At 40.3% G+C, this 72,089-nt stretch overlaps 1 protein-coding gene across 2 annotated transcripts; it reads right to left on the bottom strand.

Moving 5' to 3' along the window:
• Positions 1-503: 503 nt before the first annotated feature.
• Positions 504-58,450, bottom strand: tncb (tenascin Cb). Of its 2 annotated transcripts, XM_086169803.1 has the most exons (23): positions 58,132-58,450; positions 44,185-44,746; positions 40,938-42,158; positions 38,584-38,847; positions 38,024-38,139; positions 37,440-37,593; positions 30,377-30,646; positions 29,903-30,088; positions 27,550-27,639; positions 27,012-27,275; positions 21,988-22,263; positions 14,811-15,083; positions 13,527-13,649; positions 10,891-11,034; positions 9,672-9,791; positions 7,165-7,308; positions 6,917-7,047; positions 6,693-6,825; positions 4,832-4,983; positions 4,621-4,717; positions 3,980-4,141; positions 3,556-3,719; positions 504-1,933 (listed from the first exon to the last, which is right to left on the bottom strand). In XM_086169803.1, exons 2-23 carry the CDS (start codon positions 44,669-44,671, stop codon positions 1,823-1,825), a joined length of 5,082 nt encoding a protein of 1,693 aa, XP_086025929.1. In that variant the 5' UTR covers positions 44,672-44,746; positions 58,132-58,450; the 3' UTR covers positions 504-1,822. The 2 variants fall into 2 exon arrangements, with proteins under 2 accessions (XP_086025929.1, XP_086025928.1); XM_086169802.1 differs by lacking the exons at positions 14,811-15,083; positions 21,988-22,263.
• Positions 58,451-72,089: the final 13,639 nt, after the last annotated feature.

The raw sequence follows: 72,089 nt of genomic DNA on the forward strand, positions 1-72,089 counted from the left end.
GTTTCATACAACTCTTAACACTCTGAATAGCCCAACAGTTTCACATCAATTTAAAGCTGAGCATTCCCTTCCACAAATTGTTCAAAACATGTGAATCCTTTGTGCATAGAGTTTATCTCTTTCTTAGAGTTTTCATTAAATTTTCAAAGCAGATTTTCTCAACAGAGACTAGAACTTTTTTTTAATCTGGTATTTTAGCATTCATGAAAAGAACACTAAGGAAAACCCCTAAGATGAACTTCAAAGCAGGTTTCCTTAAAAAGTAAAAAGGAGAAAACCTATGCTCTTTCAAAGAGTTATCTATCTCTAGAAACATAGATTGGAAATTTAAAAAATGTCAAATAAATTAGCTTTTCTTCCTCATTTTCTATTCATATTCAACCATATTCATCAACATTTTTTTTTTAGATTTTCCAAGATGCAAAGGTGTGTGAGTGGAAATCACGTAAGTCAGGAGAGTTAGGAAAAGATCTAAGTCAAAAATGAAAGCATAGTCCTTTTAAACAAACTGTTTTATTGTATTACAGTTTACAGAGAAACACCTGTTGTTCACCCAGTTATAAACAAACAAAACAATCAAAACTTAATTTACACAGGCATTCCTTAAGAGTGTCAGTGGTTTAGTAGGGGCAGGTGGGGGTGGGGGCAGGGACAGCGTGGGTCTCGGGGCTGGTTGGGGTGCTGGGGAGGCTGGGTTGGCGGGGGGCAGGGGGGGCAGCAACAAGTTTTCTAGTTTGGTCCTTCCAAACACTATTTCCATTAATCATAGAGGCTCTGCTACTTTGACAGAAGTTGAATTCCCCCCCTTTTTTGTTGTTTTTTTTTTTTGTTCTGAGAATCAAACACATAACGTTCCACATATATGTACTATATTCACATTTTGCCCAAAAGAAATAAAGAAAAAGAAAAAAAATGTAATCACCGCATTAGATACTGAATAATAGGTCCTGCCTCAGATTCATTGAACAAACTAAACAAATACAACCACGTCAGCGTCTCTTTACTCTGTGCTCTGTTTTTCTTTAAAAAAACAAATACAAAAAAACAGAAACAAAACAAAATGCAATACTGTGGCTTTAGCATGTCGCCTTTAGTGGCTCACACCATGAGTGGGAAACATTACCATCCAAATGGATGCGGGATGTGGCGGGGTAGTAAGATATATTTTCCTCTCTTTTCAATTCTATCTGCATAACATTAGACTAGATGTAGGTGCGGGTTGAAGGATGCGAGGAAACCCAGACCAGAGACAAGTTAGGTCACACATACATGGACAAACGGCAGGTTAGAGGGTCAAATCTGACAATTTTTGCAGTAATTCCCTCTGCAAATGCTTCAATCGGACACTGGAGGTGTATGTAACTGTACAGGGGGTCGGGATATGATCAGGCCCTAAACAAGACCTCATTATATATAAACAGCCAGTCCATTCTGTGAAAAACCCTTACCTAAGCGTGGCCCCGGTGTGAAGTGGCAAACTGTGGTTATTGTACATACTGTAAAAGCCCAAGCTGCACACACACCTCTGCAGGGCTGCTGCGACACGAGAGATGTGTGGCCTGAGTTGCTCTCTTTGGTGCTTGGGTAGAATGCCAGCGACAGTTGGAAACATGCATGTCGATTTTCCGCACTAGGACAAAGTCTGTGATGAATGGAGGTGGAGTGTGAATGCAGGAGAGGAGGAAGAGTAGGGTGTTTGTGTGGGTCAGGGTCATGGCAGTGGCTTTGGTTGGTGCTGGGTAGGGGTCATGGGGCTGGAAGGTGTGTGGTGTTGATGGTCATGGGGAGTCCAGACAGAATTGTTGGTTGCATGGTGAGGCATTTAAGAACGTTTCCTCCTTCCTTCCAGGTTTCTGAAGTTGGACGGCCGGATCTTCATCTCTGCAAACTCAATGGAGTGTTCGTGGCCTTTCCAGTGGAACCAGTTCACGCCCTATTGGGGGAGATAAGTCACTTAGTCAGAGAGGAATCAAGTTAGCTGGACAAGTGTTGCAAGGAATTCCTTATACTCTGTCCTTGTTTTTAGTCATTGATATACATTCTGCTGGACTTTGTAAGAAAATATTACTCTAAAATGTCAAACCTTTCACAATGACAACATTCATTCTCTAATACTTGCATTCACAACATGTATCGAATCAAGCAAAGCACAGGTGTAGACATTCATATGGGCAGCCATTTCCATTGAGAATTGCAAATTCTTGGGATATTATGATAGGTCATGCTAATTTCATTGGTCTAACATTTATCATTCATTCCGTGTTATAGTAATAGGATTTATTCATTTATCCTTTATTAATCGTTCTCTGCAATTAACCCATCATGGATGAGCCATGAGCAGTAGGCTGCCGGCCAGGGGAGCAGTTAAGCGTTCAGTGTCTTGCTCAACAACACTTTGACAACCTCTAACTATTGAAATGTTGAGGAAATTATACACATGAAGTCACAAATAAGATAAAATAACCGTGGGAGTGAATGTGAACTCCTCTTTTTCTTTTAATGGTCATACTAATTTTTAGATGTATTTTTTTAGGCCAGGGAGTATTGCTTTAGTAAGATGCGAGAAGTCTAACATTGAACAAAAGCTTATTTTTTTATTGCGGAGCCAGACAGTTCACATTATTGGAATGGCTTTGATTATTTCTGTAATGATTCTTAAAACAACACTGCAAAAACCTCAGAGATACTCCATCTATACATCTATATCACTTATCCTGCAATCAGGGCCAAAGGGGTGCGGGGGCATAGCTCGCACAGCTCACCGGTCAATCATATAGGGATAAAAAATATTGAACCCCTCTTTCATACATCTGGGTGATTTGGGGTCTCCAATTGCTCTGCTGCATGGTTTTGTATTCCAAGAAGCCCAGAGGAAAACCATGCAGACACGTGGAGAACATGCAAACCCAACACAGAAAGGCTGGAATTCAACCAGGGACCTTCTTAATGTGAAGTGGAGGTGCAAACAATTGTGCCTCAAAGATACGCTGTGTATTTAATTCATTGATCCAGCATAAGCAGCTAGATGAGATTCACTGACAGCATCAGTTGACCAACAGAAATGACTCACACAAAGTCTATTATATATTTTACAAGTTATATCATACTTAAATATATTGCAGTTGACTGAGCCCTGTTGGATTTTTTTTTTATCAGTAGATATTCTGTGAACACATGGCGAAGAAAATATTTGTCAAACCACATCCATTCATTTATTACTACACTATACTTATTGTATATGTTGCGATTGTATTTACTTTAATAGCTGTTTTCGTGACTGTATATGTATTTTTATTCCTAGTGCATTGTCTCTCATTCCATTTCAGTTTGGTTGTTGTATTTCATCATACTTGGATTACTTGTAGGTTAAACCAATTGCTTTCACAACAGTGTGTAATTTGTTGCTATTGTAAATACCATAATATGTATAAACGGAGCCAGGATAGGACCCATTCAACTCATGGAACCCCCTCGAACTTCTTTAAAAACTTACTGGAGCCCCACTAAGAACCACTGAAATGTTGGTAGTGACTGGATGTCCCCACAATACAATACCTTGCTGTGACTGTTGTCTCCATATCGGCCCATCAAGTTTACACGGTGGCAATTTTTATACCAGAAGGCTCCCTTGTAGGACAAAGCGCAGTTGGTGACAGCAATGTCGTTGTCATGGTCGTAGGTTGAGAATGGCCGGCCGTGGTGGTATGTCATTGAGTCACCTTAAATAAAGCAAAACAGGTGGAGGCTTAGGAGCAGAATACAGTGCATGTCGGGGATTCAAAAATAATCTGCCCTGGAAATTGACTGGAGGATTAAACATGTGCCTTTTCACTCCTCTAAGGAACCACTGCAAACTGCTCATGTGGGTGTAGAGCCAAGAAAAAGCAAAACAAACTATATAAGGTAAACTTCATGTTCAAAAAACTGCAATTACACCATTTTTCAACGCACCCTGTTCATATTTGGAGTTGATACTCACCTGCTGTACCACTGTATCCTCCCACGTGAACTTTATAGCGTGTACGTGGCTCGGAGACGGAGAACTTGTCATACTGAGCATAGGCTGCTTCTCCTTGATCCCTCAGATCAACGCGCAGCTCGTACTGAGCACCGGCAGTGATCTTGTGCAGGTTGGAGAGACCTTAGAGGAAGAAAGTATTTAGAGTTTTACATTACCTGCATGTCTTAGAGGATAGTTATGGGACAATGCAGATGACAATATTGAAATCCATTTGATTACTGGGCTTTGATATTTAAAATAATGCAGTAATGCAGTAATATTCAATTTTGACTTGCATTGTTCATTCATCTCTTTGGAGGGGATAAATGGTTATTTTGAGATATGTTTTCATTGTCATTTTCCTCTCAAGATATAATTGGTTGGGGGAAAAACAAATCAAAGTAAATCAAAAATAATTGATTATTGGGTTTAAACTGTAGACACGGCAGTCCATCTAAGTAGCGACATTTGAAAAACCCTAAAACAAACAAAATCCAAAAACTATGAACGGTACCGTGACAATTCTGCATCTATGGTACGAATGTCAAACCAAATACCAGTACATGTATTTACACACTCAATTGAGATTTTATAACATATAAATAATTGAGGAAACTTACCGAGCCAGAACTCATCATTCATGTCACCGAACCCGGCTGTATAATTCTTCCAGTTGCGGAAAAACTCCAGTTTACCACTCTGGCGCCGGAGGAATACCTGGAATGAAAATATTTAATGTGATTAAATCAACCCTCCACAAGATTAATGGATCAATAGACTGTATCTCGATATAATACATATTATAAACATTTTCTGTTAATGTTGGCTTACAATCCATCCACCTCCATCAGTCGTCATGTCACAGTACACCTGCAGCGGCTGGCTCTCATCACCGCCCAGGTAGATGGTGTACACGTCTGATGTGGTGTCACCATTCAGCAAGGCCTGGGAGCAGTCTTTAGGGTACTTGTACAATACACCAGCTACACACACACACACACACACACACACACACACACACACACACACACACACACACACACAAATGATTTATATACGGGAGCAGGAGTATACTGTAACAGTGGGCGGAATGTTTTACTGTTTTTAATGAGCTGGGTAAATGCGGAACAAAAAATAAACCATGTTTGTAAAAGCCAAAATGAATTGCTCTTTTTTTCTCTCCGTTCCTTGCCATCCAATATAAACCAGAATCCATTTGAATGTTGAGACTTTCCCTCCAGTTTGTACCAATGTGCTATTCTAGGCCTCTCAGGAAACCGAAGGATAAGCAATGAGGCAGCTCGGGTACAAGTGATGGTTCACAAGTACAGTTCATGTACTCAAGCTGTGATAATTTATAGTCTTGATAGATTGTCATATAATTTTGAATTTTAAATGTCAGTGCAGCCAGTAATACTCCAGATCAAGCTTATTTAAAATCTGACAGATAAAAGTAGTAAAATGCAAACCAACCCAATGCTATATTTGCTTCAGCGCTGGTGCTTTTCAGGGACAGGTTAGATGTTGGAAAACAGAGAGACTAGACCATAAAAATGGACTGCATACAATTTTGCGGTTTGCCCTCTATTCAGGATCTGGAGTCTCCTGGAGTCAGGAACGAGGCAATAAACATTACGGTAGACCTATCACACCCTTACCAATCTTATCCGCCTTTTCTTCCCTCTGGAAAGACCCACAGATGACTGTACACCAGCACTTCCAGACATAGAAACAGCTTTTTCCCACAAGCCATCACTCTATTAAACACATGAATCATCTACAACAACTTAAATAGATGCCCCTGTAAATAATATGCATACTGGGTAAATAAATACAGATCTTTTTATCCCCATATCTTCCATTTTCTCTGAGCAGTTGCTCAATGACCTAACAATATTGCACAATGCACTTTGTATCCTGTACTGTGTTTTAAGTACTTTGTTAAGTCTTTGTTTACCTTCAAGTCAGGACAATGTGTAACTAAATCAGAGCTATATATAAACATCCTTAGTCAAAAGAGCTGATTTTGATAAATAACATCCTTAGTCAAAAGAGCTGATTTTGATAAATATTTGTTTGTCAGTTAAAAAAAAAAAGTGACACATCTATTTCATATGATATATCAAATCACTACATTTAAAACATTTGTTTTCACATGTTCAGCTTATAACTTGAGACAGTTTTTGTGAAACTAAGATGTAATAATAGATAAATTATGTGTGTGTTTGTACAAATCCAGTATGTGTATTTGGATTCAGAATTTTTCTTAATATAAAAGATATGAGGAGTCATGGTGACACGACATCAATGACAAATGAGGGGCAATATTGTCTAACAGTTGCTTTATGGCGACAAATAAAAGGCATATTTTCTTCATGTATTTAAATTGTTTGATGAGAAAGTCATTATAGAACATGCCTTTTGAAATGCCCTCACTAAGTTGAGAAACATCATTTATATTGTTTTTTTTTCTTCTTTTTTTTCAAATTAATGAATTCATTTTTTTATACATCTTAATCAGTCCTGCCTTTATTAGGGAGGTTAGTAGAAAAAAATACAATAAAGTTGATGTGATGTGGTGCATCTGCGCTGCCTCTGAAACAAGGGTATTGATAATACAAACATGAAATCAGCAGTTTTTCTCTGCTGTAGCTCGTGAATGTAAGTTACAGGAGAGGAATAATCTACTTACTTGTGGTAAAGAAAGTGGTGATGACTTTGCTTCTCTTGGGCCCAGCGATGGCCTGCAGCTTGACAGAGTACTCCATAGAGGCACTGAGCTGAGCCATGTTATAGGACACTGCATTGGGACTGAGAACCACCTCCTGTACACATGTTTAATACACGTTATGTATTCAACATGTGTTTGAGCACTTTTGTTGCATTAAACATAAGGTATCTCATGTCCTTACTCACCCGGATGACACCATCAGCTGATTCAAAGCTGAGGATGTAACCAGTGATGGCAGCGCGAGGCGGCCTCCACGTCAGCATGCCTGTCTCTGTCTGGATGTTGCTGGCTGCCAGGTCCTGAGGGGCATCCACATCTGAACACAGAACATCTGTCAGCATCAGGACATTTGAACAGCCCCGAGCCCAGTCAAGCACAAATTTGTGAAGTAGTTTCTTGTAAGAGTTTGATTCTGAGGACTCAAGGAGTTTACCAGTGGTGAACTCGGTGGTTGTGGCTGTGCTCTTGGCGAGATCCCTCACAGCGTAAACCTTCACAGTGTAATGAGTCGCCGGTGTCAGTGAGTTCATCTGAAACTCCACCACATTTCCAGACACTCGCTCCATCACCGGAGCCACTGCAAGAATACACAGTGCAAACAGCAAACACTTTTACAAAAGTACTTTATTTTTTTATGTTTTCCAACAAGTTACATTAAAATGCATCCAATTTTTTGATCATTTTTGTGCAAGAAATTTTCCTGAGGTAATAGAAATAAATAAATCCAAAAATGTTGCTGTGTAAACACAAGATACAGATTCTCAACAACTCAGGCCACTTATTGTTTATTTTCAATGCTTGTTTGTTTGATAGTTAGCATTTTAGCATGTTTTTTTTTTTTGTATTCACACGTATGATTTCACCTTTTGTGATTAGTTATGTAAAAGCACTGGGAAGTCCATACATATGGTGTTGGCACGAATTGAAAACTGTATATGATATAAAAATACATTTATGTGTGTGTGCGGGGGGGGGACAAATTAATGATGCATGTGAATCTTTTGAGTACTGCAGGGTGCTAGTCTTTGTGTCTATATGAGGTAATACTGTTGCTCTGAAAAGATGCATTCAGTGCCTTTGAGTGCAAATAGCCTCCTGTATCCAAAATCATTTGCTGTTGGTACAATGTTGAACAGACTTGGTGATGTTTCAAGCTGTTTGGTTTCATCTAAACACTAGATGGCAGCCAATGTCCATCCATCAATGATTTACCGCTTCTCCTGCGGTCAGGATCACGGGGATGCTGGAGCCCATCCCGGCTGTCTTTGGGCAAGATATGCAAATTTCACACAGAATAGCCTTCGTTTGGTAATCAAGCCAGGGTCCTTCTTTTGGTTATGCACTTAATGGATTGCCACATCGAATCAAACTCCTCCATCTAACCCTATTCTCTGTATCCAGCCAACTTTAGCTTTTCCTGTCACAGTTCCAATATTCAAAGTTCCTGCTCTCAAACTCTATGTTTTCCTCTTTTCTCTTTGCTTCTAAACACATCTTCCGCCTCACCTTCTTTAACACAGAGTGACACAGCCCAATTTCCACTGGTACCCTGCAGGTTATTGGCACGAATGATAGTTTTGGTTAATGGCAGGTTTTGGTTAATGACTGATCCAGTATGAGAGCCATGGGTTTCACATTTAACTTTGGCACAATTGATGACCTTCCTGATGCAACCGTCTGCATTTACCTGGCCTTGGGACTGGCTCAAAAAGACTGGCTTCTGCTACCATGAGGCTGCATTTCCAGGTCACAAAGAGCCAGCGGCCAAAAAGGCAACGATGGATGAAGACCATACTTAAATAAAGTACGAATAGCATGTTTTCAAATCTATTTGGATGATGCATGCTTTTCACGAATATGCTTGTATGAAATTCTCTCCACACCAAAATTCAATTATTTTCAAACATAGATTTCAACATGTTATGACCGGGACTTGGAGAGACAGAGCAACCTCATTCAAGGTCTACAAAATCTTTACAGATGATGGTGATTTACGGATGCACTTTCTCTCAATCCACAAACAAATAGCTGGTGTAGCGTTCAGATATCTCAGATGTGCGACCACCTTTCACTCCAAAGGCTAAAATTAGCTTTTGTCAAAAGAGGCTTCATGATGTGATGCGACAGCATTCAGCCTTTCAGAAATTTTACTTAGATTTCAGATTTATGATGTAACACTACCTATCAATGCATAAAAAATATTTCTATGAAGAGAAATATTTCCCCCAATCTGGGTTTGTTCTCAATGTGCTAAATTAAAGGCATTGAAGCATCAGCCAAATAACAGATGTTTTGTATATAAATTACATACTGAGAAATATCATTTTTTTAATGACTGTCTAAATATATTGTAAGACTTATCATACTTTTCCAAATATTATCAAACCATTTCCACTTTAAATAAAATGTGATCATGGCAATTTCTGTAGTCCTTGGAAATGATAAAATCCTTTGCTAAAGAATGTATACGCTTTTGTATTATATATACACACACAAACACACACACATGAACATATATTTAAAACACAAGGTTACTCAAAATAAGTTGAATGTTTGAAATCAAAGATTGAATATATATGGCGATATATATAGATATACATATATATATGTATATATTCAATCTTTGATTATATCTTTGATATATCTTTGATATATTCCTTTTGTTTTACAAACAAACTCAGAAGTTATAGTTGATGGTATGCATTTCATTTATAGATTATTTCTTTTTCAGTTATATGGGCAGAGCCCATTTCCATTTCCTTCACAACACAACACAACGCAACACAACACAACACAACACAACACAACACAACACAACACAACACAACACAACACAACACAACACAACACAACACAACACAACACAACACAACACAACACAACACAACACAACACAACACAACACAACACAACACAATTCTCACAGAGTGTGACTCCCACCTGAGTCGGCGCTGTAGGTGATGACATAGCCATCCACAGTTGCGATGGCTGGTTGCCACAGCAGCAGAGCATCTACATCTGTGATGTTGACTGCAGTCAGACCACGGGGTTTATCCAGAGCTGTAATAAACACACAAACATATAAGAAGAGAAAAAAGAAAGAAAGAAAGCCCTTTTATTTTCCCATACAGCACAACTGGAACACTGCATTGAAGCCATTTTGGAACCATGAGCAGAAGGCAGCTAAGGAGCAGTGTCTAGCTCAACAACACTTTGACTGTTAAACAAAACAGTGATTAAAGAATGATGGAATGATACTGGATAAAAATCATACAGTGTGTAAGGAATTGTTATGATTCTAAAATTTCCATTTTAAAGTAAGTGAAGCACGTATCTATATATAAACCCCTTTGACTAAGAAAAGAATTTTGGTTATTTTAATGGAATTTCAGGAAGAGGAAGAAGAGGAAAGAAACCAATGTCAATGGATAATGAGGCTCAGGATGCCTTGATGATTTATTTTGCTTGCTACTTTGTGTCCGAGAAGTTCTGAAAGCCTTGTAATACATTTTGTTGATGAGATATATTATCGAGTCGAAAATTAGTCTGAACAAAATATAATAGAGCTTGACACTATCGTTGAGTTGACAAAAGATTGATTGAAGTTTCTGTTACTTGGTAGAAAAATCTTTGATGTGTATGAAATCAGCATCGTGAAACAGTGATTGTCTCAATCAAATTCAGACATTTTTGTTCTGAAATGTGTGGCATCCAGACATGGACATACTGTTTGAACAACCTATTTCTAGATTATTGTTGACAATTCTTCAAAAAACTGGACTGTTTACAATAATCGGACAATAACACACGACCCACCAATTAGTCACAGTTTGAAATTCTGCAAGAAATCCACTTAGAATGGATAATATGTCACTTATATTGAGCTAGAAAATGTAACTAAAATAGTCTATGATTTACCATTATTACATACAAGTTATCATCAGATATACTGTACCAGATTATCAAGTTATGAAATGCTCATAAAATGCTATTCCATATGACATACTCAAGCTTTTCTCGTATCTATGTATTTAAATAAAAAACTTCCTTATTTTGCAGAGGCATCAAGCAAATATTGTATGATACATCCAAAGGGTTACTTTCACCTTACCTGAGTTCACATGAATTTAATTTTGAAGCTGTCTGGAGTGACTCCTACCTGTCGTGACACTTTCTGACCCTGGCTCACTCTCCCGCTGACCCTTCAGAGCAACAACGGTGACCTGGTATGTGACCCCGGGAATCAGGTTGGGCAGAACGGTGTTCGACTCCGAGCCGTCCACCGTCACCGTCTTGGCATTTCCTGCAAGTCCAAAAAATGTGAAACACGACCAGGAAAGAACACGGACTCAGATATTTGATTATCGAGTTGTGACACACAGTTGGGATTCGGGAGATTACATGTTAGTTTTCAAAAATCAAACGAAGTTTAGAAATACGTACTTTGTATAGATCTGTCAGGAAAAAAAAAAAAAAACATTTTTTACAAGCTGTCTAACCATATTTCATGTTGTTTTTTTCTCTGAAAATACTCTTCCATTGTTTCCCAACATTTCTGGTGATACCATTGATCGGGGGAGGTTTGTTAACGGAAGCGATCTGGGTGATGCACAACCAAAGCTCAGCAAAGGAGGGAATGTTTAAAATCACTTTCTACTATTATAGCAGTTCTGTCCATTGTACATGACTGAATGTAATGTACAATCTGGGTGTGGAACCATCTCTTTTTGGACTGATTTTCAGCCAAGTTGAAGTTCTTTCATTGACTCATGTGAAATATTTTTTTTGTCTCTAAAAACAGGCTTTTCAATGCATTCCCCGTAGCTTTTGGGAGGGCTCGACTATGGTCAAACAGTCTATTCAGAGATATACTCACAATTCTTCGATGAATATATGGTCAATCCACTATGGTTCACTCGTGAACATTCTTAGGTGTACGTCTTGTAGCATATGCCGTCGCTACCCATTGGTTACAAGTTGTATTGCTATGTAATTTTAACAAGATAAATGATTTGGGCAACATCGTTGCATCAATTGCCCCCCCCTAATAATTTTGTCAGGAGATGCCACTGCCATTGATTAGACTAAAGTCATTCAAATTGGAATAAATGAATAAATACATGAGCAACCTCTGCTTTAGAAAATCACTTGAAAACCATGTTCTCCATTGTAATGTAGATCAAGCTTGAAAATGGCTTAACTTAATCATTTTAAGGTGATAATACAATGACACACAAACAAACCAAAAAACAAAATTTCTCAGTTTGTCATGGAAATACAGATGATGATATCCTTCAGTTGGGACCTTGACGTAACCAACTCTAAGTCAGCAGGGGGTAGCATTGGGTCATTGCGGGAGCAGAAGTCTCAGATTTTTCTTTAGCAACTTTGAATTTGAATGCCAATTATGGCATTCCATTATGAAGGTTCCATTATGAAGTTTGAGTATTTCAACATGAACATTTTTAATTTTATAATAAGTTTTAAATATTTTACACTATTCTTTAAAAAAAGTGTACCCAGGTGGACCCAGAACTTGACCTGTTTAGATTAAACCATCAAAAATAAAATAGACTCTCTTTTGCAGCAACACTTGACAATAGAATGCAATTACAAGTCTGAGACTTGACTTCAGTAATACTTTCTGATTGACCAATGAATCATCATTCAACAAATCACCAGTTTATATTATTATCTGTGTTTCAAGTCAATATCTTGATAACTATTACATACTGGACACCGTTAGTGCAGATTTATTTATTTGTGCAGATTTATTTGTTAATGAGATATCTACATGGCTTTTATCAGTCAATCTGAGGAAAATGCCAGGTTCAAGAACTGTGACGTTTGACTCTACCGTTCTGCCCAAGTAGTGGCTTGATGAACTTTATCTGGTGTTGTTACTTTCGGACTCTTCCCTCCAACATTTTGGAAAAAAGATTTCAGAGCATTAGAGCGTTGTCATCTTATTTTCTAAAGTCTTCCCATCTTTTCTGAGTCATAGTCTGTCACCTTCAATCCTTACGATTACTGTTTTCCCTGATTATTTGTTGGGATTTATACAGCTTAATAACTTATTCTTATTGCTTGAATAACCTCTGTTTAAATTGCATTTCTCTCTCCATCTCTGGTTAGACCATTTGTTTTCCTTCTTGTTACCATAGTGACTGTTCAATCTTCACTGTGGTGGATGACAGATGGTCAAAGGTTGATCACAGAAGCCAGTTCAGTTGAGATACTGATTTTATAAAATCACGCTTTAGTTATTAACTTTAATGTTATTTCACTAAATGGAGCAGAATGCCTTTTTAATTGGGAATCAGTTTGCCATGACTTAGGCACATAACCAAACGTTTTGCAAAAGAGAAGAATTAATTTTGTGGAGTATACCGTGTCATCTTGTACTTTTACTTAATTTTAAACAAATCAACTTCTGGTTATTACTTAAAAATCATAAACATGATTAAAACTTTCTTTCCATTTATTGGAAAATTGATACATACAGACAGATTCAACCTTGGATTTTATGACTACCAGAATTGCATTTGACCAAGTTTTCCATTGTTATCAATTGTTAATAATAAGACTAAGACTAAGACTAAGACTAAGACTAAGACTAAGACTAAGATTAAGACTAAGACTAAGACTAAGACTAAGACTAAGACTAAGACTAAGACTAAGACTAAGACTAAGACTAAGACTAAGAATAAGAATAAGAATAAGAATAAGAATAAGAATAACTTTATTTATCCCGAAGGAAATTGTTAGATGGGATTGCTACATCAGGACACTGACCTCCATGAGCAGGCACGTAGGTTACCCGGTAACTGTCCACCCGAGCTCTTGGAACTACCCAGTGAACAGTGGCGGAAGAGTCCGTCACATCAGAGAAGCGGATGCCTTTGGGTGAGCCCAGGTCTTTGGGGGAACAGCAAAGACAAGAGGATGACAGACAAACAGAAAGACAGAATGGTTAGTCATTTTGTGTGTTTCCATCTTTGACGGGTAGGACTGGAAAGTAGTGCATCTATCTATGCAGAGAATGAAGAGGAAACCTCTTCACATCATTAAGTGACGAAAGGAAGGACACACGTATTTGGTTATCAGATCCAGGACTGCAAGGCTCTTGTTTTAAAGGATGGCGGACAAGAGATAGAGTGTGTGTGTGTGTGTGTGTGTGTGTGTGTGTGTGTGTGTGTGTGTGTGTGTGTGTGTGTGTGTGTGTGTGTGTGTGTGTGTGTGAGAGAGAGAGGTAGACAGACAAAGGGGGGGCTTGCACTCACTTCCCAGCTCGCCACAGTATCTCGCGTGACGGGCCCGAGGAGATTAACTTGCCCCCATTTCATTGAAATACAAAAGTGAAACATGCCCATCACAACCCAAGAGTAAAGCCTAACCCTCAGGGAGGATAGCCATATACACCACTTCTATGTGACACAGACAAGTGCCCCACCTCCGCCCCTCTTTTTAAGGGAGAGGAGCACCGACACATGGAGCAGGCAATAGAAAACGACATTTGCAGGTGACAGAGCCCATATCCCAGAAAGTATCAGATCCTGAGTGGAGGTGAACTAAAAAGTGATTTTAAAAATGTTTTCTGGACCCATTCATCTAATTGTGTCAATTTGGAGTCAAAATGCTCCTTTAAACTTTATTTTCTAAAGCTTCGTTTCAACATGTTTTTTATTAGAAAGCTAATATTGGTAAGCCCAGCTCCTTGCGCCTCAAGGACACTGGCCCCATTTAAACCCAATGTTTGCTCTCAAATGTTGCCGTAGACTCGATGAAAGACACGTTCTGCTGGATCCACTCAGGATTATCTAGACACAACGAAACACTTCAACACAGGGCACATATCAAGACCACAGCTGGTCCTCATGTTTAAACAACTCTTCTTTTTCTCTCTGCCAGGTGTTAAGTGCCTCGGACAAAAACCACGAGGCGGTATTATTGGGTTAGTACACAGAAAGAACAGTGATACACAAGACAACAGAAATTAATCAAAAAAAAAATCATGCTGTTATTGGCCACGTTGATGAGACAAATCCATGAGCTTATTTCCATCCATTTACTAAATACCTGTTGTCACCAGCTCCATTACAGACTTGGAGCGCTTTCCGAAAATGAGTCCAAAGATTTCTACTCTGTACTCTGTGTCCTCCATGAGGTCTGTCATTTCCACGGTTCGCTCCTCGCCACCCACCACCAGCTCCCGTGGTTGGTCCAGGGCCTCGGCCTGGCTGACCATTACCACAAATGTGTCGAAGGAGTCCTCTTCGGCTGTCCAGGACAATCTAAAGCTCTCCGGGGTGGTGTCAGATACAAGGAGCGCTTGCACCTCTGGTTCAGCCTCTGAGTGACAGGGGAAAGTCAGTTTTTTCTTCTCTGTGGAACTTAAGAGTGCTTTGACATTTGCTAAACAAGGTAGCAAAAGGAAAGAGCGTCAGTCAGTGAGTACATGCCATCACTTGTTACATGGAAGGAGTTTCCTGATTTGAAAGCGGTTTTGCTAAGAAACATGAAAGGCAGGAACAAGTATTGGCCAAAAAGGAATACCTGGCAGAGGTATTTTGAAACACCTGCAACACTGAGGTCAGTGAGACGGTAAAGAAAGTAAAATTGTGAAATACCATTACCACTGTTTTTAAAGTCATGAACACAAGGGCATTCAACTGCTGAACGAATGTAACTCAGTGACTTTGGGGCAAATGGCTTCGTAGAAGTCCCTCCACTAAAAGCAATTGTTTTTACTCAGATTGTTATTATCCGTGTCGGAACACATCATAGAAAGGACCCTGCAGATAAAGATGTGTTACTAACATGAAATCCCATATGAGCTGCTGAGGGTGCTGTTGCTTTGAGATAACACAGTGGATACATTGCAGTTGTAAACTGGCTTAGTGATTTCTACAAGGTCTTTTCCCACCAGCCTAATTTTTTGTGGTAGAATGGAATTTCTTTTTACCCGCCACACCTGCAGTTCCCTTGAGAACCCAGAATTTGCTCATTTATTTGTTGTCCGTGACAACTTGACCAAGGCATTGTTGATTAAATGTTGTCCGTCCAGCTGCTAACAAACTCTGTTACCATTTATTTATGACATGATATGAACGCCAGGACATCCAAAGTGCAAGACGTGGTTTGGACTGACAGAGTTTCCATATACGCTGCGTGGTTTGTAAAGTCCCTTTTCTGCATAAGCAGACTTAAGGTAACATGTTTTCTGTACGTAACGTGAAGTGACATATTTTTCTTTAGAGGTTGTCTTGAAGTATGTAGAAATATTTTGACCTGATCTTTGGCCCATACGATGACCATGATTATGAAGAGATGGTAATCCTGTTTTTCACCTTTGTATAGCTTTGGCTATCCAAGAGGAAAAAAAACACATTGTTTCCTAGCTTGCTGTCTGGCTGTTTCAGGAATATTTTGTCTTTCCTGAGGTCTTGTCTGTGTGAAGTCAATGCAATCTGTAATGGAAATGTATTAAGGATGCAACTTGTGCGCTGATTCAGACCAAGGCAATTGCTCTGTTGACCTAGTCGTACCCAAAGGACAAGAAAGACGAACACTATGTAATGTGAAAGCAATTCACTTTGAGAAACTTTCACAAGCAACTGTTTGGACATGCTGGAGTAGTGGCTACTTGACTCGTGTTGTTTAAAACACAGCCAGGTGTTTTTGGAGCGAGCTTTTGATCGGGTTGATGAGTGCTTGTCAAGTAAAAGAAAAAAAAATCCTTCACCAAAGAACTTTGTTGCATTTTTACCCTGTACTAACCTGTGCAAAACCTAGATTTGTTTTTATTTGATTCACATTTATATGAAAAATCAAAGCTCATATGTTACCCTCTTTTTGATCGTATGCTAAGCCATCTCATTTTTTTTCTAAGATGTCGTCAAAGTCGAAATAGTGGAATAACAATTGCATTGATTTTGTTAAGTTGAAAGACATCGTCAGTAATAGTCCTTGCAGAAGTAAAGCGTGTTCTTTGAGCGGATGGACTTCAATGAACAAATGACAAACAAATGAAAGTTACATTACTGATATTTTACAGACACAGCTCTTGCTCAGTATTAGAATTATTTCAGTAAACACGGTTCATGTCAGTCTCATTAGCACCAACATCAGCCTTATTAGCACCAACATCAACTACAACTTGTTGTGACTCTTAAAGTTTTCAGATGAATAACTGAGTGTTCTGCTTTCTCTATAGCTATAAATGCAGACTATTTCCCTCAGAAAGTGTCTGTGTATCATAGTGGAATCCAAATACAAAATAGTTGAGAGCATGTACATATGATGCTTTAAGCAGATAATGACGCACTTATTAACAGCAGCTGATGAGGGAAGAAAGGTTGGGAGATAGCAGGAATCTACAGCTGCTTGAGGATGAGTCCATTGCAGCTAATTAGCCAGAGAAATGTCGGTTTGTGCAGATGGACACACGGACCGGACTTTTAAAGCAGTCTGGACAGAAGCAGATATAAGTGGGCTTAGAATAGCATTCAATAAAGCCTAGTTCCACTTGCTCATTAAAACACCACCAAATGTGAGGGTCTCAAGGGTCCTTGAACTAGCCTGAAACCCCTTTTTATTGTGAGGGAAAATGCACATGAGGTGTTTGTTGTGGGAAGAAGAAGTGGAAATGAGAAGCAGAGCAGACAAATCCCAGGGAGCTGTCACTCTTCATTAACCACCAGTCGGCTTCAACTGGTCAGCAGAGGCAAGGGAGGGCCAGATCCATCAGCTAACATGCGCTAGTTTGCTACAGATTTCACCCTCTCACCACCACTTTTCCATATCCCTCCACACCCCCTCAGACCTGAGGGAACACAATCCCCTCACTCACAAAGGGGAGCCTGTTATTGGAGGAGGTTTTGCTCCAGGGGCGCCAGTTAACCTGCTGAAAAGAGAGCCTGCAGAAGCCCGGTGCCGGTTCCAGTCTCGCCTTATAACTCTAGAGAGGCAGCTTGTGGTGATATGAATCACAACTGAGGCGGGCTCGCTCTGGATGCCGTCCACATCTTTTTGTGGTTACGTCAATCATTTGTTGTATAAAAGTTTCCCTTCTTCGACAAGGATTTTGTTTTCCCTGCAACATCTTCCTCCTTTGGTCCTCGATGACCACCATGCATAACATGATCAAATTAGTCAGCTTGCATTCACAACAACTACAATGTTGTATGGATTAAGTGATGCTAATGAAAAATGTTAAGATGGTTTCAGTAGACATTAGCATGCAGACAATAGAGCTTGTTGAGTGTATGCCATATTCTGCATGGCCCCAGAAGGCCCTGGCACCCCAGCACCAGAGCCCAGGGGCAACGGCAGCATGAGAATGAGGAGCGATCCAGGCCTTTGGGACTGGGGATGCATACAGACAAGAGGCCTCACACAAATCGACAAAAGCGCCTTGGGGCTTTTTTTTTCCTCTGTCAGTCCTCCCATCTTGCTTTCACTTGACTGATCCTCATCAGGAAATGCTGAATGATAGTGCTGGAATAGATGCTGACATAATTTAAAAAATGGTCAGCCATCACAAAGCTGGTGATTTTTTTACACATCAAATCCAGGGGTTTTCAAAGCTTAGTTCGAGCCCACAAGGAACCTTTGGGGGGAGTCACTTAATTTCACTTTAGTATTCATGTTTTCACTCTTACATTGCCATTACCCTTTTTTTTAAGAAAGTTGAAGGTCAGCGCCAGCATTTTTGAAATGCTGAAAAATCATGTACAAGTTCTTTCAACAGCCTTAGAACTCCTGGGTCTTTGAGTATCTTAGCTTTAAAACAAAAAAAAACACATGTTTAAATTTGTGACTAAAATGCTCCTGAGACAAGACCACTGGAAGCATTTTTCTCAATTCTTAAGAAAAGTGTTTTTCAGTCGTCGGCTTGCGATGTAAACATCTTGAAAATGATCTAAGTCTCGATCGCAGTTTCTATTCTGCCAGTCTTCTTCAGAGTTTGCTATGATAAAGACTTCAGCGGCAAATCAATGCTCCTATGTCTTTTCATTTTTGTCATCCATAACAAAGGCACCTTGAAGATAAGGTGGATTTTCTGGAAAATGCAATTAGAGGCAGAGATAATTAATGATCCCCGTTGTCCTGATATTTTTCTTTGGATCTTTCATGATAACGTTTGTGTAATTTTATCGTAATTTTAATTTTATTTGTATAATTTTATTGTATTTTAGTATAATAGCAAAATAAAACAATGAATGAGTTAGTCAAATGATAAATAAACGCAAAAGCAGACTGCTCATCAATGGCAGAAAAAATAGACAGATAAGGGGTTCACCATAAAATTTTTAGAGTATTTCTGTTTTGGTCTCAAATATCTTTCATATGGTATTGATGGTAATATTACTGTTCAGGTGGCTGCTTGTTGCCATTGTGCTAATACAGGGAGTCACTTATTGCTCACTTATTTGGCACATGGTGCACTTCACAATGTGTTAATCACTGATGATAACTTAGTTGTGGGAAGAATGCAGCCTCACTGGGTAACAGGCCAGCCTCTCTCTGAGCCAGCCTTGAGGGGGGCACAGGCCAGTGTCTCCATGAACCGGTTCCAAAACCGGATAAATGCATAAATGCATCCGGCGTAAAACTTATGCCAAAACCAAATATCCGAATCAAACCTACCAGTCTCATACTGGATCAGTCGAGGCCCAGATTAACAGAGACCACCATTGGTGCTGATATCCTACAGGGTACCTGTGGAAATTAGGCTACTAGTAGAGGCAGCCTTAGAGTTTCTGGCTGGATTGTTCAACAGGGTCTGAGAGAGTGAGAAGATGTCTGAAGAAGGGAGACTAAGAGTGATGGTCCCCATTTTTAAGAATAAGGGGACGTGCAGAATTACTGTAACTACAGAGGTATAAAGTTGATGAGCCATTCAATGAAGTTATTGGAATAAGAAGTGGAACCAAGACTGAAAGCAGAAGTCAGCATTTGCGAGCCTAGAAAGAGTACTGCAGATGCAGTATTTGCTTTGAGTATGCTAATGGAGAAGTACAGAGAAGGTCAGAGGATGCTGAATTACACTTTTGTAGACCTAGAAAATGCACAGGACAGGGTGCTTAGAGAGAAACTCTGGCATTGTATGAGAAAGTCTGAAGTGACAGAGAAGTATGTTAGACTGGTGCAGGACATGTATGCTTGTTGTGAGACAGAAAAGAGCAAGGTGGAGGGAGGACTTCATCAGGGATCAACCCTGAGCCCCTTCTTGTTTACAGTGGTGATGGACAGGTTGACAGATGTTTGCAGATGACATTTTGATCTGCAGTGAGAGCAGAGAACAAGTTGAGGAAAATCTTGAGAGGTGGAGGTATGCTCCAGAAAGGAGAGGAATGAAGGTTACTTACAGCAAGACAGAATATATGTTTGTAAATTAGAGGAACCTGGGGAGTGGAGATCAAGGGGAAGGATATCAATAACTTAGGGTAAACAGTCCAGAGCAGCAGCCAACCCACTGAAGGGAAAAACCCAAAGGGAAAGAAGAAGATTTAGATGTGGGAAGCCATTGCACCTGCAGCCCCTTTGTAATGTGTTTCCACCTGCTGACATTACAGACCAGGTGTTATTCAGTCTGGATTGAACAAACTGTCTGACTGACATGTTTAAAGTTAATTAAACAGGGATCTACAGCTGAGCTGATAGTGACTATTTTTTTCTTTCTTTTTGGGGGTGGGTGAGGGGGCGTTGTTTTTTTGTTTAGATCTCTTAGAGTTATAGTATGAGCTTTGGTCCATATCACATCCAAGCATCAAGCTAGGGTTAGATTCCTGATGGATTGCTCTTGACTGGGTGTTCCTTGGGAATATGAATTGAGAATGCTATCCTCATGAAGAACTACTCTCCACCACAGAGGCTGATATGGATATTTACAACTTATCAAGATGAATGTTGAAAAAAGGAGTTTTAAAAAAAGGGTTAGTTTGAAACCCTATACATTACTACAAGAAAAGTGTCTCGTGGACTTAGCCTCTCTCCTTGAAGACATTTTACCTCCCATCTGAGAGGCCTCTTCAGTTACAAAAGACCATGGGGGGTTTCCGGTATATATCACTCCAGCAGTTATATACTGGAAAGAAAATTATATATCAGCAGTTGTTTATTAGAACGTCTTCAACGTCTACTGGAGGTGAAGAAGCTTCTCAAATGAGAGGAGAAACATCTTCTAGAGAAAACCCAGTGACCACAAGAAGATTTGACAATAGTTACAGGAAAAGAATCATGATGTGTCTAAGTTTTTGTATTTTGTCAAACTAATCCTTTCAGTAACACACAAAAAATAAATATACTGTATAAATAGAACAAAAACTTTCAGCATAGATGTGGAATCCAACTATTTCATGTATACATTATTGGCATAAATTGTAAGATTCTGAAATGAACCTCCAGAGAAAACAATGTCAGCAGAAGATTGTTCACGCTCTGGTCCGACATTTGAACTTAAAGTTTGATCAAAATCATAATCATAAATGTGAAAAGTGGCTCATATCACTGTCAAGATTACACAATTAGCATTTCATTGTGACATAAAGAGGTGATCTCCACCCTTGAGTAAGATTGACCAAAGTTCAGAACAGAAATCATGGCTCATGTATCCGATACTGACACAGAGACAAAAATAATTGGGTTCTCCAAAACATGTGTGTGTCAGATATGTAAGATTTAGCCAACCATCAGTTATGTCTAAATATGACAAATAAATGTAGACTACTGAATATCTGGTCATGAAAAGATTTTGACAAGCAGAAAAGGTACTTTGTTCCTGTTGAGAGATAGTGATTTTGTCTTTGTCAGAAGTGGGTTACAATCATGCATATTTGGCTTTGATTTAAAAAGATAAATGACCCACAGGTAGCTTCTGTATACAGTTTTAACCTAACATTGAATATCACCCTTGGGGTTTGTGCCATGGGTAGTGATGTGAAGATATCCTCTGATAGAGGATGCAATGCAAAGTGATTGGCACACTTGGTCAAATATAGGCAAGTTAACAAAAATCTTGAGTTTGGCTCAGATTTTAAGGTATTGAAACAGCTTCAAATCAAGTGGTTACCGAAGAGAGAATAAACACCACTAGAAGGTCCTTGGGAATCGCTTTACACCAAAACTGCAGCGTTCTGTGAAAGGATGATTCGACAGCAGTCGCTTGGGAAGTCTGCAGACATGTTCGGTGTATCAGAGAAAGAGAGAAAAGAAGGAAAGAGCAAAGTCCCAACATTGACGGCATCGGTACCTGTGATGGTTTCTGCAATTGTGGGGCCTAAGACGACCCCCCTGTACCAGCCATACAGATTGACCCTGTACCAGGTGCTGGGGCTGAGTCCAGATATGGCAAGGCTGCGAGCATCGCCATGCACCGTGTGATTTTGCCACTCGGCGCTCGTCTCTGCATCTGTAACCTCAATCAGAAAGGCCTCAAATGCCCCTTCCTCAGCAGACCAGGACAGGAGGAAGCTGTCCCATGAAACATCGCCGATTGTGACATCAGTCACCACTGGCTTCTCCTCCTCTGGTTGATGAAAAGCATAGCAACATGGAGTTACAGGACTTTAACACAGAATAAAAGTGTTAGAGGTTCAATAGAGGTTCATCAGTGCTAGTACAGGACATTTGTACATGATGTATTGTGAAAAAAACAACAACCCAAAGCAAACATTTTCTTCCATCATTGCACTGACCTTAATGCAGGCATTAGGGCTCATTGAAATGTACATGGTGAAACACAAACAAACAACTGCATTGAACATTTGCAGCACAGTGGATGACAATGGCAGCGGGAAAGGAGGGGGGGTTGGCGCGGATGAGCGCTCATTTGTATTTCATTCATTTAATTCTGCTGTCAAGAGACTGGCCCTTGCTTTGTACTGCGTGGAAATATTCCCTATTTTCACTACAGAAGGCCAGAGAGAACAATTCCCCTCATTATCTTTGGCTGCCTGGAAACGTCTCCTCAATATTACCATATAAGTGGAGAGACTTGAAGCTAGAGAGCAGCAGCCAGACATGCTGATGCAGCTAGTGTGCATTAATGGCTGTGAATGAGCCATTAACATTTGAAGGTGTGGCGTAGCCCGGCCGCAATGGCAGAAGTATGCCGTCCACTTCAGACCTATGGGGGAGGCCATGCAGAGCCACATGCAGCAGCCCGTAATTGGACTCCATTGTGTGCGCGAGCTTTCACATAGGAGAGACGAAAGAGACAGAGATTGATGGCGCAGGTAAACACCAAGACTCCCATTATCCTCTTTTCACTGTGTGGCAGAGTGGAGAGCAAATGGGATGGAAGACAATATGGATGTAATGGGACTTAATGGGGTGTTGGCAGAATCAGCTGATCATTTGTATTGGACTGAGAGAGAACATGCATTCACAGTTTGATTGGCCATGTCATTGATTGCCTTAGTAGGTGGATTGAGTTATTGTTATATTCAGACCTTTGGGGAATTTGCAACAGATATGCTGCTCTGATATAAACTGTAGTGAATAATTCCATCTCTTAGCCAATTCAGTGATACAATTTGGGGGGGAAAGGCGGGTTAAGTTTGGGCTAATTGATAACTTTGATCAGTCAGACTCCATCTTTTGAGATCTTGAAAACATCTTTCCAGGTATGTTTCATTTACATGTGGCCTAAAATCCCATTAGACAACATTACAACCTCAAAACTCATCAGTGAGGTAGAGAGGCATGTTACACCTCTTGTTGTGGGCCAAAAGTGTGAATTATAAGACCATCCTTAAAATGGTGATATTGCAGTATTGCATTTTATTTCATTTTTATTACATATCGGTACTTTAAGTTTCACTGAAAAAATGACTGTTTTTGCCAACTAAAAAAGCAAGGAGATCTGTCGTCTTTGTGGTGATATGTTAGTCATGATTCTATCCTAAGAGAACACAAGTCATGTCATCAAAACTATGGAAATGAGTCTGAACCAGTCTGTCTGAAAAAAGCCCCTGTAAAAATGTTGATGACAGTATGAAAGATCGAAAATGTAAATTTTTCAAACCTTTCAATATTTATGTCTGTAATAGAACTATTATACTGCATAATATATTCATGAAATCCCTTTGCCTTCAGCCAAGATTGTGCTCTTTAAATAGAGCGACATGACTTTGTACCGAGGTGAGAAGAGACCACTGACAGTAAAAAGGTGAGAAGCAAAGCGTTTAAAGACTGCTTAGGGTTCAACGACAGACTCATTGAAAATGTATTCCTAATTATATTTTTAATAAAAATATCCTTGGTGGGACTGAAGTTTCAGCATTGTCTTAAGTCTGATAATTTTCTGGCATTATGTTCAGACCTTAAACCTTTCGCCTGAGACTGCAAAACATTTTTAATACAAGCAGCACATTACGTTCATTAGTTTATTTTGTGGAAAAGATACATTCTAAAACTGCTATGTTGAAAAAGAAAAAAAAATCTGCATTTGGGTGATGGCGTAGGAGGTCAGGGCAAAAGCATAAATCTGTATTTACTGGTTATAGATTTTAATAAAATCTTTAATGTATTATTAAATTCTACTTTTTTTTTCTTCTACAATTTTTTTTTAAATAAGAAAAATGGCATGTGTGTGTCTTTCTGCGAGTGACTCCATATCATAAGCAGAAAATGTATTCTCAACTCAGCAGGTGTCTAGCTGCCCATCAACATAAGTGATGTTTGGTTGATGAAAAAAAAAACCCATTGCCAATGAAGAGTTTGATGTAAATAGAAAATTTGTATGTTTTATTAGCGAGATTGTATGTCTGTGTGTGTTTGTGTGTGTGTGTGTGTGTGTGTGTGTGTGTGTGTGTGTGTGTGTGTGTATGATTTAATAACCTTGAAGTGATCCTCTTATCAATACATGCAACTGAAGTTGTGTGCCAAATATTCTTCTCAGATATCACCTCATCCCTTTGATATCTGCAATTTGACACACACTCATTACAAGCGCATTCATCTTCAACCCGAAACCACCGCCCCAGTGGTGCGAACACCACACCACACTGCGATACACATCACGCATGCCGACGATCATGCTTTTGTCATGCAACATGATTTCTGTGGGAGTAAATCACCCCAATAAACAATGCATACAATTTGTTTCTGGTGCAATACAGCAGAACTGTGAGCATCTTATTGGATTGATATCTGGACTCCTCTTCACAATGTAAGGTATTATGAAAGATTTGCATGTTAATCTCATTTGTACTGAAATGAGCTTTAAAAACAGCTGCCACAGAATGGCTGAATTGCTGTCAGTCACCTGATTATGTATGATAGTGTTAGAGTTATTAATACGCTGTGATTCGATCTCCCTGTTTGCTCCTTGTTCATATCAAGAAGTTTATTCTCTCAGCAGGTAACTTCAGCTAACCTTCGGAAACGGTAAAAATCAACCGCTTGCAATCCTGTCTGCAAACCTCCCCTCACCTCTGCCCCTCCTCTTTCCTTCGGTGCCTCCTGTAAAACCGGAGCAATCTGTGTTTGCACTGTCTGGAGACGATAAAGGCTGTGGATCGGTCCAAGCTGTGGATTAGAGGGCTGCTGATTTCGGAGACAATGTTTTAACAGGAGTCCCAGCATGTGGCCTTTTATCTGACAGACCCACAGTTCATCGCGGTCAAATCGCACAAAACCAGAGGGGAGCATGGCTCACGCCAACAATTATCACATGAATGAACATTTTGCAAGGCACACTGGTCCTTACAAACACACCCAGACACACAGACACACACACAGCATCAGGTTCAGATTGTTTCGGATTTCTGTCCTGGTCTTAATCATACGCACCACACGTAAAGAGTAGAACCAAGTGCACACTTCACCCACCCATGTCCACACACACACACACACACACAAACACACATGAAACAACAAATTGAAATTTTTGGGATCCAACATTTTGGTCTCCACCAACAATATAGGACCCCACAAGTTGAGCATGAGGCCTGCATCTCATAAGTATGGTTAAATAAGACAAAGCACACAGCCAAAGTCTTTATTTGGATCTGCTTGGCAGCTTGCAACCTCCAAGAAATGGAGCTAAAGAAAGTTATTTTAAAATTCACCAGGTTCCCCCCTCATGCCATATCAATTTTCCCCATGGTCATGCATTTAATGTACATCCGTTGCATAACTAAAAGACTTGTTTGGCTTGGAAGCACCTTGACCACAGCATGAAAGATATGCTGCAATCACATCATTTGACTATTCTGGTTTTAGGCTGTAGTAAAAAATGGGGTGACACGAAGAAAAATAATCCCACAAGCTATAAATGAAACTCTGGGAGTAGAGGGGTGGGGGGGTCTTTGAGTGTGCAAAGAAACAGGGACTTACATTTAGTAGCTAACAATGAATCCAATTCATTGCAGTGGGTTGGCTGCAATCCTGAAGGGGGGTGGGAGGGGGCAGAAAAGCTTGATCTCATTTTAAAAAGAAGTTCTCTTATTCTATTAGTCTGCTGATCAGCTTAAAACACATGGTGACGGGCCATCACTGTCAGATCAGCCTCAGACAGTTACTAACTGTCCAGCACACCTTCCATTGTTTATCTGAGAAAATGTGTTTTTATTTGAAATTAAAGTCAAAGAACGTTTCTGGTAAAATAGAACTAAGCATTACTGGATGGAATTAATAGTGAAGTGAGATGGGATTTTGCTGATCGTTATTATCACATTGAAGCTGAGATCTTGGAATTTCATGGAATGGAATTTCATCGCTTAAAACTTTGTAACATTTGTAATGTTGCGTGACAACATCATCCCCTTGCAGTTCTTGAGCATTTGACAAAATGTAATCAGTTCATCCTTAAACCCGAATCATCTGAACAGTGCTGAACATAGCTGTCAGCGTACAGACACATTATAATGAAAATGTGGGAAATTTAGTAAGAATAATTAGTCAATAATTCACCTTTGATCTAAGAAAGAAAAATATTTAGAGCCCTCTTGACCGGAACTGTGTCCCTATCACCCAAATCATATACATAACAAGGTATTTGCTGTTTTCTTTGGGAATCCTCATAAGACAACACTTCATCAGGATTACCCAGCATTACACTTGCAAAGTTACAGAGTAACCTTGGGTGAACTGATAATAATGCTCACAGTAATTCTGCAGGATAAACTATTGTAATAAATACTAAATAATTATCATTAAGTCCCACAGTAGCACTGGACTTTGTGGTGCATGGAACACAGACATTCTGTTAAATATGCCACTTCACACAAACAGAAATCGTACCGTTAAAGAGATATTTTCACAACTAACCTGTGGGCGCAGAGACGGTTACGGGCGAACTGGTCTTTCGTCCCCTCACGGCATTGATGCTGATGGTGTACAGCATGCCAGGCGTCAGATTTCTCAGTGTGAAAGACTCAAAGGTGCCCGGAAACTCTTCCTCGGCTCTGTGGCCGTCAGCAGACACATAGACCAGCGTGTAGGAATCCAGTTTGGCCAAGGGGCGCTTCCACTCGAGCGTCATGGTGGTTTCTGTCACCTCTAAAACGGTTAGGTCTTTCGGTGCATCAAGAGCTAATGGATCATGAAGAGGCAAAAGGCGATGGTTAGAACTTGACAATACCGGACAAGATGTCCCACTTTGTAAGACAGAGACAAAGGTACAGTTCATAAAAACACCTGTTCTCTCAACAGCGACTGAAAGTGTCATCTGACACACAAGAATGGATTCACCTTGTCAAGAGGTGGTTCATAGAATTGAAATATCTGAGGTGAATCCAAGTTATCTGGTTAAACAGATATGACCTACTAAGTGATATACGCTGTCGAGACACTGAATGAATCTCACCGGTCACGGCATTGGTGGTTGTCGGCAGACTCTCCCGTTCATCTTTCACTGCTGTCACTCCCATCCCATACTCTGTTCCAGGTCTCAGACCTGCGGAGAAGGGTAAAAAGGATACAGCTGTGATAAAGAAACAAAAAGCGACATCGAGATTTGTTTACGCGAATCCAGTGCGGTGTTGCCAACTGAAGCAGCAGGGTAGCTCTGCGTGTCAAGTGGTCAGCTGTCGGCTCCAGAGCCAACAGGAAACACAAAATCTCGTTCATGTGGCTCGGTTGTACCATAGCCTAATTGCATTTCACTGTAAGCATGAGCTCACCGTGCAACATGACTGTTGTATTTGTATGATGGATCTATAGGGTCCTTGTCGCGTAGCAGAAACACTACTTGCTCTGATGCAGTGGGCATCTGAGACCCTTTGGTCCATACAATTAAACACTCTCTCTGCCTGATCACCTCTAATTCCTTTATTAACTCCCACAGAGGTCATCACACACACAGAGTCTTGCAGCATGAAATTACACCTAATGCTCAGGAAACTCATTATCAATAAAATCACGACCGTGAAGGCAATTACAGATAATAACTGTGTGAAAGAACTGCTGAGGTGTGTATGGAGAAAAGGGAGGCATCTGCTGAATGGACATAGTGCTTTATTTTCACAGGATGGGCCCCCCAAGGACAAAGAAATGGGGCCAAACAAAGACACTATTAGCCTATTTTGGGAAGTTTTTTTTTCGCCTCTCACTCTCATAGTGTCGAATCTAGAAACAAACAGAAGAAAGAACATCCGCCACAAAGCATTGCTTTATAATGTCAGCGGCGCTGATGGATGAAAACGTGCAGGCTTCCGTTGTTTGAGTAAGATCTCACTGAGAAAAGTAAGCTGCCGTGTTATTCAGTTTAAACGATGAATGCCAAACCCCCTGGGTGGTTTCCCAATAAAGTGGAGCCTTTGTAGATGTGCAAACATTTCACGACACAAAACAAAATCCATTCCATGTTGGAAACGAGCAGACTGAATCTGACACTGTCTGTGTAACAGGAAGCAGGAAAATATGAAATACTTGAAACTTTATCATTATTTTCAGCTTTTCAGCTGTGTCATTTGGATGTGAAGGTGGCAATGAGCTAATATGTACCTGCAGCAGGTAGAGGAATGAACCCTTATTTGAAATAGAAAATGAATTTGTCCTTACTTGTCAGAACTATAAAACCTGAATTAATTGCTCTGGCACGTGAGAGAAAATCATTAAATTATGAACTCCAAAATTCAAATGTTGTGATATTTAGACTTAAAATAATGAAATTTAATACAACTATCACTCAGAATCGTAATCATAATCATAACCATAATCACAACCTTAATCACAATCGTAGTCATAATCATAATCAAAATCATAACCATAATCATGATCATAATGAATGATAAGCATTAGCATAATCTATAATAAAATAAGTTACCTCTAATAACATCTCAAATGTCTCAGTATAGCACCCCGTTATGCAAATGCATTCAGCGAAACTTCCTATTGTGCAAAATAAATACTTGGAACATGCCTGCAGATTCTCATTATGAAGTATTATTAATGTCTACTTAGAGTAGTATAGTGTCTCTTGGAAAGAAATGCTATTGCCATAAACTCATTGAGGACTACAAAGTACCAAAGAGTTTACAGTGTAGTATTGGGGGGGGGGGGGGGGGGGAACAAATGGAATAAACCTGTCAGTAACATTACATAAGCGTAGACTTCAGTTAAACTACCTGTATAATTATCGATCAATAAATGTCCCTTTTCTCACCTCATAATCCCCCCAAATGTTCAAATGCTCTGTATCTTTTTGTGTTGAGTATCTAGCTCCGGATGCAGTGCTACATGGGTTTGCCGGACACTGAGGATGGATTTCTATCGACTAGTCTAACCGTGCCTAACTTAGTTACTTTGGGGGTAGATTTGATTTCCATTTGCTTTTTTTGACATTGTTCTTCTGGCAAAATGGAAAGCAACATCATGAAGTTGTAAATGTTGTTATCTTCATGGTTTTATTTGGTTGGTGGGCAAGGGCACATCTGCCTCACAGCCAAAAAACTTCACCCTTGAAGGAAAACGGATTTTATTGGAAACGAAGCCAATCTTCCCAGACTGGCAAGATGTTTTTTTTTTCAAGCTGTTTGTGACCAAGTTATCCAACGTCCAACAATGACTTATCTCGAAGTCAAACAGTAAACTAACCGACTGGTGTGTAAGTAGTGAGCTAAAAGAGTGTTAAGTCTGTACATCCTTGTGCTCGAGGTGATTTGATTCTGGATGTTGTTTTTCTATAAATGTGTACGTGTAATACTGCCTTCCAGTACCGGTGATCTTGGCCTGCGTTGTGTCTTTGGGTCCTGGAGGGAAAAGCAGCTCTCTGTGTTCCCCTCCGGACAGAGGTCCAAACTTGATGCGGTAGTTCTCCACATTCGCTTGGCTGTTTTTCCACTCGAGAGTGATGCTCTCATCCGTCAGCTCCACTGTCTGCAGGTCCCTGGGGGCGTCAAGGTCTGCAACACACACCCACACACACACTTACGGATTAGACTTTTTACAGATGTTAATCCTTTCCAGAACCTAACTGAATTCTCCTCATTACTCTTGGGAGGGCAGTTGGTTCTTCAAAGAACAAACACACATCAGCAAAATATCCTTTCTCATAAAAGTTTAGCCGTAAGTGAAGCATGTGTGGTCCAGTCAGTCTCCCCGGCTGAGACACAGAACAACGCCGCTTTTAAACCTGCATTCAATAGACAGTCGGCTGTGGCAAGTAAGAAATATTTAGAATTTATGGTTACCTGTGAGGAAGGACTCATAGACAGGAACGCTGGTCTGCTCTCCCCTACGGGCTGACAGAGATACTTCATATCTGGTGTCCGGATTGAGGCTTCCCAGATGGTACTGGGTATCAGTGGATGACAGCTCGACAACGTAGCGGTCATCAGGACGGGAGCTGGGCCTGTAGGACACAGTGACCCCGTCCACCTCGGCGACAGGCTGGAACCACGTCACCAGGGCAGTGGTGTCTGTCACATCCCGGATGTCCACCTGGCTGGGGGCATCGATTCCTGGAGGGGTGACATAAAAAAGAAATAAAGAATTCTGTCGATTGTCATTTTGATGCTTTGCACACAAATTCGATGCATATGGTTTCACCCCCCCCCCCCCCAAAATATCTAAACTACGATTCAAAATGATAGGAAAAAATGAAAAAATCTTAACCTGAGTAAGGAGCTTAAGATCATGCTATCGTGGATGAAAAGACATATGAAACAACATTATCGAGTATTAACTGATTCAAAAAATGCTTAATGCAACAGTTAATGACACCATTAAGACCCAGGGAGATGAGGGATTGATAGATTCATCATTTAAATGTCTTTTCTTCACACATGCTTCACTGGCACTTTTGCCTCATTTGCAGCCCTGACTTATTCGCACCCAAAAACCTTTCAGTATTTGTCAACCTGTTTTACTTTGAGGAGTTGAACAAGGTCAAAGCAGTCACTCTTACACCTGAACAATCGATTTTCTGCCCGTAGCATTTTTGCAGGCCGAGTATTTCCTTTGCATGATGTCCCGCAAATTGTTCGGTTTGATTTTGACATCACATCGATCCATATCAAGGCTCCTCTTGACATTTCTTTCCCCACATAGTTATCTCTTAAGAGCTGACAACCCCTCCATTGTTTTGACAGAGCAGATTAGAACAGTCATTGAACAAAAACATTCGGGTATGTGTCGGTGGACGCAGAAGAGCAGATATTCTGGTCATGATTTGTACTATTTTCCAACACATCACAGATGTGTGACTGAGCAATTACATTTATACCTGATCACTCAGATGGTCCTCTTATAGCTGTGAGAATGGAAATGTGAACTAGACTGCTCATGAAGGGGAAAAGTGAACTCAAATTAGTTTGCTGATTCCCTTTATGCATTATTAGTCTTTCAAAATGTCTGATATTTTTCAAAAGCTTTGAATCTCATGAATCCAGTATCTTGGATTGGCAAAAATTAGATATATTACAATGTGTAATTGTATTTCACAGACTTGAAGTGGTCTGCCAACAACAAAGTTTCATTTTCATACATTTAAAAGGAACAAATATTGGTTGGTCACATTTCTGAATTCATCTGTTTTCATCACAACCCCCGAATTTCTCTGATGAGGATTAATATAGTTTAATATGATATTAAGTTGTAAGTCTATGTGACATGTCAGGGTTTCAGTTTGGAAAGGATGCTGGTCTGGTTCTTTTCAATTGTTTTTTTTTTCAATACATTCTCAACCACTGGCAACAGCCTACAGTATACAGTATATATTGAATTGAATCTGTATTAACTAATCTCCATTTAAGCTCTCTTATGCCGTATGATGTTTAGAGGCAGGGTCATGAGGGTGGTGCAGACTTTTATATGCAGAAATATAGTGATTTCAGCAGTTCATTGACTCAAATATGTGACAGACCTTTCGTATTTATGAGGTTATTCAAACTATTTACAGATCAAAACCCCACTCCATGAAGGGTGCCTGTTCACCAATGCTGAAATTGATTAGTCACACGCAAGCAACTTCAAGAAAGTCATCCCTCTGTGCAGGACTGATAAAGTGAAGAATCTGCATGAGAGCTGAGCACAGATGTGCGTGAAAAGACTGTGAATGTGTCGCTTGGGTCACAATGCCATCCTCCCAGGAGGCCAGTGTCCCTGAGGGTGACTGACTGGTGCCTCCGACACATGGTGGGATGGCGAGGATGAGAGGGGGGCAAGTGACTCACTTAAAAAAATGAACCTCCTCAGTATGCTAATCCCACAGTATGCATAGTTTTCAATGAGGGACATGAGGAAGGTCTGAATGATAAAAAGAATTTCGGACCTTAATATCCAGCTATGCTTACATCAGGGCAGGGGACTGCCCTAGCTTTTCCTGGATAGTTTATTCAACATTCATGGGGGAATGTTAACAAATCCATGTCAAATGGAAAGAAAAAAAAACGTGATCCATTTAGCCAAGAAGTAGTTTAAAGGAGTTTAAACTCATGGTTGTGTAATTTGACGCATATATTAAATGATATATCAAATGATATATCAAATGATTAGATTATATATATATATATATATTAATGTGACACATTTATTAAATACCACTGACATAATGCACCATGTCAGCCATGTCACCATGTTATTGAATGAATCTAATCTAATCTAATCTAATGTAATCTAATCTAATCTAAACTAAACTAATCTAATCTAATCTTATTTTATCTAATGTAATCTAATCTAATCTAACAATATCATTGTAATTCAAGGAATTAACGAGACATCACTGAGTATTTGGTAAAGCACGTGCTGGACATTTCAATATCAGATTATCATTTTTGAGCATAAAATGTCACCACTTTATATAATTAGGTATTTGTGTGACATTCTGTCAATACTCATGTAATGTTGATTCATCATTTCACCTGGAAGTAGAAATGTTGAGAACGCGTGAAATAAATTCCTTCAAGACATGATTGAAAAATACATGTAAAAATTGGACAAGGGACCATGAAAACCCTTCACGTTATAACTGCACATTAAGACAGTCAGTTGAAACCATTGTTATGAAAGCAGTTCAAATCTAATCACTCAAAAATGATTTCACTCATAAACATGAAATAGTTTTTTCACTGGTACTTTGATTCATCTCTTGCACTCTGAGAGGTTATTTTACAAAACATGCATGAAACAATTACTACGTAGAATTTGGTAATATTTTGTTGGTGTGCAATGTTTCAAAACAATGTGAGGATAAAATGTCAATACTGAACAATTCTCAGATAATCAATCCCCAAAATTAAACAATTGACGATGTCCCTTGTATTTGGTAAAAATTATTTTCTCATTGTGCCCACTGGACATTAGTTAATTGTCATTGGATAACGGCCAGAAAAGTGATTAGTAGCACATTATGTTGTTATGAATATCACGCACACACACACACACACACACACACACACACACACACACACACACACACACACACACACACACTAATCCTTATGACACAAGATATTGCTATGAGTTGAAATGCTGATACATTGTTGTTATGCCACTGCATTCAGTTACTCCACCGAGCAACACTTGACTATGTCTGTAAAAAAGGATAGAGCTGTCTTTCAAAACAATGCATGTAGTCTAAATCTTTCAAGCTTGAAATCTGTTCATCTTGGCTTGCCCTCTTGTAAATAAGCTTGTCTATATTGTCCCCCACACATTGTAGAGGGGTGCAGATGCTCTCTGGCAAAGCCATCCCTTGCTTACACACTGGAAACCAGCCTGAAATATGAAACAGTTACATTCATACTGAAATGTCTGTTTGAGTGAATTGTTTTGCCTTTTAAATGCTGGATCGCGTTAAAAGCGATCCTGGAAAATTGGAAAATCAATCAAAATATGAGAAGGAGCTGGATAAATATAGTTTTGAATGATATGTGTCTACACTTTCCTGCTAGAATTCCTTTTCAAACATGCATTTAAATGTGATCCAAAGTCCAGCTTTGAGCTTTGTCGCCTCATCATATGGTCCACTTCTATTGTATCTCATCTACTATTTTGATTTTGGTGGATCCCCATGAAATACGACACAGCAATGCACAATCAGTATGTTTGATTGTCTGTGTGGCCAATATAGATCACCCAGGCTGGAGAATCTGTTCACTTCTCAGATTAGAGTTGCTATCCTTTCAATCATTTTGTCTGTATCATTTACTTGCATCATTTTTTTTTTTACTCTTGTTGTAAGAATCCAAATAAATGTACAAAATACAAAAATAAAAAATGACAGCCCATTGTTTCATGTCAATTATCGAACTCACCCTTGTTTACGTTAAGGCAATGATGGACTATTGATGGTGTTTCCAAGGATAGATCTGTTTAGAGTACTTTCATGCTAAACATAATGTAAGAAGAGGCCACAGCATTGAGGTGCTGCCATTTATCAAACTAAGTTTTGAATGTGACTGGCATGTCAATGACTGCTGACGCCACTTTACTGAAACAAAAGTCAACCGGGGGGAATGTTCACACAGCTTGAGTTCAGGTTTAAAATTTCAGCCTGGGAAGAGAGCAACAATCTAAAGAAAACAGTTAACTGCTTCAGCAAGAGTTTCATGCTCTGCTGCCAGATCAGCACAGAGGACACAGACAGAGGACTGTGAAGTTGCAAGTTACACTCTGTTTTCAAACTTTATATTGATCTGATCAGAGTGTTGCAAGCCGCTGGGTTTTATAAGCTGATAGAGTGAGGGAGATATCTCATAACAAGGATGGAAATCCATATCTTTTTTTTTTCCACCATCCCTGCTATATCACATCAGTGCAATGAAAGTTAATGAGCTAATCACTCAGGGCTGACATGTCAAGCTGTTTTCAATACTCTGTTGTGCAGCTGCCGAATCGATAACCCCAATTCAGGAGCCAATGATCCCCTGCAAAGTATGAAGGTGAGAAACTGTTTTGGATTTTTAACTTTGAAGAGGCTTGATGACAATAATTCCACAGGAACATATTTTCCAAGGATTGGCAACCTTTATATACGATATGTACAGTATATGTATATTTACACAGCATGTTCTCCTTTAAATCTGTGTGGTAAAATTGGTGTGTTTGTAATTCTGATCTGGTAATAAGTTGATACCTTAATACCTTCAACAATGCTTTTGAGCATGATTATATGTTGATAACTGTTGATAAATGCTTCAGTGCAATGTATTAGAGATTATAACATTAATATTATAACATTCAAAACTAAATTCAAATGACTACTTTTTCAGCCTCACAGCACGAAGCACCTTTGAGTCTGACAAGGGAACTTTTTTGTGTGGAGTTTCCACGTTCTCTCTGTCTGCGTGGGTTTCCTCTGGGTTCTCCGTTTTCTTCCCACATTCAAAAACATGAAGCAGGTTGATTGGGAACAAAATTGGGAAAAATGCCCCGAATGAGATAGTGAATGAATGTTATTTGTCTATGCTTATATATGAGACCCTGCCATTGACTGGCAACCAGTCCAGGGTGAACCCAGTATATGCCGGAGTGGGAAGGCGTACAGACAGATTCAGAGGAATGAATGGCAGTTTCTATGTGTCAGCTTTCTGTTTTCCTGGTCTGTTGGTCCTTGGCTGGTTTGATGTATGTGGCATTTATTTATCTAATTATTGAAATAAAATGACTTTTATCATTATCATTTTTAATTACTTCCATCCTCTGGTCTTCTTCTCCTTCCGGTTTTTCCCTTAAGGGGTCTCCACAGCGAATCAACCTTCTCCATCTAACCCTATTCTCTGGATTCTCCTCTCTCAGACCAACTTCCTTCATATCCTCTCTCACTGCATCCATCAGTCTTCTCTTCCTCGAGACCTCCGATTTGAGCATCCATCTACCAACAGTGACGTGCAGTCAGTAGAGGCAGGTGAGGCTGGGCCTCACCTGGCATCAAGGGAAAAAAAATGTAAAATGAAAAAATAAATTGAATGGTTCTATTTATTCAGTAATTTGTATTAAAAAGTTAATTTCCATCTTACTTCACCATTTTTTTTCTTTTTTTCTCAAAATCGCTGAGAAAAAAAACACATTTCGCATTTAAATATGAAGAAGAGACATGTGGTGACACGGCAGCCAGCGGAGCCCGCTATGGATTGCGCAATGATTCTGCTCACTGCGCTGCCATGCTATGCGTCTGAGACCATATTGCTGTCTCTGTGGATGTCGCAATTAAAATTTTCAAACACTTCAAGAACTAATATATGAACTAAATTTCCATACTTTAGCTGTAGCTCGTGCCGAGCGATCGTAACGCGGCAGCGAAGACACACTAAGTGAGGCACGCAGTGACGGGGCCTCATGCTAGGGGGCACTGGTGATCCCAGGGAGCCTTTTTGATACTTGGCTAAAGAATACTAGAATTTGCAATAGCAAGCTACTGTAAACAGTTAGCAATTCAAGAGCAGCCATCCAGTTATTTTTTCCTTTTGCTGGGCTTTATTTCCAAAATGGAGGATTACATAGCTAAACTGAAAGAAATTTCTAAACTGGACTTTCAGTCAAAGCAGGAGATAATAAGTAAGGGAATTTGCTTCAGACAAGGAGACGGAAGACTTGGTCTTTTCGAACGTAATGGTACACTCGAAAAGGCTGGCTGTGTGGATGTCCACAAAGCGCCTTTTGTGCTTTTCCAGCATTATTTTCTCAATTTCTGACAATCAAACATGAGCGGTCGGCCACTCACATTCAAAGTCAAATTGCACTGAAAACATTCGAGTGTCAAGGATAGATTTGGCTTTGAATGAACAGCAGACTCAACATCAGCATCCACAATGCTAAGGTAAAGGAAAACCGCTCAGCGCTGCTCAGCTGCGCATGGACTTCATTTATAAATAAAGGTAAGAGACGTTTTTTATCACATGTGCTCTTTTCTATGCTACAGTTTTAATGTAAAGAATGCTGATATGATATTTTAAACAAATCACATCGATTGCTGTCAATAAAATGGTGAATAAGCTATGTTTCATATGTTTGTAAATCTGACTGATGACGTCAGTGCCTCACCAGCAATGAACCTCACCGCACATCACTGTCTACCAATATATTCTCTATACCTCCTCTGTACATGACCCAACCATTTATGTCTGGCTTCTCTGACCTTGTCTCCAAAACATCATGCCATTCCTCTGATGGACTCATTGCTGATCCTATCCTTAACTTCCATCCTCTGGTGCGAGGCTAAAATAGTTCTCTTCACACAGCATTGATATGGAGCTGACAATTGCAGAACAAAAGATGGATAAACCAGTAAGCAGCTTGGATTTGTCCACTCACTTGTGACGACACTCTTCGAAGCAGGAGGTCCACGTTTCTTGTTCTTCACCACCTCCAGTTTGACCTCGTACTCCTGGCCAGGACCCAGGCCTGACTGCTCAAAGGTGGTCTCTGGATGGCTTAGAGAGTTGAGAATCTCGCCATCCTCCTCTTTCTGCCAGCAGCAAAAAACACTGGTCATCAACTGCTAAAAAGGCTAGTACTGGCAAGATGTAAAGAGCAAAAGCAGGAAAAAATGGCACGGTGGGTGGTGTTTGGGCTTCAGAATAGACAGTTGATAATGGATAATGGACTGTGGCTTTAAATAGACCCAGGTAACCCTGTTTGTAAAGGTTCCACAAGAAATAAAGTGTTGCATTAAGTATTATCAGTTCAACATTCCCATTAGAGCTGTCGAGACTTGCAACAATTTCATGTTCTGTGAAGTACATCGTAGCCTGTCTTGCTATTTTCCACAGGATATTAAGACAGGCGCCCGTGTATAAACATTGGGAATTTATACAGGGTGCTTATAGTTGGTCCTTTTCCATCAGAGAAAAAATTGTGGATGATAATAATAATAATGAGAGTAATAGAAGACTCACAGTGTTTCTGAAGATGAGGTTCCAACCATCGAATGGAATGTCCAGTGGGTCCCACTGCACCTCCACTGATGTCTCCCGAATTGCCTTAAATTTTAGTCCCTCGGGTTCAGGAAGATCTGATAGGATTAATAAACTCTGTATTCATTTTTATTTTGACTCAAAACCAATTTTCTATTCATTTTCATCTTGAAGATCAGAAACTGATTTTGGCAGTCCCTTTTCAAACAGATGTCTGAAAGGTTATTCACCGAGCAATCGTAATGCTAGCAGAGAACTATCTACTGCAGTGAAATGATGCCTTTCAATAATTTAATCTTCATTTGTCCTCGATGACATGTTTTTAGGTATAGCCAATAAATCACCTGCAAAGCGTTGTCAGAGTTCTGACAGAGAAAAAAAAGGAGGCTTTAGGTTTAGCCTGATAGGGACATCATTCTGCTTTATAAAGAAAAAAGAGAGACATGCAGATAATTTGCAGATCTAAATTTGTATGATGCCGCAGGTTCCCTGTCCCCTGAAAAAATAAGAACTGCAATTTATGTAAACCGTCATTTACTCACGTGTTGCCACCCTTGCACTAACAGGGATGCTCCTCTTGTTGTTGAGAATAGCATAAACACTGATCAGATACTCTATGCCAGGCTCAAGCTCCCGAATAGTGGCCATCTTCTGGTCCCCAGGCACACGCAAATCTAACTCCAGACCTCCAGGGGATGTTGGAACGTAGGTGATCAGGTATTCTGTAACACGCATTTCATTCTCCCAAGACAGATCCACTGTCTCTGGGGTGACCTCCATCACCGTCAGGTCCTTTGGTGGTGACACTGTGGAGAGACACGTAAGGTCAATGTCAAGGATATAAACGTCGGCGCGGCGCAAGATGTCGAGCAATCGTCTTTGGACCCGAATATTCCCGATTCGATTCCTGACTTGTCCAAGTGTTGTCAAGCAAGACATCGAAGCCCTCATTGCTTCCCTGGTAGCCTACTACTTATGGTTCATGCATGATGGCTTTGTTGCAGAGAACCAATTTCCCACAAGGATATATTATTATTATTATAGGATGGTTCAGATGTTGATAAGGGCAGGTTTTCAGATGTTGCTGAATGAAGTGGCAATATGATACTTGAATAATTAGTCCTGCTAAATGTTTTTTTCAAGTGGTATTCTAATAGAAGAGATAATGTCGCTGTAATCAAAAGTAAGCCAGGATAAATATTTCACTCATTTTGCACTTTATAAATGTTGTGTTGGTTTTTGAGTTCATCCAAAGGTTGTCAATTCCCATGCACATAAAAAAACTCTTGCTATTGTATTGATATTGTAGCAACCCTGCAGTACAATTGAGAGGAATGTTCAAAGTTCTGTTTTTTCCTGTTGGCTGTGAATGTGTTTTGGATGAGAGAGCGAGGGGGCAAGGTGTGCGCACGTGAGAGGGTTTGAGAGGCGCGAAGGTAAAAGGTTTTTGGAGCAGCTGTAGGTTTTTGGACAAAACTGTGCTAATAAAAGAACAGTTTGTTGTCCGGTCGGACGCTACAATATGTTTTCTATTTGGAATTCTTTTTTTGGCCAGCCACTGAAACACACAAAAAATAATAATTAAAAAACAAGAAAAAATAAGCAGGACCTTTGCACACGGAATTTTCAAGCTCGGGGTTATGAAAGGCAATGCAGAGCAGATACTTTTTTATTGTCTGCCCACTCAACATGAATGCTACACCATACAGAATAACAAGTGCCCTTCACACAAGTGGTCATTTATCCCCGTACGCTACTGTTGCTCTGTCGGTGCATTTATACTCAAACTGTAGGCAGCTATGCGAATTTGTTCAGCTGTGCTCAGTTTTGTTTGCATGCTGAAAAAACTGAAACTGAGAGGATCTGTTTCAATTAGAGGCAATAGATGAACAACACTCACAGAAATAGCAGCAAGGCTGAAAAGAACTCTGGTGAATGTTTAAAAAATGTGGCTGGATACAAGGGTTGCTGCCTGTGTTGCTGCAATGATGCACGCCCTGGAGACTCTTATCAGGTATGGAATCAGCTACACTCTCCAGTGAAAGGAGAAAGTGGTCCCTTTGAGGGAGCACATGGATATGTTTCATAAAATCTATTTTCCCTTAAGCCATTGTTTACTTATAGCTTAGTATTTTAGGTTGACTTAAAATATTATCTTACTTGATTATAGTATGTATTATCGGAATCGGAATCAGAATCATTTATTACAGGCCACACGACAGCGTTGGTGGAATTTGTTTTCGGTACAGCACATAATGCTCACATCTCTCCTGTGTCAGTTCCATCGTCAACAATACTTACAGAAAATCATGATTAGCAGACGCGATACATCAAGACATTGATTGATTCAGAGTCCGTATAGCTATTGGGAAAAAGCTGTTTTTAAAATCCGACTACTACTCTTCATTACTGGTAACTACTAGTACTTACTGGTAGCTACTAGTACTTGTACTAATACTAGTAGTACCTACACTACTGGTACTACACAACCCAGTCTCACAGAAACACATGCATTGGGCGCAGCCTCTTCACACTGCGCAATGCATTAACATCAGAGGAACAAGTTCTAACAGGTTGGATTTTTTCTTGTCAAGGTGATCCTACGAACTCCCAGGCCCAATAGCGTTATCCCCTACAAACTGATCAGAAGCCACTTTCTAAGGCATTTTTGACATGGTGCTGGTAACAACATTTAACAGGTTGTACCACCAGTAATTCATATGATGCCATTTCTTTGATATTTGTGATAACTTTGCACAAGGATTTAATGATGTCGCTTATTGCCTATTTAATTAACCAAATATGGAATTAAAGAAGCTCTCAGATTTCACTTCTTCAATTTAATTTAATGGCAATATCAATTTCCATTAAATTAAGGCATTGTGATGAGACTCACCCTCAGAGCAGTCTTCTCCAATGAAGCCCTCGTCGCAGACACACGCTCCATTTTCACAGCGTCCCTGGTTCTGGCAGTCACTTGGGCAGGTCAGCACAGAGCAGTCCAACCCAGTGAAACCTTCATAGCAAACACAGTTGCCATCCACGCAGTAACCTCTGTCAAGACAGTTTTTGGGGCAGGTCTTTTCACCGCAGTCCTCACCAGCGAAACCTTTGTGACAAATACACTGTCCATTCACACAGCGGCCACGGCCCAAGCAGTCATTGGGACAGGTCAGCTCCCCGCAGTCTTTACCGGTAAAGCCGGCAAAGCATACGCACTTGCCATCTACACACTCTCCACGTCCCAAGCAATCTTTTGGACAAATCTTGATGCCGCAGTCCTCCCCTCCGTAGCCTCTGTTGCAAATGCATCGCCCGTTTACGCAGCGCCCTCGGTCTAGGCAGTTGTTGGGGCAGGAAAGTTCACTACAGTCCTCACCTTGGTAACCATCATCACATACACATTCTCCATTGATGCACTGGCCCCTGTTGCTGCAGTTGTCAGCACAGGAGAGGATGGAGCAGTCTTCACCTTCGAATCCTGGGTCACAGATGCACTTCCCATTGAAGCAATGGCCTCGATCATTGCAGTTTTGGGGACAAGTGAGCTTTAAGCAGTCATCTCCGCTGTAGCCGGACTGGCACACACATTGGCCGTTCACACACACACCACGATTGTTGCAGTTGCCAGGACAAGTTTGTTCCCCACAGTCTTCCCCGGTGAAACCCTCATCACAGTAACAAGTGCCATTGATGCAGCGCCCACGGTCATAGCAATCATTTGGACAGATAAGTTCGGAACAATCGAAGCCTGTCCATGGCTCATTACAGACACACTCATCTTCCACGCAGCGGCCGCGGCCCAGACAGTTGTTGAGACAGTTTGTCTGGGAACAGTCCTCACCAATGAACCCCTCCTCACAGATGCAAGTGCCTTGAAAGCAGTGGCCGTACTCTCCGCAGTCTGGCAAGCATATCTCAATACTGCAGTCGTCACCACCAAAACCCTCAAAGCATTCACATTTCCCATCAACACAACGGCCCTGGTCGTGGCAGTCATTGGGGCACTCTGGATCTGTGCAGTTAGGGCCTTTCCATCCAGGTTCACATACACAACTGCAGGTGTCGGCGCTCCAGTTCCCACGTCCGTTACAGTAGGGCTTTGTGGATACTTCACCTAGAGGAGGGAAGCATAGGAATTTGGGCAGTCATAAACGGTTTCAGTGTCAGCAAACCAGTGTGTGTGCACGATTGTCCGGCCTTGTTCTTTAAGGCAATTTGCCATCATATCAAGAAAATTAAAAGATCAGCATTACCTCCAAACAAATAAGCCCTGCTTCGAGGCATTTATGTGAATTTGGAAGAGCGATTGCATTCCAGTCCTTGTTAATGTAGCACAGAGCTTGCACTTTATCTTAATAGATTTACCTTTCCCGACAAAAAGAAATAGTCATATTTATTATATTTAGAAATAGTTATATTAAATAACTTTATAACTATAAAGTTCTAGAACCACCTTTTTCAATGAATGAAATTGTTTCCTTTTGTTGAAAGATTGTTTGCAAAGGAATTATTTTAGTGTGAAGAGGTCAAACTATTTTCACAATGCAGAGAACAGTCACATAATGTGTATCAAATCAACAAAAGAAAATGCTTGGTTTTCAAAGACATTACTACTTCTATGGATATCTTCTTTTTTGACGATCAGTGTTTCGTGTCTTGAAACCATCAAATAAACCAAAGAGGAGTTTGTTATTCAAGACTGGCTTGGTTTCAAGGGGTCTTTCCTACTTCAATTTGGTGCAATAGCTATGATAAGAATTGTATTGGCACAAATTATCATGACATAACATAACAGGAAAAGGGAAACATTCTTTATGTACTTTTTTATTTTTATTTTATTTTTTACTTTTTATTATTATAAGAGTGAAAAATGTACCACCTTATGCAACCTTATATTTCTCGACTCAAGGTTTTAAGCCCATTTTAACAAACAGAGCATAGGGAATGCACTGAACATTTTATCATTTTAAAAATGACTGCCTTGTTTTTGTTTTTTTAAACACTGTTTGGTGTGCTTGGAGAGCAAGCCAGATATAACTACTTGGTACAAAATAATTCCATTGTATGTATTTTGCAATTAAACCTTTAATCCAGACTTCATTGAAATAAAGATTATGAGAAGTACTTTGCTTGAGTGTTCATGCTGATAGGAACGGGTGGAGAAAATAATTTGGGAATGTGTTTGAAAAACTCAGTATTCGCAAGAATTAAAGGAATGGTATTTGCGATGTATGGTTTAGAAATAGGGGTATAAAGGAAAAGACAGGACGAAGCGCTAGAGGCAGGAGAGATGAGGATGTTGAGGGTCTCTTTCAGAGTGGGGAAGATGGATAGGATCAGGAATGAGTCCATCAGAAGGACAGCACATGATAGATGAGGCCAGATGGTAATAGTTTGGATATGTACAGTACGATAGAAAAAATTGGGGTGGATCGATGCTGGGCTTGGAACTACCAGACATGAGGTCTAGAGGAAGACCGAAGAGGACATTTAGGGATGTAGTGACGTAGACAACAAGAAGTTAGTTGGCGTGAGAGAAGGGGAGGGGAGGGAAGGGGACTATCACTGTGGCGACCCCTGAAGGGAACAGCCCAAAGGAAAATAATCAGACTTTGCATTAATAATATTCAGTTTTCAGTTGAAAGCATGTGGTAATTGGTTTTGAAATTACTTCCGTTTCATATCAGTTTTCAATGGATATGGAATTTACAACCTCTCCTTAAATTCTCCTTTCAGGCAAACTACACCGCTCAAAAAAATAAAGGGAACACTTAAAAAAACACATCCTAGATCTAAATGAATGAAATATTCTTATGAAATACTTTGCTCTTTACACAGTTGAATGTGCTGACAACAAAATCACACAAAAATGATCAATGGAAATCAATTGTATCAACCCATGGAGGTCTGGATTAGGAATCACACTCAAAATTAAAGTGTAAAAACAAACTCCAGGCTGATCCAACTTTGATGTAATGTCCTTAAAACAAGTCAAAATGAATCTGTGTTGCTTCCTGCGTGGACACTATGATTTCACAGAAGTGTGATTGACTTGGAGTTACATTGTGTTGTTCAAGTGTTCCCTTTATTTTTTTGAGCAGTATATAATAAAATCAACACAGACAGTGAAGAATACCTACCTGTTGCTTGCGCTCCGCAACATCCTGACCCACTGCTGCACTGCTCCCTCAGACTAGACAGCTCTGACTCCAACATCTCCAGCCTGTTCAGAATATCTTTGATGTCTGACAGCTGGTTGTCACAGCCGCAAGCTTGCTTGGGAATATTAATACGGTGGGTGAAAACTATCTGATTGTCACCATCCACTGTGTGTTCCATGTGCTCCGTGTTTTGCATGTTCATCTGTCCGCTCTTGTGTTTGGGCTCGGTGTCGCCAGGAGACTCAAGGTCCACGGAGCAAAGGGATGTAGATGGGACATTGATGTTGTAGACATGATTGAACACAACTGGCTGATCCGGGTTGGGCAGTGTGAGATTCTCATGTGTTTGCTTAGGCATCAGAGACTCTCTGCGGTGCCTGATCACCTTCTTTACCAGACCAGCTGTGGTCAGCTGGAGGAACAGGACCATAGTCACACAGCCTAACAAAAGGCCTCTCATCCTCATGATGATGCACTGCCACTTGGGAGAAGGGTTTAGGCTATCCAGATATCAAATACGATGTTCTTGTTTGGAGACCTTCTGTTGAAGAAAATAGAAATAGAAAGCGGATCAGTAATCCAATCCAACAAAGACATCTACTCAGAAACAGATGCATGTTCACTACTGTGTTCAGATACCTATTTGCCCCAATTTGATGGCTTGATGTCAAATCACTTGTTGTGGGCATATTTGTGGTCATGGGGCCCCAAAATGGCTCTTGGGGTAATGGTAATGAAAAATCAAGCACAATGTGCTCTAACCTTGAACTTCCAATTTTGAAAATAACAATGATTTTTTTTTGTCATTCCACAATGTTTTCTTTGCATTTCTGATAACATCTTACACTGTGAATTCTTAGGTCGTCAGATTAAAAAAAAAAACGGCTTTACAACTCCAAGTGGGAAGACATGGGATGAGTTACACCTTGGACTTACAACTGAAAGTTGAAAGGAAATCTAAAGAGTCTTACTGGAGTCTAACTAGAGTTGCAGCATGCTCCCATCATCTTGGTAATAAGTGTTAGGTGGTAATCTTACAGTCTTAGAGCAGTTGTAGATCAGTCTTTTCCTTGTCTTGGGGCTCATGACAATATCAAACGTGTCTTTCAGTCTTTTTGGTGATGTAACATAATCAACCACCAATTGATGCGCTCCGAGAAAAATGGAAAAAGGAAACCTGATTGACAAAAATTGTCAGACCAGTATTGGTTGAGAGATAACATTTCTTTGCAAACATCCCAACCATCATGGACTGTCCAGAGAGAGGAGTGGATGGTGGAGCTTTGGGCACAACAGCCCAACATGTATAATGTAAATCCTCCAACATATCGTGACCAAGTGAAGAAGGACAAGCAATGGACTGAAATGGCAGAGGCTCTGCAAAAATACACAGTGAAAACATTGCATGGTGGGGAAAAAAAAAAGTCTGAAAGAATCTAGTTGCAGATTTCCATGAGTCTTTTCCAAGTATTTTCAGTCTCAAGATTGAAGATCCAGTCTTTGTAAAATCTCAGCCTAGACTGGGCTCACTAAGAGCATTCCCTTTCTACTCGGACACACACTCTCGTAAACACATGGTTTAACCCCAGTCTTTTAAGACAGTAAACTTTCAATTCCGCAACAGACACTTGAGAAATATTCCACGATTCCACCAACAAGCAACTAACCCCCCCATGCCACCTTTGCCCAAAGACTGCTGCCCATACTGTCATCATCTCTCAGCCGTTTTAGTGCATTTCTTTCAGTTGAAGAGACATACACTTAGCAGATGACACTGAGCCATTCTTCTCACAATTCCCTTGAGTACCAATGGTAGCAATTACCGTGCAAACTGTCTTTTACCTTGGTGACTTTAATTTTTGGTCATGTTTAGACAAGTGAAACCATTAACAGCCTTATAACACCTGCAAAACAAGGAGTCTCCACCTTTCTCCTCAAGCTGACACATTAATACTGATGTGTGGTTAGACCATCTGTGAGCTGCCTGTAAAGCACAGAGGTCTACAACTTTTCTGCTACCTGCAAAATGGCATGTCAGCATTCCTACTGCCTTCCTGACGGCCAGTGGGATCAGTCCTGTAACATGAGACTCGCCGCCTTCACCAAACAACTGAAACATAATTCTTCTTGTCCTTATAGTGGAAAAAATTAGAACAAAGGGCATTTTTAAAACCTTTTCTGGTGTTTTATATGAGCATAAACCATATGGATAATTTTGCCATTTTGCAAAAATAGTGAGGTAACTTGTTCATTCAGTTTTGGAAACAGGAAAATCAACTTTGTGTAAGACTCAGAGTTTATATGAGTGAACTTTTCATCCCACCTTCTCAAAAATGCTGACCTCAATCATTTTCTACCTTTGATACATTTAGTATGTGGCTTGGATGCTTCAAAACTAAATAGCAGCTGTTAATGGTAAACAAGAAAATGTCTATATAAGCAGATATGAGGCTGTATGTCTTTGAATATGTATGAAGCTGTTTAATATTCACATATCATCATGAATCCTCTATGGCCATCTCCAGTGTGAAGGAACAGGAAGGCTGACAGTTATCAGGTAATACAGGGGTGTCAAACTCAAGGCACGTGGGCCGGATTAGGACCGTGAACAGGTTTAATCCGGTTCGCAAAGCTAAAAGATACCAGGTTTGAGCAGTGAATTGAACAATAGCTACGTAACAGTAGTTCATATGTCATGATTTTACCGAGCCGGCCCACCTTAGAATAGATTTTCCCCCATGTTGCCCCTGAGCTAAAATGAGTCTGACACCCCTGAGGTAATATGTGAGGAAACTAGTTTTGATCTTCAGGCCTTATATGCAATGGCAAACTGAAAGATGAGTTCTGTGTCGCAGGACCTCACAGGTTCCACACCACTTTCCCACTCCCACCCATTCCTGAATACGCGGGAGAGGATGGTCACCTTTATGATGGGGAGGCTGAAAAACTGATAATATTGCTTGCTGATGGACTTGCCAATCTCAGCCTCGGGGGTCAAGACGCCTTTTCTTCGTACTCACTCACACACTATGTCGCACATCTTTGCGAACCCTCCACTAACACCACAGTGCTGTGGCCAAGCGTCACAAACTAAGGATTAAATCGACAAAATAGCCAGAAAATTGCTTTGAGTTGCTGCTAAGGTTTTAGTTCAGGGCGGATGGTTGGCTTTCTTGCTTTAAAGGCTGGCTGCTCACCACATGGTCCTCCGAACAAGGCAACCTTGACAGACCAAAGCTGGCTTTGAGTGAAAATCTTTGGCTCGGGCAACACTACCGTCTACATGTATCAGATATGACAAGGTGAGGCTATGAAATAGTTCGATACTTTTTTTCATATCAGCTATCTACTTTACTTGAAACTTTCAAAACTTGGAAAAAAAGCCAAGGGGAAGAGGTAAAAAAAAAACTAGAGTACATCCAACTAATGATGATATTCATCATCTATACATTAAAAGTAGAGCTTGTGTTCTGATAGAAAATTATGACTCAGTGTTTTTTCTTGTTGCAGAAAAGACAGCTTTGCATAATAGTAAGATTCCAATATCATTCAACTGCTCATCCATTCATTTATTTATTTTCCATAGGATTTATCTTGCAATGAGATCTGCGCTGTTAACTGGAGCCAGTAAACACCTGATATTGGGTGACAGGGAGGTTCTAACCAGGACCAGTCAACAGTCAATTGCTGGGCCACATATATGGGACACACAACCATTCATTGTCTCATTCACAACGGCAACAATTTACTGTTCAAAATACTGTTTAATTAACCACATATATTCAGACTTGGGGCAATTTGGAAAACCTGGAGAAAACCGGTGCAGGCAAAGGAAAAACGTGGAAACTACACACAGAAAGAGCCCCCTTAGACTCAAACCAGGGTGGGGTTGACAACTGTTACACTACTGTGCTATACTCCAACACAACAGACTTTTTTCAGGATTATTGTAATATGACCCGGATACAGTCATTAATAATCAGAAATATGCAATTAACTTTGTTCAGTTTTTCAGCAATAGAAGTAACAGACTTTTGTTCACAATGTAACTCTAACCCTAACCCTGAATCAGATTTTTCTCAGTCCGTGGGCTCTGGCAAAAAGCCTGATTTAACATTCCTTGAAATGCTTGTATACAAAAAAATATTACTCCCGGCAATGAATATCAGTTTAAAAAAGTGCTTCAACTGAGTAATAGAAGCAAAATGAGATGTAAAACCTTTTAATTTAAGAAAACCTTTATACCTTACCCTAAACAGCCTGATTCAAAACAGTAGGTTTTGAATTGGAAATTCTGAAGCCTTGTCATTCTGAAAACGGACCACTGAACTGTCGTGATGAATTGGCAGATTAAACTGTTCAATTGCATCCTGGGAGCATTCTGCTTGGTTTTGACTGATTAGTTATGACTGTTGATCCATTGTATTCATTTTTATGCCCCAGGGGCAAATAAGTGCAGTTATGGCTTTCTCTCATTCATTTAGACAGGGGCTTTGTCTTAAATAACACTCTGGGGAGTGGTGTTACCAGAATGGCTGCCAGGTGGTGAGACTTGCCTCACAGGACTTGATATGTGGTAGACCAATAAGGCAATTCTAAATTGGCGAAGTGATTGTGCAGAAAAATGAGGAGTTATATTATAGAAGTCTGAGAAACCAAGGAAGATTTAGCCACAACACATGAAGCAATACTCTTGAGTGTTGAGAGCTTTTGAAGGGCATCGTTTGTCACTAGCTATCTGGCTGAAACCAGATCATTGATCCGCTTAAACTGAACGAGGGAGTCACCAAAAAATTCAGACAGACCTCACATATTTATGACATTTTCAGTCATGAAACTCACACATTTTAATGGGATGATTCCTGGTCAGTAGACCAGTTCGTTGTTACAATGGAATTCAATTTGTATTGTCCCTCCCTGGCGAGGCATGGGGGCACAGTGGTTGTCATTTGCCCCTCACAGCATGAAGCTCCCTGCTTTGATTCCCACAGGAGTTTGCCTATTCACTCTTGCTGTTATCTCCGGTTTCCTTTCACAGTCTGAAAACATGCTGAAGGTTAATTGGAAATATTGCTGAGATATCCGAATGAGAGAGTGAATGTTTGTTTGTCTCTATATGTGGCTCTGTGATGGTAACCGGTCCAGGGTGTACCCCGCTTCTCAACCAATGACAACTGATGGATGGATGGATGGATGGATGGATGGATGGATGGATGGATAGTGTATCCCTGATTTTAAATTAGTACAATTATTTGAGGGTTGATTTGAGGATCGTAAATGGATGATATGCACTGCAAAGTCACCACTTCATCTTTGATTGTATTTTCATACCAACACCAAAATGCAGAGATGTACATTCATCAAGGCTGTAGGTTTGCTCTGGAAAGTGTTGCGGGCATACAATACATTCGGCAGGAAACATTGGATATTTCACAAAGATCCCTGCAATTCTTCACATTATATTTGGAGTGTACATTGCCATCTTGAAAGAACTACAGGCATGTTTTGTTTCAGTGTCATGAATTCCATTTGCCTCATTGCCGGTGTCAGTTACAACAGGCTTGCCTGAAAGTGCAGATCAATAACTGATAGCCATACAGGATAACCTATCAAACATGTCCGTCTAACTACAATATCTGGTTATACAGCTAAGTGCTAAAATTCATGTTATTTAAAAAAATAAAACCTTTGAATTTGAAGGTTGAAGTGTTATTGACAAGGAAGGCCAAACAACTCCACTTTCGAGTACAGGGCTTTGGTTCCCATATATATCAACTCTGATCAAAGTAAACTAATTGAAATAAGGCATATGTATACAGTGCATTCAATTTTGAGATGCCGCTACAATCACTATTTCTAACTTGCATTGTGTGAATATCAAATCATGCAGATCCACCTTCTGAAGGTATTTGATAAATTAGCATTGTGCTGTGCTTCCTCTGTGCCGCATGATGTTTTTTTCTCTTTAGTTGTGTAACTCATGAACTCTAATTCATCGGTAAATCAGTTAGGTTGTCTTAATTTCATATAAAGGTGAAAGAAAGCGGATCAAGATAAGAGAAAAACCAGGACAGACCAGTCAGCTAACCTTTGCATGCTATTAGATGCTCCATACAAACACATCACATTGTCATGCTCTATCCACATTAGTAATAATGCTACCATGATGCAGGATGTAGTAGATGATGAATTTATTTCCACCTATTGCCTCTCTGTCTTTTTCATTTTTGCTTCCAGTGGGCTTAAAGATTGATGAGCAGACTTTCTGTCTGGGGAGACTTCCTAGGCAGATGTCAGGGTGCCTCTCCAACTCAGCCACGGCCTCATGCTGGCAAACTTAATCATCGCTGCAGTTCACCTTTTTCAGTGACTCCACCATATGTCAGGTCTGAGATAAATCAGTAAAGGCTGATATCTCCAATGGCTGAAATACCACTGCATTGGATGTAGGTTTATTTTAAAAAGAACATGGATGTACAATTTGATGTTTTTCCATCAAAGGAGAAGTGAAAAAGAGAAATTTGCTCCCCGGCAAATGCTGAAGACAACACACATCTGTCTGATATCTTGACAACAAACAAACTGAATAATGAAGCGACATGCCCCATTTGATGTGTAAAAGCTGTGAATATTCAACAACTACAGCTACAACTCAAGTCCCAGGATATATGTTAAACAGGTCTGATAGGATGCACACGCTTTCTTTTCATTTGTGAAGAATTTATCAAGCTAGCATAGTTTTGTAGGTCACCCATGACAAAAAATCAGCTTGTATTCTTTGGTACAGCATCCAAATCTGGGTCATTGATTTGAGGACTGAATGAAGGGTTATTGTCTGGGTTTCTTTTCACCTTAAGATCCAGTGATGGGACTCTGTGTGTGTGTGTGTGTGTGTGTGTGTGTGTGTGTGTGTGTGTGTGTGTGTGTGTGTGTGTGTGTGTGTGTGTGATGAGTGGCCACAGAATTGGCCTTGGCTATGGACACCCTAAGAATCATCAGAAAAACCCCAATACCATCTTAAAGAGAAATGACCATAAAGATAAAAAATATTTATCTAATTTAAGTTGTTTGCCAGGTGAAAGCTCAGCTAGATGGGGTGAGTATTGGTTTGGGACCTTTATCTCCATCAAGGTCAATGCCAGAGAGACAGTTAGTTGCTGAGGAAAGCAATATGGCTGTGAGTTATTGTAATTAAACAGAGAAATTAATTTCCAGGAGGATATCTAGCTTGAGCTGGTCTTCGATTGATGGCACACTTGTTTCTGGTTCTCAGAAAAGGTTTGTCAAATTTTATCACCTCTGAGAGTCCTGCACCATTTTCTTTTTGGCCTTTTATGACAGATTCAGCCATTACTATTGTGCTGAACTACACAAATGCTGACAGTATGACGAAAAAAAGTAGTCAGTTATCGGTCAAAGAGAGGAGAAAACAAGCCTGTGATTGCATTTTATGTGAAAGAAATTGATGGGTACTTCAAGACTGAGTGCAAGATTCGGTCGAACTGGTGCTCTGAAATTTTCCAGCAAAGACATTAAGTAATAGCTTATGGGCGCAGGCAAGTCTGCAGCTTCCCACCCCCATCTTTTCTGACATTCATCGCAAAATATGCTTCAAGAGGTCAGAGAACGCTTCAAAGAGTAATCGAAGTCCCATAACAATTTTGATCTTTGCCTGTTTCTTCAAGAATTGAGTCAGCTTTATGGAATAATTTGTCCTGTGTGCTAGAATCAGACCCATGTCTCAAACTTCAGCGGTGCATCTTTCTATCTTTGTGTCGTTAATCATTTTCAGCTTTATGAGTGGTTGGATAAGTCTCGAGTCCTTTTTCCTCATTCTAACTTAACTTCAAGATGATATTCTTCTTATTGTTTATAGTCAACCTGACAAAATATTTGTATGAGAAATGATGGCGTTCATTTATTAATATGAATTATGAGGTACGGAACAAATCCCTCTCATATAAATGTTGACCTAAATTGAAACAAGTGCCATTTGTGTCAGAGGGTAGATTTTTTTGTGTAAAGAAATGTTTTGTTTTTTTTTCCGTAGAACTCGGAAAAGAGTATTTTTAAAGACTAGGGCAAATGGCTTGTTCTGTGGAAAGTTGTGATATTGAATGGATATTGAGAGGAAGAAGAAGACTTTTTTTACACAAGTTATACTTGATGACCTAGATAAAATTGATAGACTACTTCACACTGGTCAAGGCTCCCAAAAAACAATCAGGGACTAGTTATTGGTTTTTCTTGAGGGAAATAAAATATTTTCCACTTCACATCTGACTGAAGGCAGTCATCACTATGTATCATATAGAAAGATAATATTATCAAGTCGCTTCTTTACACTGAGAGAGGATTGGGTATAAAGGGTTTTTGATGGATGAAAAGAAGACAAGTCTCATCAAGCTGGCGCTGTGCTCATTGGCTCCTTTCTGTGACCCCGTTGGGTCCGATGACACAGATAGTAAGGGAAAGGTGGGGGTTGGTGTGTTCAAGGATGATAAGCCCCTCAACACACTGGATCTGAGACACCAGTAGAAACACTATACGGTTCGTCCGAGAGAAAGCACTGCAGAGACTCACGCTCAGAGATACGCGGCAGTGATATCAAGCCACAGTTGACATGTCTGAGTGATACTGCCCCAACAACTCCATTTCTAAAGCCCAAACCAATTTCCTTCTGTGGCACAAGATACAAAGAAAATGGATGTTTAGGTGACAGTGCTCACTGGGTCTGTCAGAACTCAATTCAGTGCCATATTGTGTTTTAACTCGAGGTTTGCTGTAAAGCCCATCAATATTCTTTATGGCCCTTCCCAGCAATGCCTCCGTTTCACGCTGCTCTTCTCTCCTAGTATAGATGGATAAGCTGGATGCTAATCTTTTTTTTTTTTTACATTCTGGGTAATGGTGACCTACTGTTTATCAGTCTAAGCCCCATGTGGCGTGGAGGCATTGCAGGCGAGTGAGCGGCCTTTACGTCTCATTCACCTGCTGGTTTTTCGAGACAGCTGTAATTCCCATCTTCTTTTCTGCAAGGCTCCTCTCTTCTTTCATTCTGCACTACAATTACTATTAGAATCTGGCTACCTGGCTGCATGACATTATGCTACACCAGTGTCAATTTCAGCTTCTAAGACTCATTGACCTCCAAGCTTACCGTGTAGATAACACCTTCCGTCTCAGATGATCATCTGTCTGGTGTAAGTGGAATCCTCTCAAAATAACATTAAAGCTTTTGCTTGACTTGTTTTGCATGACTGCTAACTTTTTTAGCGTTAACTTGTACTGACTACTGCTAGATACACAGAAACGGTAAAACTCTGAAAGCAGGCTCATTTGAAGCACGAGCTGAGAGATAGCGGCAAAACCATTTTTTAACCTAGATCCTTCAGAATTGTTGTTTGGTCAGATCTCTGAGGTCAGATGTGAAAACCGCCTCGGACAAAACAAAGGACATAAAGGTCTATACAGAAAATTGATCGATCGAGTTTTATGTCAGATCAATTCCAAGAAATTCAGACATGCTGTAGTCACACAGTAGTTGAGAAACTACTAGAAGTGTCTCAAAAATAGCACATGTTATGAGTTTGGAGATGTAATTGTTATTCTATCCCCCAAAAATTCAACAAACCATTGTCTGGCTCTTTTTTATGGTCCAAAAAAAGATCACTGAAGATTTCCCAACAATCCTGGCTTTGAATCACGTCACTCAAGCAGATCTTTCTGGATCTTTAATACTGGAAAATAGACGTCAATCCATACAGAATGAAATTACAGAATACAGAATACCACACTGAACTCATCAATGAGTTGAATTCATCAAGAATGCAAAGATGCTTATGGTCAGAAAAATGCTGAATATACACATGACTAATTTTCATGGGTGCATTTGTCACCCAGTTTCATTGGAGGATTACTGGTATCTTCCATTCAAAAAGGATAATGGGAATTTTTTTTCACTCCACTAGAAATAGAAGCAAGCAAGTTGGCTGTGATACTGGGACATCTGTTTGTCCTTGTCTGTGATGAAAGCCTGAAGCGTGTTGCATGTCCAAATTGGGAGTGCTGTGCATTCAGACACTTGTATGAGCCTAATGACCCCGGTCCCTGGGGTCGGCTACTCATTGGCTTCACTTTTTTCTACCATTTTCTCCAATTTAAATTGTCTGCCTCTCTCAAAGGGCCCCCATCTTGTTCCAAGAACATTATGGCTCATGCATTCCAATGTGCAAGGTCACTGGAGGAGGCAAAGTGTCACGGCACAGTGTCTGCCACATGTGTTCATCCATTGGCTGCCTCAAATGGAGGACTGGCCAATACAAAGGCATCCCGGATCTCTTAGCTACTGAGACTTTCACTCATTTCCCTCTGCACATTAGCATCAGAGAAACATTAAAAACCATCTGGGATGCTTAAAACACGGCCCTCAATTCTTTGAGGGTTGGTCTTTGTTAAATGATGGCTGCTAATTTGACTGAGCCTGACTGGGACTGACGACTTCTATGTGGATAACAGAGACATTTGGTGGGCTTTCCAAACCCCACGTATGCTTGTTCCAACATCAGGCAAATGTAGAAAAGAAGTTGAACCTGTCTTCCATGTAATCTTTCAAAATTCACTTGAGTTTAAGAATGAATGGACTTATTAAAAATATTTGGAGATAAAATGGGATGTTGAGCATATGTGAAGTGAATGGACTCTCCTCCATAATGAGTCAAATGTAATAGAAAGTACAGTCGGCCAACACTAAATTATAAAAATGTTTTACTGGTTGATGCTCCACCAGACTAAAGTGTAACCTCTCCATTTACAACCTGAATTCCCTTTCTGAACATTTTGTCTCAAGTTTTATGGTGCTGTGTGCCTTCAGGTTTTCTTGGTCCAGGTGTTGCAAACCATCTGGTCTGCATGTGGTTCACTGAACGATATACGCCAGGTGAAAATCATCTGAAGATTAATACTCATAAATTATGGCATTGCAAATTGAAAAAAAGGGTCCCCACAGTTAATAGACATTTTTAGAGGGCATTGTCTAGAAAGAGGAACAAAGACAAGGGCAGGATGGGAGTCTCTATCAGCCTGAATTAAAGATGACATTCAGCCAAAACATCTCAGCATGTCTCCCGAGTGTTACACAGCATGGGTCATCATGAAAACACACAATTGTTGTTTGCTTTCTATCGCCAGTGGAGGAACTAAGTGGGGTTAAAGACAGTCACCCTCTAATGTCGCTTTGTAGGGCACATGTTCAAAACTTACAGCTGTCCAAACAAACCTTATTTCCCAGTAGTTATCCTAAGTGTCACCACGCATAAGTGTTGCCCAAGTCCCATAAAGCATCAAGCCCGAGGTTTAGACAACCCTCTAGCAATGGCAAGTGGCCTTGCAAAGTAGAGGTAGTCCCAGAGCAGAAACCCAAAACGTGGCTAAAAAAGGGAGAAACTGATGCAACTGATGAACACGATAATGATAATCAAATGACAGATATTTACTTGACCAGCGTCCAGCGAGCCAGGATGTTCAGCTTCTGGAACATGCTTCTTCATGGTATTTGCATCATCTCATCATGCACAATTGCCATCCAGCAGATGCTGCCTTGCTATCCTGTCGGTCTCTCCATTGCAAGACACCTCATACACTGCTCCCACCGACGTACACGTTTAACACATTAACCCTTGCTTTTTGACTTTCCCCAGGGGAATTAATCTGTGAAACTTGTGTTCAAGAGCTGCTAATGAGGACTGAAGAATGTTTGCATTAGCAACAGTTTCTTCACTCAAACTGGCATAGGCACTTTTTCCAACACATTAGGCCGTAAACACTGCAGTGGAAGCTTGTGCATTTTATAAACAGTAGCATCACACACTCACACAAATAAAAAAATTGAAACTGTAAACGGAAAACGATTTCCTGATCCAACCCACCGATTAGTTTTGCTATAATTCCAATTGCTTTACTAGGAACCGGCTTTAGTGTCTGACTAGTCAGACTTTCATATACTTTATCTGAAACAGTATTATAAGTTATTTGCCTTTTCGTGCCCACAAGAAACCAATATCATGCCCTGTAATGTACTTTGTCTCCACCGTGAGATTTTTCCTATTTCAGGTGGACGTTATCAACCTGATGTTTGGGATGAAAAATAAAGCCTTTTCAACTTCACACCACACATGTTTCCTAATGATAGTAAAAGTATCAACTGTCCTGAGAATCCTATTATATCCAGGGAGTTTGCTGACTCGGTAATCCTCCTATGCTGTTAAACGGTCCGATCCTCTACATGGCAGTGGGTGTCCAGCATGAATGCTTTTAACAGCAGAGGTGGCGTGTCTCCGTCCATTTATTTTAATATTCAGTTGTGTTTTGTTTTTAAAGTTGAATGAAAATGAAAAGAAAAAAATCATGGTGTACAAAATATTATAGATACCCTGTGCAATATTCCCTGAACATAAAGTATAGAAAAAGGACTCAAGATGTAATACCCCCTTGAAAAAAACGGATGCCTTGACAATGGCATACATACGTTAATTGCATAAATACGATTTAGTCTTGTCGTTGTAAGCTGACGCGCCATAGAAAATGTCTTTCTTTTACGCAGTCGTCAGCAAAAACGCAGATAGACGGTAGACGGATAGGAAGGCTGGCAGACAATCAGAGAAACAGGCAGACTTACAGACCGACATACTTTATTGATTCCAGATTGGACCGTTCAATCCGATCATATGTTTGAAAGCCAATATTGTCTGATATATCAGACAGGCTGTAGCAGAGGTTGGATGCTCTCCATTAATGATCCAAGCCACCTAACACCCATATCAGTGAATGCCAGTTTATTTACTAATCCATCAAACATCATTCCTGTTTGCCAGTTTGCTTCCCTCCTGTGGTACTCTGCTGACAAACATATGAACCTGGAGATGGGAGACATGAGGGAGCACACAGAGACAAACAGTGAGCACGGCTGCCAATTTACAGCCTGCAGTGTCTTTGCTGGAGATCTGTGAGAGGAACCAACCAGCAGCATCTAATGCAGAGCAGCTGTCTGTTTCCTGGGTTACACAAGCCTACTGTTGCTGGCAACCATAAAGTATACAGCTGGACCCACTCCGGCAGGAAGCACACACACTCACATAAATACACCCAAACCTTAGGCATTTCCACTCTCAAATCCAAAAAACACAAAAACTCTGTGTCAATAGGAGCAGAATAACACAGTGGATCATCATACACTTTAATCTGATTTGGCCCCAAAACACAAAAGCGTTTGTAAAAACACAAAACACGACACAAAAATCTAATTGGCACCCAGGTGTGCAGTAAAGTGCAGAATGAAGCCCATCTCTGAAGTCCTCACTTGTGAAACATGAGGCGGGATTACAGGAGCTGCTTTGATGAACGGAAATCATTTTTGAAGGTTAAATCGGCACGGTCAGCAGAGGTGCATTGCATACCAATGGGAAAGAATGGGAAAAGAAAATGTGGGAAATGGGAAATCAGTCAACTGCAGTTTTTGATTAAAATCATCTTTACATTTTTGGGCCATTTATAAAGCAGCTTGACAGGTAAGACAATTAGCAAATGAGTCAGGTTAATTTTAGATTTTGAATTAATCATCAAGGGGGGGTGATTTTCATGTTTGATAGGTCACTTATTTATAGAAGAAGAAGAAGAAGATGTAATCAAACTCGAAGATGTCGAAATAAAAAGCGACCTTTTCAAGACATTATAAACTGATATTTAGAAATTATTCTTGTGCGGAGCACACACGTGGCTAAAAAGTCGAGTTTTCAACTCATTTACAAGTTTAAAAAGCCTTGTTGGACATGTGAAGTTGTACAACTTGGCACATCAGTTTCATTTTAATTAGGCAAAACAACCGGCCCATTCAAGCACGCTGGCAATTCAGGTAAAGAGGAGACTTACCTCACGCTCAAAAAGCCCTGGGCTCTTCACTGATTAGGATATGGAAGCAGAGGCGATACTGACGAGAACCTTATCAGGCAGCCTGACTAATGTTCTCAGCAGTCTGTATCTTTCAGAGCGTTGACAGCTCTGTCATCTTCCCTGTGTTCTCCTCTAGTGGAGTCTCACTGGAGTCCACCCAGAGAGCCGGCTGATGTTGCACAGCCAGTTAGAAAAGGGAGGAGAAGAGTGAATGGAAGGGAGAATTCCCTTTCTCTTAAACAGTAGAACCTCTGCGGTCAGACACTACTCCCACCTACTGCTCTCTTAAACGCCCCCCACCTATTCACCCTCTTCACAGCATTGTGACTGAAAGCGAAGGAGCTGAAACGGGACGCCTCAAGGCTGGTAAGAGAGAGGCAGTGAGAGAGAGAGAGAGTAATGAGAGGAAGGGAGTATGAGAGGAAAAGAGGGAGGGGGGGAGGAGAGAAGAAAATGAAGGGGGGTTGTCCATTTGCTGCAAATTGTGGATGGCAAGCCAATAAAAAGTGAGATAAGAATGAACACAGGCCCCGCATTTAAATATGGTTTAAGAAGTTGAAGGCAGGCAGAGAAAAAGGACCATCCCAGCAACTTTTGGTGAACGGATTAACAAGGGACATTCACAGCAATGATGACCCGGACAAAGGCTCTTTCTGAAGCGATTCAAACTAAGGGTTCTGCTTGTGTTCACCTCTGAAGATGCCTCCTCGGCCACTCCGCTACTACAGTCAAATGTTTTTGTTTTTTTTTTTTGGAATAGTTCAGTCAAAATCAAAGGCTTAGTTTTTGTCTTATCAGCGTCGTGTTTTAAAAATGGTAATGGTTCCGATGGATGCAAGTCATATTTAGCCATGTGAAGGTAACCTTACCCAATGGAACCCTGAACAGAGAACTCTGTTGTTTTAAAAGCAATCATAATAATAATCATACTAAAACCTACACAAAATGGATTTTGACGTTTGTTCTAATTGGTCTGATGGTGGCGTTTGCATCAGGTCACGGATCGCAAAATTAGTACGTTGATTTACAGATCTAATTCCGTCAACACATTTCATTTGTGTTGGTCTCAAACGCACAACCACCCATGGCAGCAATTGGACTGTCTTGGATTTATTAGTCCCTGGTCACATGTGGGGGGTCCGTGAAATGAGCAGGTGCAAAAGTACCCTCATAAATGCAACCAACAGTTACTCCCAACATTGGCCATAAATAAAATACATTCTTGGCCAGTTGAAAGTAATTTTTTGTTCCGGCTAATGTTTCTCTGATGATTTACAGTGACAATAAATTGAAAACTGTCTGACTTGATGATGCCAATTTATAGTAATTTGATCAGATTACATTCCAAATGTCATATTTACATAATACAATATTTACAATATAGACCTGATGTAAATCAATAAAAAGCAGAAAATTAAACCAAGATGTAGTCATTCACTGGTAAAAGCTTTTCAAAATATTCACTTGAGAATCATGATGGGTTTTAGCCAATACCACCCTTCAAAATTAACATTACAATATGGCTGTGTACATTTGACAAAAAGATAAATAAATACATCATATAAAAAACAAGCGTTCACCTTACACTATCAACCTAATATTGCTCATGAGTTGAGCCCTCATGAGCTCCCTTCTTTTAATGGGTTGCAGGCAGTGGTCAAATGTTGATGATGTTGTGTTGTATGTGACAATAAAAGCATTTCTTAAAGAGCAAATTGTTGAATTCAACAAAGCATTATTTTTACAGTTATTTTAATAATCAAAAATTGCTTTGAGTAAAATTACTACCGTCTGACTGCTCCTTCTGCATTTTTTTTCATCTTATCCCCAGTGTAATCAGGTTATTATATTTACACATTTTAATATTAGTTAAAAGGGCTAATGTTTTAATTATAGGTTTGTTTTTTAGTTTTATTACTCTTGCAACTTTTTTCTACTTCTTTCTCATCCTGTGATCATTTTCGTCACCTAAATTCACACTTTGCATGTTAGACTGATATTGTTAGGCTAGAAATCTTGCCAGCTGTGTGTTGGGGTCATGGTGGTCTTAACAGCCGTTGGTTGACGTGCACTTTGTTCAGAACCAAATGCATATTCCATGATCTGCATTTTATGATGCATTTTAATGATACCAACTTCAATTTTATTTCAAGCAATATCATGGTACTTAACAGAGTTAATTAGCGCAATAAAATTCTGTCTATATCATTGTATAGACCTTAAAATTATTACTTTGACATCACATACAGTCTGAGAACATAAGAAGACATAATTTCAATAATAAAATATTACATCTATCAGTCAGATTAGACTCATATTGCAGAAATCAAAGGACTCAATGCACAAACAAACTCACACAGAGCCCATTCCTGCTCCTTCCACTTAAATCTAAACTTTGTTTTACACCGCACCTGCCACAGCCCTGCCAACTGCAGCCTTACAAGAGGCTTGCAACTTTTTCCTTTTATGTGTCATTGGGAAGTTTAAATAGATGCTGCTGGACTAGCAGAACTGAAATGGTTCTGCAGAGGGAATATTTAAATTTAATCCAAGTGCACTTGGGTAGCCATATCAGTAATCCAAAGAATGTGTTTAGATCTCCACAGGTGCCATTAGGGTTGGAAAATAGAAACAAGTGCTAAACTGCTTTATGAGACTACATTTGCAGTTCTGGTTCAGATTATGCTTCTCAACTCTACTTGTATAAATGGCTAAACTTAAATTGAACCTAATATTGGACAAAAATCACAGAATGAATCTGTTTAATGATTTGACAAAACATTTTCCAACCGAAACATGGAATACTGATGGACAGGCAGAAAGTTTTGTCAAAGCTGGTCATGTATGGTCATATTCAGTCTGTAGGACCTCTTCAGTCCATGTTCTTTGTAGCCACACACAACCACGCAAAGGCGCTCCCAAGCACAAAGAGTACATTAACCGTTAGAAAGCTTGTAGGTGGCCATTACACACAAGCTGACAACTACTGAGCCTGGGAGAAATGTCTTCTCACTGTTTCACGCCTGCGGGGCTCAGCCATTATTGGGCAGTATTCTGATTTTAACATAAAGAACACGGTTACTGTGACCTCCTTTTCCAAATGCACCAGCACTGAGCTAAAGCCTACAGCATACTCCCAATTTTTTTGTGAATCACATACACGCAGCTGGGATAAAGCTACCTGCCTACAAAACCAGAACAATTCTAAATGTGTCTGAAATGCAGACGTTTGTTATTTCATCTATATCAGACTGAAATAAAATTATATTTATACTGTACCTCAATTAACCCCCCCCCCCCCCCCAAAAAAAAAAAAAATCCATAAATTATGAAGTGACTGTTATTCACAGTAACTTCATGACATGTCTGGAGATTCCCAGTCATCAATGTCATGGTTGATTCTTGTCAAAATCTGAGAGAGAATTAACGTTATGAGAGTGTTCTCAGTATACCAAATGACCACTGGTTGCAATTACCATTCAGTTTGCACTCAAAAATATGATGTAAACAGACAAGACCACTTCAGACAAACACAGGAACAATGGCCTCATGATTCTGTGGTCACTGTTTCTATCCGAGGGGAGAAATCGTCAAAGGGTGGTCAAGATTTTCATGATGAAGATTTGAAACTGCTGCAATACTCATTAAGCCAGAATATGACCCCTGAGATGAAGCCCCTGCTGGCGATGATGTCTTGATCGAGTTTACAGTGGGGAAGCCACTCATATGTGTACATTTTCCCTCACGCTTGAGCAAACTTTGAAAGGCACCCATGACGCCTGTTACTTTGAAGCTGTAAACATGGATGCATCTTTCCACTAACTTTGTTTTTAAAGGATTTGGGGAAATATACATCTCCAATCTCCAGTGGCCCATCTGTTGATGAAGATGAGTGACAATCTGTGGTGAACATCAGTGGGATATCTGTGTGTGTGTGTGTGTGTGTGTGTGTGCGTGCGCGCACGTGTGCGTGTAATGCGCAACTGTGTGTGTGTGCGAGCTGAGTGGCACTTTTCTCAGCAGGGGAAATGATCCTCATCTTGTTGCTGAGAGCTGCTAGCCAGTCAGGCAGAAACGATCCTCTCTAATCCGATATACAGCACAATGGCAAATATGTAGCACCGCTATTCAGTGATAAAAAAGCAAATTCAATGACTTCAGGGGCCCTAAATTCATTTCATCCCCGTTCTCTGGGGATATGGAGGAAATCTATATAGTCCGGGGGAAATATCTTTTTTAATGACTTCTTGCTATAATGATATCATTTAGATGAGGCGATGCGTTGAAAGAATGACTATGTATAGCCTGCTTTAAATGACTAGGTTCTCCATCTGTTCCTGCTTTCACCTTTCATTTTCTCTCTTCCTCCGATGCCTCGCAAAGCTTCTAGGCGAATTGCTGCTGGAGCCCACCCCCCACTTCCCTGTTTGCCATGACATACCTGTTCGCCGACTTTAACAGCGACTGAACTGAGCAAGGTTTGATTTCCCACATGGCACTGATAAAACATGCATCCACACCTGTCATGCAATTCCAACTACTTCAGAACCAGGCGCCTGCTTGAAAGACCCGGTTTTAGTTCCATGAGAGAAACACAATGTTCAGTTATAGCTGCTGTCAATTGACACACACATGCTGAAAAAATACTTTGATGACCTGCTAGGGAAAATAAACACAACCTGCTATGATGTTGCATGACGTTGGAAAAAGTCTGCACTCTCAAAAAAACGGGCTCTGGCTACAACCAATCTAATTCCTTTTGCAAGCTGCAATGTGTACTGAACTCAGTGACCAAAGTGTAAGTAAAAAGCGATGGTGTTATTCACTGTGTCCATCTCACTCCTGGAAAACTTAATCCAGCAGTTACATGAACAAAAAAGAGGCAAAGGTAGCCTGCAGCACTTATAATAAGGTCTTTTTGCCACTGTGTAATTGGTGGCATCTAACATGAAGGAACAGAACACCACAGGAAGGGAGACACGTCCTGTCAATGACAGTGAGACCTAATTATAATAGGGAGCCCCTGCAGCCATGGTGGACTTCAAAGTAGACAGCAATACGGCGACCAGCGGTAAAGACGCCCATACACCACGGGTGTGTGCGAGGATGCAGGTGACCTGGAAAGACCTGTTTACCTCATTAAAAATGAATCACAAGGTAATAAGGACCTCAGTCCCAGCCCTCTTCTTTCCCCCTCCCAATGACTGTCCTTCATCCATTATGTAGCAGTGAGGCAGAATGGTATGTATGTGTGTGTGTGTGTGTGAAGTCTGCAGGGAGGGTCACTTGGACAGAGACCTAGACTGGGTCTTCCTCCTGAGCTTTGCCTTTATAATGCAATAATGAGACTATAAACCAATAATGGAGAGTATAATGTTGGTGATGAGCAGAAAGGTCGAGAGTCAGAATATTAGCAGTAACCCTACTGCTTCGGTAAGTTAAACAAAAGAGAAACCGCCTATTAGCAGTTATCCATAATTCATATCACAGGGAAAAGATGTAGCTCATAATAGCTGTAATGAGATATGGGGTGAATGAAAAACAATGTTTCTGGTTTGCTTTTCTAAAGTGTTGCTCCTCCCCAGCCCATCCAACCTCTTCTGTTGGGGTCTGGCAGAGACACCTGCTTGCTCTCTGTGCCAGAGGAGAGGATCACTAGAGTAGATCCTAAGCTGTTGCCCGGAAGCCCTGGGTGAGGGTCGCCATCGCTGGCGGCACGACCAGGTGCTGAAGGTGATAGCGGACAGTATCAACTCAGGGATCTCACTCAGCAAGAAACAACAGCCAGCCAGATATGCCATTGGCTTTTGTGAGGCTGGAGAAAAGCCACAGCGTCACCCAGGGGCCTCCTGACCACAGCTGGGGACCAGGAGCTGAAGGTGGACCTGGGACCGCACTCGGGCCGGACATGGTCATCATGTTTGAATCAACAAAGCAGGCGGTACTGCTGGAGTTGACTGTTCCTGGAAGACCGGCGGGAGGAGGCATTTAGAAGGAAGAGAGAGGAGGGCCAGGTATGAGGAGCTGGCAGGCGAATGCTGGCTCAACGGTTGGAAGAGTCGGTGCAATGGTGCAAAGGTTGGATGCAGAAGATACGCAGGCCAGTCACTCTGCAGGGTTCTCGGGATGTTGGGAATAAGGGGACTGCAAAACTGACGTCACTGAGAAGGCGTGAAGATGGCTGAGGATAAAGAGGGGGATCCATGGGTCACACAAGCTACCCAGACACAAGCTGGGGACTGATCACCCCCGGCTGGGTGGCCTGGGCAAGGGTGTCTGAGTTTGAAAGAGGTGAAACCAATGACGCTGGTTACATCACTGATGATGTTGTGTCTAGGTTGTAGTAGGTGTGTATCATACCAGTTTGCAAGTAGTGCAAACTGTTTTAGCCTTGGAAGTCAGAAAAAAAATTACTCGCTGTGGCGACCCCTGACGGGAAAAGCCGAAAGAAAAAGAAGAAGAAGTCAGAAAAAAAAACAGGGAGATCACATGGGGAGCTGACTTTAAAACAATGGTTTCCGCTGTTGAATGGGTGAAACAATGGGTCTTCTAACTTAAAAAGACATATTTTTTGTTTTCTTTTTTCTGTATAGTTGTTCACTTCTGTGTACATGTTGTAAATAAATCTGACTTTAATGGACCACACACACGCTCACTCTCACACACATACACACTTGCACACACATACACACACAAACATACACAACTGCTACAGCTATTTGTATTTATGCCTTGTTAATGTCCTCAACTGTGTCAAGACGTTGTAACCACACTGTGGTCCCAGACCTCTGACCTTATAACCATTTTTGTTCACCTTTTTCTGTTGCTACAGTTGTGACTGTTTTGCTTAATTGCCTAACAACTGCAACGTGCCAAGCTGACCGTGCCACTCTCACTTTTACTATGTTTGGTGTCTAACACAGAAAGATTAATACTGGCAATAAAAACTAGCATTGTCAGATCAAGTTAAAGAAATAGGTAATTCACTGAGGATAGAAAAAAAAGAATTACAGGACAATTTTAAATATCTGAACCATTTAGATGACAATCAAAATAAAAATGGTAGTAATGATGCCTGCAGATCAGATGAAGAAAAAGATGAAATGAAATGAAAGGATGTCTGAATTTGTCAGCTTGCACACTTGAATAAGAGGTTCTCTGTTTTATTCATTCCATTACAATGGAATGTGTCTGGAAAGAGCTGGGACCCCCCTAGGTGAAATGACCCCATGAGACCAAACCTCACACAAGAATGACTGGGAGAAAGCAAAACCCCACAAACTCCCTGGGACACCCAAGCGAGTCCTGTTTACTGGCCATATCTTTCAACTCCTCTGACCTCTTGCAGGGTGGCACAGGGCATGTCACGCACAGGTGGTGGTGGAATTCTTTATTTTTGGAGAAAAAAAAAATGCATACCTGATCATATCATATGTCCATTGGAAAAGACTGCACTTCACTCATGAAGCTCTGAGAATCAACGCATCATCTGTTTGTTGACTGAATTCCAAAAGGCCTGCCTAATCTAATTTGCGTACATGGATCTGTCTGCAGAGCATGTAGAGTTGAGATAACACGTAAATATCGTGATAATACACGCAATTATCTTAATGGAGATGGATATTAATATGAAGGGGAATTGAGGTCTATGACACAATATGAAAACACAGCTGGGATTCAGTAAGTCAAATTAACCAATTTGTGCACCTCAGTGGACAATTTTCACTTTGGAAAACTATATTCCTCTGCTTTGAATCTCACATTCCTCCACCTTGTACTCAAAATGCAATGGCAAATGCAATGTTTGGAATTCAGTACCAAACTGGAATGTAAAATAACCCTTCGTACTGAGTATAACGTGCTAGTCACGTCCGGTGAGAGTGACTTTTGTTGAAATTGTATTTTCTTGGGTGCGTGTTGCTGCTCCTGGCAGCTGTCATTTGTGAATATTTGCTGCTGGCTGTTGACAAAACAGTTTGATAATATCTTGTTGAAACCATTTTGTTGGTAATTGGGGCAGGCACATTTGCAGATATGTGTCTACTTTGAGATATCTACACAGCACATGACTGTCGTGGCTTGTGCTGCTTCCATCTGAAATAGTATGTTACATCAAATATAGAACCCTGCACCATTATTATACCATGATTTTCAATGTTTTGAATAATGTTTGACCCTCTGATGTATTGACTGATTTCTGATCATAATGGCCAAAAATAACATATTGTACATTGCTAATTCTATATCATACATCACTGAAAATGTTGCTTATTTTACTTTCAGGGTATCTCATTTTACCTGAGGATTTGCAGTACAGAAGGATACTAATCTCAAATGAAGGAACATGATGCATTCATACAACTCTCAGAAAATGACACAGTCACTTTGGAAGAACAACAAAAATGAAAATCAAAAACTAACAAATTAAGATTAGAAATAGTGAAATTTTAAGTAACATTTCATGAAAACAATTTACTAAGGGCAGCACATTGGCACAGTTGTTAGCGCCTTGGCCTCATAGCATGAAGGATGAAGTGCAGGATTAGCAGCAGACGTTGGATGGATGGATTTACCGAATAGTTTTGCTTGTACATGAAATTGATACATGCCTCCTTCTAGAAGTTGTGTCAGTGGGCTGTATGTGAAGTGTCATTAAAATAATAACACAAATTTGAAAAATACAAAATATCTTGAGAAGAACATAATCATACTAATGTCCCATGTAAAGTGTTGGCCTTATTTATAAAGTTCATTAAGAACTTTGGTATTATATAAATAAACTGGATGATTACATAGGCTGCATTGGGACAAGATAATGAAGGTCTCTGCCAACTAATAACCAATGTACTGGTCAAGATACTATCGTCTTTGTCCTCTCTGGCAGGGAAGGAGCCTGAGCTAGTGCGTGAGGTTGAGGGGTTCGGCTAGGTATAAGTAACTTCGAGACACACAGCTCAGGCTCTGGAAGTAGGCCTCGTGAAAGGAGTTGGACTCTTTTCCACCATGGAGTTGCCCCCGGCGAAATGCACCAGGTAGGTGTGGCATATTGATTGGCCCCTTGTCTCGGCACCTGCCTGTTGGGGTTCTACCCAGTGGACGAGAGGGTACCCTCCCTCTGTCTTCAGTTTGGAGGATGGGTTCTGACTGTTTTGTGTGCCTATGCATCCAACAGTAGTTCAGACCACCCAGTGGAGAGCTGCTAGAGAGCACTCTTGTCGGAGACTCCCTTGTCTTACTGGGTGACTTCAACACTCATGTGGGCAGCGACAGCCAGACCTGAAAAGGTGTGACCGGGAGGAACGGTCTCTCCCGATCTGAACCCTAGCATGTTCTGTTACTGCACTTCTGTGCTCGTCACGGACTGTCCATAACAAACACCATGTTCAGGTTTAAAGGTGTGACCATGTGCACCTAGCGGCCGCACACCTTAGGCCCCAGTTCAAAGATCACCTTTGCGGTCATTCATCCAGACTTGAGGCTGCACGTTCTGGACACATGGGTGAAGAAAGGGATGGAAAGCATGGTCTGCATAGCTGGTTGTGTGTCAGACTGGTTTAAGAGACTGATGTTGACAAGAAAATATTCTGAATGCTTAAACAGCCAGAGAGCGAAAAGAAAAGAACTTCAGTTGTGATGACTTCAAGTGCATACTTTTTCAATGTATTATGCTGTGCAAAGGGAATAACCATAGCTTTAGAGTAGAATAGCTGCAGAGTTCATCAGTGTAGTAGATTTCATGCAGTATACTTAAATAGCTGTTGCGCTGTTGTTTGAGTGAACAGCTTTCTGTTCAACCACAGCAATGAAATCATACTATAATATGAATCATGAGGCTCAAAATGAATATAACATCTAATCAATTAAAGTGTGCCCCATCCTCACCCCCTCTTCCCCAGAACACTGGGAGGTGCATGACCTTCTTTCCTAGATATTTTCATCATATACAACAGAACAAAAAATACCTTGGCAAATGATCTGATATTGAACCAAAATCACTTTAACTTCCTGAGTACCGGCATCTTTGTGCATGGACATTAACATTTTGGGTGAACTGAGTATTTTATACTTGGCAAGTTTCAATAACCCCCAAAAAATCAATGAGAAAAATGTGTATAAACTCGATGCGGTTGTGATGGGATAACCTATTGCACTGGTTTACGCCGAAGCATATTAAGTCACTCAAGAGATTGTTGCTTCCTGTGGGTAGACTTTAAGACACTTCTCACATGTGGCTTCACTGAGAACTCATTTCATATATAGCTGAAGGGCATGTTTCCTCTCATTGCATACAAAAATGGAAAAACGAATCTGTGCTGGGAAATAGGATGTATTTACTTTGTTGGCGATGGTGTTTATCTTCTGCAGGATGACATTGTCCCGCAGAAGCAAGAATCTTAAAATGTATATAAAGGGTTTGTTGTTTTCCTGGAATCCTCCTCAATGCACTTTCTCGTGGAACACATATCAGCTGACAACATATTGATTTTGTAATGTAAGTGTAAAGACGCCTCCAGTCACTTGGTCCTTATCTCTTACCTTAAGCCCCACAGAGGAGTCCATATAGAACAGTATGCCAGATCCCACCCTTTACTTCCCAGCTAAACCCAAGCGCACATTTAGCATCACACAGGTGGAGACAGATACACCACTGTATATTACAGGCTTTATTGCTTTGTAGATTAAAATGTCAGAGAGTTCAGAAAATTCCCACAAGCCTATAAAGCCTAAGCTACACTAATAAAGCTTATGGTTTAAATTTGATGTGATTTGTGTCTTGAGCCAAAACAGAAGCGTAAGCTGCGGGATTCAATCTGACAAAACGGAACGAGATATTTTGCCATCACTGGTAGACTTGTACCACTCGTACAAAACAGGGTTGACAAAGTTGACACTGTTGTCTCAAATCAGAGGTAACTGCTTCAAACGGCACAGACAATTACATAAAGAGAATGAGATATTATAAAGCGAAATATTAACGCAGAGGAGTCATAAAATAATTTGATTTCTGTCATCTCATATGCAGCATAATGCGGATTGTAACTCAATTAAAAATCCAAATGAATAGGCCAATCAATAGCCTTCAAATAAGACTGATCTGTTGTCAATCTGCATCTTGCCCCTTCACAAAGACAAAACAAAAACTAAAGCAACCAGTTATTTCCGGCAGACATTGAGATGTGAGATGGGAATGAACCAACAGCAACTAGGGGCATTTCTGAAAATACTAAGATGCCTTTCAGAACATCAGAGGAGTGAAAGACCAGGAAATTTATCTCATATTACGACACACACTTGGAATTTTCACTTTGGAGAAAACCATGTTCAACCGGACTCCTGGTGACATGGATACATCATTATTATTGTCATTATTATTATTTTACATGTTTAAAAGGTTTGTTGCGTTTTGTCTAATAATCCTGGCTGTAACTGGTATGTTTATCAGTGTGAATTGCATTGAACTAAATAGAACATTACATTTCATTAAAATGGAGGTTAGTTTCCACGTGAGTCAAGGGTAAAACATAATTTCCGAACAGAGAAAGACAATTAAAAGCGATCTAACTTTGTTTTCTCTCTGTTTGTTGGATGTATTGCTTAATGAACTGCAACACTTTGCGGTCTATTTCTAACATTTCAGACCTGTTTGTTTGCGTTACATGAATCAGACACGTTCACAGCCAAAGAATATATGTAGACAACTTCTCCGTGTGATTTCCAGAGTCTTATCTTATTATTATGAATGGGAAAGACATCCCCACGGACACAGGCTACAGTCACAGCTCCATTCAAGCCAAGCATCTCTTTATGGTCGCTTTACCACAGTCTGTCTGGGCAAAGGGTTCAAGCCTGTGTCTTTTTCTCCTTTGTCTCCTTTCCTGGGGGACATGAATGGGAGGTTGAGGCCCAAACAAAGGGCAGATCACGGGTCTATTGGGGGGGACAAATGAGCTTAGTTTGGGTAATGGCAGCCAAAAGGAAAGGGAGGTCTGAGGAAGTATTGAGGCTCACCTAGAGCCGGAACGGGAGGGGAGTAGAGTTCTTCAGGATGAACAGCTGAGATTCTAATTCCCACACTGCACATGCTCTGTCACTATCTGACAACAACAGACCTGTGATGTCAACAGAGCTGAAGGTTATGCGTGGTGAAAGGGGAGAGGGGAGCACCAGCTGATTGCATGGCTCTCCATGGCAACTCTTGGCTGTGATCAGTGATGTAGTCAAAATGAAATGGCGGCGGGGGGGGGAGTCGCCACTATCTAAGCTAGTAACATATTCACCCAAATGTAAAGAATAATGCATCTCTGGATTGCTCTGCAACCACAGCATGGTGAGAACGGCCAGGCCTTTTCCCTTCCTAGGATCAAGACAGGACCTTTTCTTTCAAAAGAAGATGAAGTAGAGATTTCTCTAAATGCCACCTTATCACAAATGCCACTTGAATTCAACCCAGACACCTGCCTCCAGCACTTTATATTTTAATTTTTAAAAACACTTCCCTGTGCACACACACCATGCCAACACACCGTCGAAACCTCTCCCCATGTATTTTTCCTCAGTTCCCTCACCTGATGTTCATTTCTGTTTGCCGGCATAACCGAGATGATATATTATAGTGTCACCCAAGGCATTTATTTACAAAAATGTTTTTTTTTCCTAAATCATCTCCTCATGATGCTGACTGATATCCTCAGTTAAACAAATTGTGTCATTCTTCCCCTTTAGTAGAATGTCAAGAGTGTGTCAAATGGTTCAGTTTTTTGTGTTTTCTGAAAAATCTGAAAAAATGACTTGGGTGATTATTTTAAGAGGGTGACGAAAGATAACATTAATCGTTGAATTGACCTGTGGCGCTCTTTAGTTCAAAATATCAAGTGAACACATTCACAAATACAAATTTTAGATATTTCTTTTGCCCATTTAAACTGATGACATCAGAAAATTCAATGGTCATTTTTTTTTTCATTTACAGCTCAAGCTTTCTTCTTTAAAAGATTTCCAGCCCACGTCTCAATAAATAGGACTAGATTAAACATAATTAATTTTAAATTCATTTGGAATAACAAACAAGTATTTAAAACATGGATGTTGGGCAGAAGTTTAATTATTTAATGTGGGTTTACTTGGATGTTGAATAATTTAGCTACTGGGCATTTTTTTGTTTTTTTTACTCAACCTTTTTTTACACATTTTATTTATTTTTCTTGATTAAAATGTGTTTTTTTGTTTATGTCATTTTATTTTTTTGCAGTCTTGTGAATACACAATTACAGATGGAATTACACAATTACAATGTCATTCACGATTCCCATATGCCCTTCTCAGAGCTAAACTTCAGATCAGTGTTGGACTATATAAGCTTGATTCCACAAATGTGTGACATTCGCCAAAACCTTCTCGCAAATTGGGACATTTGCCACCAAACAGCAGACAGTTATAGGGAGCACAAAAAATGTTGAATGATTCATAGTTTACTGGCTTCCAGAATATGTCCAGCTGACACATGACACTTGGATTTATGGAAACAATAATGACTCCAAAAAAAGGCTAATGTTGTACCCAATCTTCTAGACATTTAAACAGTCAACTACTTCTTGACTGCTCCCCAAAATTTGACGATTTACACCACAAATGGATCAAATAATGTCAACAGAATTGCCAAATAAATATATTTGTAATATGTTTGGATTTTTGAAATATTTGGATATCCCCACTTAAATGTTGAGTGAACTGTGTAATGCCCTGTGTTTATTGATCCTGAGTCCTTGCCAGCTGACAACCTGACGGGTGACGTATGAAGTGACAGCAGATGATCTGCTAAATAATGGGCCTTTGTCAAAGCCTTTTCCTCTGCTTCAGAGGGATACGCTCACAAGGCAGTGCAAACCCAGCTCACATGATTGATGCTTTTGCCTGATAGGCTGCTGGTGGTCCCTGAA

This window comes from Fistularia commersonii, chromosome 22 (genome assembly GCF_037954325.1).
Source record: "Fistularia commersonii isolate RoL2024-O1a breed Wild chromosome 22, RoL_Fcom_v1.0, whole genome shotgun sequence".
Taxonomy (NCBI): Eukaryota; Metazoa; Chordata; class Actinopteri; order Syngnathiformes; family Fistulariidae; genus Fistularia; species Fistularia commersonii.

Excerpts from the sequence above, each read along its gene's own strand:
- tncb (XM_086169803.1), bottom strand. The coding sequence starts at position 44,671 with ATGAGGATGAGAGGCCTTTTGTTAGGCTGTGTGACTATGGTCCTGTTC. Across the intron at positions 15,084-21,987 it reads AATTGCAGAAACCATCACAG|AGGCTGAACCAGAGGTGCAA; the intron begins GTACCGATGCCG and ends CCTGTCACTCAG. Across the intron at positions 9,792-10,890 it reads GTCAGAAAGTGTCACGACAG|CTCTGGATAAACCCCGTGGT; the intron begins GTAGGAGTCACT and ends TGTTTATTACAG.